The following is a 69,345-nucleotide window of genomic DNA, read 5'->3' on the forward strand; positions in this document are numbered from 1 at the left end:
TCCAATAAGCAGTTGAACACGCTGAGAAACTCCCCTGGTATAGAATGGAGCTGTGAAGATTGCGTGAAAAATCTATCTCGAAGATCATCTTTCTTGATACCTGATGAAGACGAAGAAGAAGATGAATCCGGATCAGATTCCCCAACCAAACCCCAATCTATCGATACCGAAAAATTAATCCGGGATATCAGTCGAGAACGGGACTATTCCCACCTCTCGTTCCCACCACTGCAACTCCTGTGTAGCCAGGATCTACAGCTTGACCGCCACAAAAACCCAACCAATGAAGGCCAAGTTTGTCCCGGGGGAAAGTTAAACTGTCATTGGACCCGCAACGAAATTAATCAGAAGAACTCAATCAATATCAGTCGAGAAGTAAAGAAAACCTTTCGGGAGGAAATAGGTAGCCTAGAAGCTTCATTAGAGTTCTTAAGTGACCAAATTAGCAACATGGAGCAGTCCATAAAAAATCAAGATTCAAAAATCAAAGACCTGGAGAATAAAAACCAGGACTTACTAAACAGGAATAAGAACCTTGAGCTGAAAATAGCAGTCATCGAGCAAGGAATGAAATCCCTTGAGCAAAAATCGCTTTCAACTTCCCTAGAAATTGCTGGATTACCCGAATCTGCCCCCAGAGATGTAAGCCAGATCCTAGTTAAGGTGGCATCTAAACTGGAAATGGATGTAAGTGACATACAGACAACGCAGCGCCTGCCGGGAACCAAGAACAGACCGGGACCAATCCTCGTAGAAATGAAAAATAAAGAGGCCCAGATGAAATGGGCTGATGCTGCTAAGGAAAAACGTCTCAACGTAGGGCTACTGCTTCCTGAAACTCCCAAGGAAAAAGCTGACAACCCCATATTTATTAGAGTAGCATTAACCAAACACCTTAAAACACTTTTATATAACGCCAAGACCCAGTTAGGAAAGTCTTATCAATTCATATGGTGTAAAGATGGTAAGGTCTGTGCAAGAAAAAACAACACAAGCAAAATTCATTACATTAAATCAATGCAAGATGTTACTCAGCTCGTAAAAAACTCCGATCAAGTGTAGGTAGTTTGTATTGTTTTTTCTTTCATCCACTAGCCTATTTAATTGTCTAAATTATCACTTAAGTAAGTGTAGGTAGTAAGGTTCCTAAATTTAGATCTTAATGAAATCACAAATCCAAGAACTTTCTAACTGTACATCTGTAGATAACTTTTTCCAGCAATTACCTAGTAAAGAGCACTTAAACCTCTCATGTATTCATGTAAACATAAGATCAATAATTAAAAACTTCCCAAAATTATTACAAACTATTCATTGTAGCAGTTTTCCACTAGATATCATTGTAGTAACCGAAGTGGGTATTTCTAATAAAATTGTAAACCTATACAACATACCTGGTTATAATATGTACTCACAATTGCGTAATAACAAACGAGGCGGTGGCATTATAATTTATGTAAAAAACTTTATCAAATTCACTTTAACTCACCATAAAACTGTTACGTTCGAAAGTTTATCTGGTACCCTTAAAATTAATGCCGATCAAGATGTGATAATATGTGCTATATATAGACCTCCCTCAACAAATAAGAATATTTTTATCAGAGAACTAGACAATCACATCTCAAAGATAGATTCAAACCAAAACTTGATATTGATTGGCGATATAAACATAGATCTAAAATCCGCATCCGCATACAAAGATTCATATTTAGAAACACTTAGCGAGCACGGACTAATGTGTGGAGTCACTAATTTTACCAGAATCGAAACAAGACTTGATATTGTTACTAAATCATGCATTGATCACATATTCGCGCGATTCCCTACATTAGCTCCGTTCTCGGCGGTGTTGGACGTCGTACTGGCCGACCACCGCGCTATTATACTGGCATGCACTGGCGAGATGCTGCCGGAATGTATACAGGGTGTCAAAAAAACAATTATTAATTATGAAACGCTCAAGAATGAATTGGATAAAGTGGACTGGTTATCAACGTGTGAGATGAGATCACCCGATGAAATCTATAGTTTTATTCGTAACTCCTTTCAGTATGCAATTAAGGTCGCGACTAAAGTAGATAGTAAATATGTAAGGAAAGATAAACTAAACAGATGTAAAATGCCATGGATTAATGAAAATATTATTCGTCTTTGTAATAAAAGGGACCAATTATTTAAATCGTGGAAAAATAGTTCAAATGATCCGGCCTTGAGACTAGAATACAATAAAGTTCGTAATAAAGTACACAAAATCTTAGAAAATAGAAGAAACTGTTATTACTTAGAGGAAATCAAATCTAATTCTGGAAATAGTAGGAAAATTTATCAAATAATTAACCAAATGCTAGGAAGGGTGACGCTATCAATTGATCAAGCAATCACAAAAGCCTTTGATGCACAAGGAATTACTCCCAAAATAATTGCGGATCATTTCGCAAACGAGTTTGATAACGCAGTCAAAGATATAATTCCTAATTGTAAGTCACCATTAGTAGACCAGGTGGATATTTCTGAGATGGACCTTAACTGTAGTTTGTATTTGCAAAAAGCCACCAGTAAACAAATAAGTAAAATTATTGACAGACTTAGCTATAACAAAGCCCCAGGACTAGATGATATCAAAGTATCAGATATTAAAATGGCAAGGCCCGGCATTGCCACGGCTATTGCCAACCTAATTAATTGCAGCGTTAAATCTGGGAAATACCCCGATGAACTAAAAATGGGATGTGTCAGACCGATTCATAAGAAAGGTAAACGAGATCATTACTCGAACTATCGCCCGATCACATTGCTTTCCATAATAGACAAAATCGTGGAGAAATTTTTTTGCGAGCATATACATAAATTCTACGCAAAACACGAAGTTTTATACGAGAACCAATTCGGGTTTCAAGCCGGCAAAGGTACAGCAGAGTTATTGTCTAAGTTCACAGACGAGGTTAACGAGCATTTAAATAATAAAAAAATTGTAATGGCTCTCTTATTGATTTTTCACGCGCATTTGACACATTAGAACATAGACAACTAGTTCATAAGCTCGACAAATGTGGTATACGCGGACCATTGCATAAATGGTGCGAGGACTACCTGAAAAATCGTAAATACTTTGTTAAAATTAACCAATCGTTAAGTGAATCTGTCGAGGCAACGGTTGGCACGGCTCAAGGTTCAGTATTAGGACCTCTCCACTTCTTGACCTATGTTAATGACATGAGCAATTGCCTCAGTAACTGTACTTGCTATCAGTTTGCCGACGATACGTGCCTTATCATTGCGGATAAAGACCCGCAAAAAGCTTGTGCGCTACTACAATCTGACCTAAATGCACTATTACGATGGTGTCACGATGCAGGTCTAGTAATTAACTGCGAAAAAACTAAACTCATGGTCATAAAATCTCCTTACATGAAACGATTACCGCCCAATCCCATAGTAGCTCATAACCACAACTGCCTGCATACATTAGTGTGCAGCTGCCCTCCGCTGGAGGTAGTAAATAGCATAAGATACCTAGGGTTAATAATTGATGATACTTTCAACTGGTCCAATCATGTTCAACACATTTGTAATAAATTAAGACAATTTTTGGCCAATATAATAATTTTAAAAAAGCGCATACCATTCAAAACTAAATTAATGTTGTATCACGCAATGGCTGATTCATATATTCAATATGGACTATGTAGCTATGGTCGTACGTACAAATCATACCTCGAAAAAATATATAAGCTTCAAGTAAAAATTTTAAAAAATTTAGTTTCTGTTAAAATTAAAAACCAATTTCTAGATGACGATATTAGATTATTTCAACATTGCAAAATCTTACCCATTCATTCACAATTTAAAAACGTTTTTCTTAAACAATATTTCTTCGAAGAAATGCTGCGAGAACAACGCGTTCACCCTGTATTCACTCGGGCGGTCGCTGCGGGCCGGCTGTGCACACGCCGAGCAAACAATACCTACGGCAAGCGCACAGCGACGTATTTGTTACCGCGATTTTTTAACGAGTTACCCTCGGAACTTAAAAATAATATAACGCCAATTAATATCAAACATAAAATTAAAACGCATTTGCTTCTGAATATGAAATAAATGAGATGTCAACATATCGGGTATTGTTTAGATTCGGGATGATTAATTAAAGTCATAAAATATTGTAAATTAATTGAAATTATTATTGTAACCATAAGTATCGATGTAGAACTGCAACAGCATCAACACAAACCTTAGTGGTTTCCTGAATGCTGTCAAAACAAATTTTGTCTGTAATTCTTTTTATTTGGTAAATAAATGAAAAAAAAAAAAAAAAAAAAGAGTAAGTCCCCGTTCTAACAGAGTAAATACAAATGAGTAGGTCATCTTCATAGAAACGCACCGAGCGCGGTTTGTATGTGAGCGCGCCAACACGTATGCGGCGCGCACGCACACACTGACAAAATTCGGCGCAACACCCCGCTAATCCACACTAAATTTTGTCAGTGTGTGCGTGAGCGCTCCGCAACATACAAACCGCACTCGGTGCGTTTCTATGAAGATGACCTACTCATTTGTATTTACTCTGGTTCTAATCCCGAGGACCTGTGGGTGTGTTGTCTAGAGTCTAGACAATTAGTGTACGTTTCCTTCAAATAAAGGCATTCCTGATATTCCCGTTAACAATAGATAGTCCAAGGTTGTGTGTCACGTGTAAGGATTATTACAAAATCCGGAAAACGTCCACAAACGAACAATATTGCTTGTTAGATAACGGCTTAATAATCCAATAGAATGAAAGTAGGTCTCATAACCGGTGGGAAGTTGTCACAAGTTGTCATGGAGAAGATTATTGAATTATTTAGTTAGTGGACTGTAAAATCTAAGGCTGTTTGTAAAGGAATAAATTTTTATTATTAACTAGCGGCCGCCTGCGATTTCGTACGCGTGGATCCCGTTTTACCCCCTCGTAAAATCCTTTATTAGCAGATGCCTACGTCATAACATCTACCTGCATGCCAAATTTCTGCCCGATCCGTCCAGTGGTTTGGGCTGTGCGTTGATAGATCACTATGTCAGTCTGTCAGTCACTCACCTTTGAATTTTATATTCCTGTCACGGCTTGAAAACCCCTTTGGCAAATCGATACCAATTATTAGAGAGTTTTAATACAATGTGACCGACCATGTTGATCGCGGAGGAAACAAATGACAAACTGAAATCAAATTACTTTCATGTCTCCTTCACACATTAATTGTGAGCTAGGGACGGCCAATGCCGAATCTGCAATCGATTTTCGAAGTAAGCCCTTCAAATCGCATTAATGACTCGACAGAACCGAACAATGGGGCGTTGGACAAAACAGCATGTGAACAAAAGGCTTTGTTTTGCGCAAATATACCTCTAAGTGTGGGGGATAATCAGATCTGTTGTTGTTTATGTTTTTGGGGGTATAACAAAAACGAGCCTAATCAGCAAATAAGTTTTTTCTTTAGTAACATGTTTTGTTTTGAAATTGTTAATCTTTTTTCCACTTATTTATTTGAGGTCAAGCGTAAGGTTTATTTACGTTACTCTTCTTTTTTATTCTTTCTCTATAATTTACATTTACACTCAGTTGCACCACCTTAATGTAACCGCGACTATAATCCCTGTGTTTTTGTATGGAGTTTGACAGACTTGACGTTTGTTAAAGTAAAAGTAAGATGCTGCAAATTCGCTTTAGAATCACAAGGCTTTACAATATTTATCAAAAAATATTGCTCTCAATATGAACAGAAAACAACGTGATCATTTGTATAAATCGGTAATGCAACTTCTTGTAATTTAAAACGAACCACCTGCACGAACTCTTCTAACTTGACTCTATGAATATGAAATGTAAAATTGAAAACCTACCATAAAGCTCAGAGAACATTGAAATTTCAGTCTACATTGGCATCCGGGGTGATTTAGGATTGTAATATGACAAGACTCAATGCGCATGATATGAGACTATTGAAATGAAATAGTCTTTTTTATCATTTAGATAAGCTAGGATAAGAAAAACTTTATTTGACACATTTGTGGATTGTATGATCTGAGGTCATAACATTATGTTATTGTACAACGTTACTTTCTTTAAACTTACTCGTATAAATGAACACGTTAACTTAGACGTAATAATCTAAAAAGTCTCAAAAATATTGCTGCCGTTTTAAGAAACGGCCCAAGAGTTCAAAATATATTTTTGCATAACAGTGTAATCACGAGACTCCATACACCCAGCTTCCTGTTTCTTCAATTAGAAAAACTCAATTGAAAATTTTCTTGGTATTTTGTATATTACAAAAGTTTTCGTATTCCCAAGTTTGAGAACAAACGAAGTAAAGCGAACGTTTCATTGCATTCGTAATGACATGGTTTACAATAGACTGCACTTGAATGCAGTGAAGTTATACCGCTGTTCTGAGTTTTAGAGGAACTTTTTAATAATGAGGTTATTAACAAGAGATGCGATTCAGATTCAGTTAAATTTGGTTTTATAACTTGACGATAGTATATTTTATTCACACACTACAGGCATGACGCCATCTGAGTTTACTGCATAGTAGTGCGATACGTGAGGGTGTTCTTGATTTTTCTAAACGTCAACAAAACTTTAGATGTGCTTTAGGTATACTATGTATGTCGTGTCAGCTCTGTTATGTCACATGTAGGAAGGGGTCCTGCCATTCCAGTAGCGCTAAAACCGACTAAGTTATGCTCTAGGTATAGAGCTAGTAGCTATTGCACTTTTATACATTACCTATTACTACCAGCTTCCAGCTGTCGCCAATGCACTTATCTTAAAATTTTGATAGCGTTCTTTTTGAGACTGCCATTTAATGCGTTTTAGAGAAGATTGTCTTTAGTAAGTCTAGGTACTTGGGCGAGCGAAAGGGTGTGTTACTTATATGCGTTTAACGCTGTAACGCTGCCAATTCGCTCATTGCACGGTCTGTCCCGGCCGCTTGCTTTGGTGTTGGCCTTGAGGGAGAGCTGCCTAGGCCACAGGTGGGGACCACTTTCATACCCATCAGCGAGGCGGCAACGGTCGAAAAGGCTTTGCCGCTGCTGGAGGCGCAGAATGATGGTCTCAACCCGGGGCTATGGCGAGTTCTCCATAAGCGGGCCGAGGCGGGAGGGACTGTGGTGACCTTCTCGTTGGACGATCCGTCGGCGGAGACTCTCCGTGCAAATAACGGCAGAGCTGGCCTTGGCTTTAAATATGTAATATTTAATGTCAGGGGGGGCTCTGCCGCGGAACAGCCCAACGTGGAAACACCTAGGCCGTCGACTTCTGCTGGAGTGCAAGAGGCAACGAGGAGCCCTGCGGGGACCTCGCGCCAAAGGCCTCCGCTGAGGTCGACCAAAGGCCGGGGTGGAGCCACGAGGGGCGGCACAAGTCGTAGGGGGGTAAGAGGAGGCGGAGGGAATAGAGGACGTCCACGTCCCCTACCCAAGAAGCCTCACACACCCGCCCTACGCTAAGCCAATGGCTCCCTACAACAGCAGAGCGAGGATCTTGCAGGGTAACCTCCATCATGCAGCAGCTGCGACTGCGGTGGTGGAGTGTTGCTTTGCCAAACAGAACATAGACCTCGCTCTGATCCAAGAACCTTGGATATCCAACGGCAACATCCAGGGGCTAGGGGCCGCCGGTAAGATTCTCTTCAATAATGGTAGCTATAGACCCAGGGCGTGCATCGTTCATAACAAAAATATTGACCTTTTACCTGTTCCAGAGCTTTGCAATGACGACCTGGTCGCAGGATACATCAATCTCCAAGGGTGGAGTGGGGCTAGAGTAATCGTCTGCTCAGCCTACCTCCCCGGTGATAAGCCCAATCCCACAGAAGACCTGGTGAACGTTGTGGCCTACGCACAAAGACACAACGCCGACCTGCTTGTGGGATGCGATGCCAATGCCCACCACACCTCGTGGGGGAGCACCGACATCAACAAAAGAGGTGAGTTACTTTATGACTTCCTTCTATCTAACAATCTGCATACACTCAACCTAGGATGCACACCGACCTTTGTAACGTGTAACAGACAAGAAGTTCTTGACATAACTTTCGCAACGAATGCCTTAGCCAGGCACGTCATCGACTGGCAGGTAAGTAATGAAAACTCTATGTCAGATCACCGACACATTCGATTTAACCTGGAAGCATCGCTGCCAAGGCGAATCGAAACCTACAGGGATCCAAGGGCTACTGACTGGGACCATTTCAGGGACCAGTTAAAAACCAACCTTGATGTGATCCCAAAAATCATCAGAACTGTGGAGTGCTTGGAATTAGCAGTGGAGGTAGTCACAGTAGGAATAACCAAAGCCTACGAGGACAGCTGCCCTGTGAAAACCAAAGTATCCACAAGTAAAGTCTCATGGTGGAACTCTAAGCTGCAAAAGCTACGAGAAGAAACCAGGAGACTCTTTAATAGAGCTAAAAAATCCCATGAATGGGACACATATAAGAAAGCTCTAACCAAATATAACACTGAGATCAGGAAAGCAAAGAGAGCATCGTGGAGGAAACTGTGCGAGGATGTCGAAAGTCTTCCTCGAGCAGCAAGACTCCAAAAAATGATCTCCAAAACTCCTGTTAGGCAGATTGGGCTTCTGAAAAGACCCGATGGAACTTTCACTTCATGTGAAAACGACACATTGGAGCTGCTGGCAGCAACCCACTTCCCTGGCTCGGTGGGCAGCAATTGCTCGGCGACTACACATAGCAACCTTCGCAGGCCGAAGAATGACGACTGGCGGAGGGCTGCTATAATCATAAGACCCAACCAGGTAAAATGGGCCATCAGCTCCTTTAAACCATATAAAGCGTGTGGCGAGGACAACATATTCCCTGCTCAACTGAAGGAGGGGATGGAAATCCTCACTCCACATCTGGTCAAAATCTTCAGAGCCAGCTTGGCCTGGGGACATATACCGGAACGATGGACCACAGTAAAAGTCATATTCATTCCAAAGGCTGGCAGAAAGGACTACGCCTTGCCAAAGTCCTTTAGGCCAATAAGCCTCTCATCCTTCCTTATGAAGGTTATGGAAAAGGTAATTGACATCTATATTAGGGACGTAGCACTAAAAACGAAACCTATTCACCACACACAGCATGCCTACCGCAGAGGTAAATCTACGGAAACAGCCCTGATCAGCCTGATTGACAGGGTCGAAAAGGCACTGGAAGACAAGGAAATCGCGCTTTGCGCATTTCTAGACATAGAGGGAGCTTTTGACAACACTCCTACTACACTGCTGGTCGAAGGTCTGGTTGCAAAAAGCCTTGACCTGACGACCACGAGATGGGTGGAGTCGATGCTCTCCAACAGGAGAGCTAAGGTATCTCTGCTTCAAACCACTATGGAAGTTACAACCACCAGAGGATGCCCGCAAGGGGGCGTGCTTTCGCCCCTTCTCTGGACTCTGGCGGTTGATACACTACTGTATAAAATGGCCGACCTCAACATTGACACTCAAGGGTACGCTGACGACCTTGTTGTCATAGTAAGGGGCTTCTGCCAAAGTACAATATCTTCCATAATGCAAAGAGCGCTAAACACCATAGGTGGGTGGTGCAAAAGAAACAGTTTATCAGTTAACGCTGATAAAACTGTCATTATTCCATTTACCAGGCGTAGACAGTTGAACAAACTAGTCAAACCCTCTCTAAATGGAAAAGAGATCGAGTTTTCCACGGAAGTCAAATATCTGGGCGTCACTATCGACCAGAAACTAACATGGAATACTCACCTTAATAACATCATACAAAAGGCAAAAATTGCCTTAGGCTCCTGTAGCCGCATGATGGGCAACAATTGGGGCTTGAATCCCCGATCTGTCTTATGGCTGTATACCACTATCGTGAGGCCGACTATATCGTACGCCTCTGTAGTGTGGTATCACAAAACCAGCCAAAAGACAGTAACAGTTAAACTAGGTAGTCTGCAAAGGCTTGCCTGTCTCATGGCAACTGGGGCAATGTCAACCGCACCTGGGGCGGCCCTGAACGCACTACTGTGCCTAACGCCCCTAAGTATGCACATTGCTAAGGAGGCGGAGGCAAGTGCCTACAGGATAGACGCTCAGGGGGGCTTCCATTGCATATCCCAGAGAATGAGAACATTACTGGAGGCTATAAAGAGCACACCTACTCTTTGCATGACTTCTGACATCATGGTTCCAAGTTGTAGCTTCCAAAAGAACTACAAAGTGGAAATACCACACAGGGAGGACTGGCTGAACAAGCAAGTCACCTGTGAGAAGGGCAGCCTTATATGGTTTACTGATGGGTCAAAAATGGGCCCTAACGTAGGCTTTGGCGTGTATGGAGAGCAGCCGAAGCTTAGGCTATCTCAAAGCCTGGGCAAATTTGCCTCTATCTTTCAGGCAGAAGTCTACGCCATTATTGAATGTGCGGAAGCTAACCTGCGAAAAAATTATGCCAACCACATAATTTACATTAACTCAGACAGTCAGGCCGCGCTGCTGGCCTTAAACTCCAACTTAATCACCTCAAAGTTGGTAGAAAACTGCATGAGTCGACTAAATACTCTAGGAGAACGAAACAGAGTAACGCTGAGATGGGTTCCAGGTCATGCGGGAATCGAGGGCAATGAAAATGCCGACGAACTAGCCAGAGCGGGAGCGGAGGGAACACAATATGGTCCAGAACCCTTTTGTGGTGTTCCCAAAAGTCTCGCTCGAATGACCCTGGAGAACATCTATTTAAACAAATCCTTTATGGCATGGTCAGACACGCCAGGATTAACTCATTCCAAAGCTCTCATAAAAGCCTATGATCGAAAAAACTCTAAGCAGATCATAGGACTGAGTAGGACCAAAATGCGCATCTTAGTTCGAGCCCTCACTGGACACTGCAGCTTAAACAAGCACTTGTCCACTATGGGACTGTCCGAAACAAGAACGTGCAGGATGTGCCAAGAGGCAGATGAAACGCCACTACACATTCTCACGGACTGCGGACCTCTGATGCGCAAGCGGAGCTTACACCTGGGCAAACACATCCTAAGCCCACAAGATGTAAAACATATCGCCCCCCAAAAGATACTGCACTTCCTAATGGATGCAGGACTCGGAGGCGAACTGTAAGGAAAACAGCGGCGATCACAATAGATCGATAACGGTCGCAGTGATACTAGGACTTTATTGAACTAGAATAGCCGCTCAACACAAATAAAAAAAAAATAAAAAAAAAAAAGTCTAGGTACTTACCTTTATAACCTGCAGTAAAATTAAAGAGAAAACTCAAAATCTTTCAGACGACTCAATTCATCGACGCATCAGCTCAACCATTAAGATACAAACGTCAGCACGTTAAGTTAAATATTGGCATCTTATGTAGTTTGTAATAGTTGCTATTTTGCAAATACAAATGTAGTCGTTGACTGTACAATAAACAAGCGTTGACTTAAGGCCTCCCGCAGACAGCGCCATGAAATCGGAACTTACGCGGATCGTAATTTTCCTCGGAAAATTGCTGAGGAAAATTGGAATGGAAAACACTTGTGCGGAGACGGCTCGTGAATATTAACACCCGCTTGTAACCCGCGGTGTGTGGTCGCAAAGTCGGTCGTGAAAGGTCGACAATGTCTTAATTGCAGATTCTTGTTGTCGGAAATGTAAAACGTTTTTGTCGCTTCTTTCTTTATGGATTTTAAGAATTTAATAGTCGAGTTCTTGAAGGACTTAGATAACAGTTCTAGGTTTTATTAAAATAATAAAAATTAAATGTTTGTGGAAAACCTTGGGGGAGGTCTTTGTCCAGTAGTGGACATCTTTCGGCTGAAACGAACAAACTTGTTCGAATGAATTCAAACATTTTATTTCGTTCGTTTTAAGTTCAAGTTTCAAGTTCCTACGTTCACAATGCTATTCTAGTCAAGTGAATAATTATAAATTATTTAGATAAGAAGATGTGGAAGTATGTTATTGTCTTTTATAATGTTTTCCATCAGATTGTGTATTACAATGATCAATGTTTTATTTATAGCGCGGTAGTACAACAAAACTACAATGCATCATATATTATCTCGTGAGGGCATTTCATAACGAAGCTACATTTTTTTTATGCATAACAAGGCAGGTATTTGACCACAATCGCACCTGATGTTAAGTGGGATGCAGTCTAGGATGGTACATATCTGCCCTGCATTGTCATTGCATGCCATTGTCGTACATCTGTAGCCGCCCTTATCTCGTGAAAAGCGCGTAGAAACGTCTGAATACTGCTTTCCGTACGTCATTGTGATATAATGGCGACCCACGGAGTTGATCGGTCATTGTGCCCTATTTATGGGACCCTCCAGTAGATTTCCACTTCACATTGATTCTTGTATCAATGGTTAACCCCGTACACACAAGGTTGACATTTTTCATTACTCTGTGACCTTATGACAACCCAGTAAGGTTCGAAATATGGTGGCCGCAATAATACACATGCCAAGGGTTTCAAATATTTATTGTTTTGGAACTTCCTTTTGCTCACTTATCAATGTTTTTCTACTGATTCCATTCAGCTACCCAAAGTGTTATTTTATGTTACACATAAAAAATGTAGGCAGGAAGGACACATAACCGCTTCGTTAAGACTAGCCGTGCTAGCCCTATGGTTCGAGCAGAATAGAATAGTTTTCCCATTAGTTGTCGTAAGAAGCGACTTAGAGAGAAATATACGAACATCAGAGGTGGAATTGTGTAAAGCAATCGTTATCATTTGACAGTTCATAACGTACGATTATTCTGTCAAACGCTTTGTTTATCTGACTTTATCGTACGTTATGAACTGTCAAATGATTATGATTGCTTTACACAATTCCACCTCAGGACCCCCATGGCCATACCTATTTGGCTGACATGGGAATTGTAGGCTCAATCCTTCATTTCAAAGGAGGATCGTGTATTAGAGACCAACTGACCTAATAATGATGTACACACAACAACAATAAAATTGGTCAATCTTTCAATCAGTCGCTACTTCTAACAATTCACTGAAAAGGTGAATGTCAATTTTTCAGCTGCTTGCCTTTTTGATTCTTGATAATCATTTTAAAGATCACAAAGTGAGCCCTTTTGCCTGTCGAAAAATAGTTTTAAACTGTCTTTAGGAAACTCTTAGCTTAATATAATAACATTACAAGCGCTATGAAGTGGAGTCGGTCCAACAAGTAGAGCAGCTGTGCTTAATTAAAAGCGCCAAGTGCTCAGATGTCTCACTGATTAACTGTTTAAACATTGTTTAAACGTGTGACCTTCTTAAGTTATCAACGTCGGCGAAGACGTAACTGTACCAATTTCAGCTATTCTGATTTTATTTTGGCTAAAAGGACGCCCGCACCATTTTCTACATCAGTATGTTAATATTAATTAAAGTGCAATTGACAGAAGCGTGCTCAGTGATTAAAGATGAGTAATAAATTGCGTCACCAACCTTTAATGATGGAAAAGTTACTTTCTGAATGATTTATAAGTAACTAGCTTTCCGCCCGCGGCTTCGCCCGCGTGGAATTTTGTCTGTCACAGAAAAACTTTACCGCGTGCGTCCCTGTTTAAAAAACCGGGATAAAAACTATCCTATGTCCTTTCCCGGGACTCAAACTATCTCTATGCCAAATTTCATCAAAATCAGTTCAGTGGTTTAGGCGTGAAAGCAAGATTAGAATAGTATAGAAGTATAGATAGTAGAGATATATTTTATCCTTTTAATATAGCAACATTCAAACGACGACAGCTACCCTTTTATGTTGTGTGACAACTCGAATCAACACTGACTTATTTTATAGGACAGTAGGTGAAAGAATGAAACAAAAAATATTTTAAAAATGTTCTTTTATTTTAATACTTATTTACATATTTTTACTTATCAAAGGTACAAATAAATTAAGGCACGTTAGGTTTGACCTTTCACGTTAAGTTCGGTCTTTGGTTATTTAATTGTTCTTGCAGTTCGGTCGTATCAGTATTATTATATTAATAAATAATATTTATCAAGTACGTATATAATAAAAGAACTTCAAAATCTCCAGCAATAATAAATATACAGGGGTATATAAATCACTGATCACAGATTATCACAAACAACAAATTCGGTTAATTTTTAATTTCATTAATCACATTTAAATAGATATAGAGAGTAGGTTCAAACATTTTGATTGTTAAACATTAAGATTTAGTTAGGTTTCATAAGATATAAATTTTATCATTGTGATGATAATTTAATTTATTAATGAACCAAGCTATTTTTATTTTACTCGTCTTCTGGATTTCTAGATATTCTTTTATCAATAAATTAAATTAACTATGACTAGTTTTGTACAAAACGATACAGCATTTAGAACTTCTGCTCCCCTATGCTAGGTCTTCTTACGGTAACCGATTGTTTTCTCTTCACTCCTTCCTCTGAAACAATTAATAAAACAAATCAGCATAATAGTTTATCCATAAAGGACGAATCACACTTATCAACCCGGAAACGAAAACGAACTCGAGGTGTTCAGTGTTCTTTGTATGAAACTCCGTAGAACGCACACTTATCCGCACTGTAACGTAAACGCCGCGCCTCGCGGTTGACAGCGCGACGATAGTTACGGTCTTGATCCCTTTCTGGGTTGATTTAGTTTGCTATGACCTTAAATCTTAATAATGTTACATCTTAAGAAGATGACGCATAATGCAACTAAAAGGTAAACTAATGGGCTGTGACTATACACAAAAGGCTCAATTTCTCGAAAAAATAGTCAGTGTTATTTCAGACCTTGATCATTTTACAAACCCCTTTACTAATACTACAGGAGATACAATTAAAAATCTATCTACAAAAATCAATAAAACCAATTTGGGAATAGAATTGTTTTAGCACTATTTGTCATACAACTCAACCGACTCTCACGTTCCAACAATCGGTAACCTCACAATCTCAAGGAACCACATTAATTCTGCGTTTAAATCACTGGATTCCAGAGCGTGCCCCAAATAAATTCCAGGGAATCTCTGGAATTGTCTAAGAGGGTCAATTAGCCCATAAAGTTTGGCAGTAGCCGTGATTAACTTCGCTGCACTCCCTGCAATCGAACATATCACACTTTGCCAAGTTCTATAATTCGCAATGGTTACGCAGGGAGTAGTCTACATAACTTCCATGTAGATTACTCCCTGCGTAACCATTGCGAATTCCGTACATATTTCAGAATTAAGCCACTGACATGGGTCAGGGACAACAGCCAGACCCTTCTGTGTGTGCCTAACTCTTGATAATTCACTCATTACAAATTACCGTATCTGTAGATGCGGCAAAAGTGACCAACATTTATTTTAACAAGCTTAAACTCAAGAGTTTCAAAACTGTGAATACCATTTTTAAATAAAAAAGACAGAATTGATTTAATTAACTTATGCCTGTTTTCACCATCAATCCCTAATTTTTAAATTATTCTTATGGGTCACTTAAAAATTAGGTATTGATGGTGAAAACGAGCATAGGATACCAAGTTTAAGAAAAGAGCTGACGATATCGAGTCTACAGAATTAAAAATTACTCAATAAGACCTATTCTGTGTTATATTTTTTCTGCTGGCTTATTTTTTCGCGCTACATACGTTGGGATGTTCATATCTTATATTTATGAATAAGCTTCATTAGCTTTAAGCACATCGTATATGGGTGTTGAGCCTCTTAATTGGGCTCCTCGTGTGTAAAAAGATTTTTTCGGATGCCTATTCCTTTTCTTAACGTTACTGAGATAATTCAGGATGCATGATATGATAATAAATGTGATAATAAATATGATAATACGAGTAAACCTGTGAATGAAGCAATATTAAATAAGGGACAATATTATTTGATCCTCTAAAAACTAATTGATCTTTTTTGTATGTGCACTTTTAAAAATAAATGATGTTTTTTATTATATTTTATCTTTATATTAATTATTGGGTCTATATTAGTTGATCTACGGATAAATTATGAATGATCTTCATTTAAGGTAACATAATATTTTTGTTTAACATACTCTTTTAATATTTGGTAAACAAAAATAATATTTGATCCTCTTTTTTAGTTATTGATCTTTAATTTTGTTAATTTGATGATTTTTATATCAAGTTTGCCTTTTAATATTGATCACCTAATAAATACATTTCGATCTATGTATAACTTAACTTTAAAATATATTTGATCTAACTAAAAATATTATTGGTTAATATTTTTAATTAAAAAATATCTTTTAATTTACGCGGTACTTTGTGGTTGAGTGACAATCGTCCGTCATTGGTTACTGAGTTGGCCAAGGGCTTAGCGGCCAATAAGCAAGCAGAATGGTACATTGCCATGTTTGTTTAAATTACAAGCTTTGCTTAGTTTGGGACTAGAGGCGCTATGTAAAATAATTTCTTACTTCTGTCATCCCCGAACCCGACATCATAATTTTTACCTCTTTATTTTTTTTTCAAATCGCAAGGTTGATTTTCTCTTAGTATACCGATCTCGACCGTGATCAGTGACCATAAAGTCATCTGTCAACGGGTCGATTAGACACGATAAAAGCACTTAACGATATTTATTTACTTTTAGTGCGACATCGGGTCGTAAGGACCTGATAAGTTTTTTTTTCCAAATATTTAGGTACTGTGTTTGACGAAACAATTGCAAAACAATGTGTATCTTTCGTACTACTGAAAAGACCGAATATATCCATCCCGCACCAACGCATCCAGCACCTAAGGTCAATTCGACCCGATAACGCAGTGTGAACGTGTTAAGTATGCTTTTTTTAATAAAAAATAAATCTTTGAACATCAAGTGCCTTTAAAATAGTTTCCATCCTTTGACTACAACTTAACAAAAATAAGTATAACATCATTATTTTGAAGATTATTTGATATAGACAAAAAATAATTTATACAAATCGAATTATTTAAAAAAGTATCACAATATTGAATATTTGGTGCTCATTTCTTTTATTTTTGAGGACCAACAAGTAACGATCAGAATATAATTTTTACATCTCAATAATTTTTTGCGTAGTTCAAAAGAGATTAAAATATCGATCGATTTCATTTATTTTATGTCTCAAAGAAAGAGGATCAATCATTAAAATAGATGACCATTTAGATTTTTTTAATTGCCGTTTTTGCTAATTTAAAAAGATCATTTAAATACATGCCATTAAATAATATTCTTAGATGTTCTGAGGATTTACTCGACTGCGCCAGAAAAAGGGTTATTTTTTAAATGACGTTAAATACTTTGAGCTTTATTATTTCCAATTTAGTGGGTATACCATTGCGTTGATAAGAACACGCCTATGTACGTTCATTATGCTTTGCTTTATTTTTATTCTAGCTTTCCTACTTATTTGCTCACCTATTCAACCATATTACTAACAGAAAATAAAGTATTTCCCAACTGTGATGAATTTCCCATTGAATCCCAAATCTAGGAAAGTGCAAGACGTCTCACTGACTTCTTCATCAATCTTGGTTTGAATGTTTTTCTAAGGATAAATAAAATAACACGACTGACGAACATTATTATAACCATAGGGTATGGGGGTCAAATCCTCCATTTGACTCTTATACACTGAAAAAAATGTTCGGTTACTGCTTACACAACAAAAGTGACCACTGAACTAAGTGTTAACTATAACCAAACTAAGTCTAGCTCACTACAGAATTATTTTTTTAATTTACACAACATTTTGTTCCTCATAACTAAAGTGTTCGGTGTTCACTTTTGTTGCGTAAGCAGTAACCAAACATTTTTATCAGTGTAGGAAGTTCTTCTGCTATAGTGAATAAAATGACCTTATGACGAAGTTAAAATATTAGTTTAATGGTGTAAATAAAAGAAGCACGTACCAACAGCACCAGTGGTGTTCTCGGGCTCGTTCCAGCTCTGGATGTCTCCCGAGATGAACAGAACAAAGAACAGGTTCCCCAGGAAGTAGAAGGCGATTGAGATCAGGAACACCTTCCTCCATTCCGAGGCTAGAGTCTGGGTAAAAAAAGTTTCATTTGTTAATTGATGTCAGGTTTTCCTTTTTAATTGTCATTGCTATTTATTGCAGTAAGTAGATCCATTTAAGGACCTAGCACATTTATCAACCCGGAAAGGGATCGTAACCGTATCAACTCAAGGCGGTCAGTATTCTTTGTATGAAACTCTATACTGCAATGCAGACTTGTCTTATCCCCCTTGCCTCACGGTTGACAGCGCGCGAAAGGCGATGACAGCTCGCTAAAGGCGATGACAGCTCGCTAAAGGCGATGACAGCTCGCTAAAGGCGATACGTTGTTGATCCCATTCCGAGTTGATAAAGTCTGCTATGACTTTTTCGTATGTTTATAAATTAAGTAGAAGTAAAAATGTGTACTTTACCTTAACAGTACAAATTTTTTTGATTTGAATATTATTTTGCAATCGTGTACAAGGTAAAATAACCATTTGATAAAACACGGTTCCTATTTGAATTTTTATTTTATTTTATTTTTATTTTATTTTATTTGTTTAACAATGTTTCAACAGCATTAAATTATACATAATTTAATTTACATTTTATCGATTTCACTTTTTCTCATAATATCAAATCAAAGCAATTCAATATTTACCTCGTCTTGAATGACAGCTGATACGCTAAGCGGCGCCATGATGGAGAAGATGGCGCTGCAGCCGTTGGTGATGCCCATGAGGGTACTGGCGAAGTTCGGGGACAGGTCGATGTGGGACAGCTACGAGAGGAAAACGAAAATGATATTATAGTTAGTTAAACATATTTTGGAAAACCTTGGGGGAAGCCCTTGTCCAGCAATGGACGTCTTTCGGCAACGAACGAACGAAAACATAAAAGATAGAAATACTATACATCTAAATTTCATTTATCCTGAAAGAAAATATTACTTTTAATGTACCTAATATTTTTGAAAGTTTTTAAGCATTGGTTACCTGGAATTTGGATATTAATTTCATGCTAAAATTATTTCAGAAACTATTATGAATTTCTCATTTTTGTGGCCAAAAATGTAGGGATACGGTTCCTAGATCGTTTTTCGAGAATTAACATTTTTTAAAAAAGAAAATGGTAAAACTTTTCTACGTCTAAGATACGAGTGAGTTAGGGCTATAACTTTGCATTTAGTGCAGCGAACTTGGGTCGCCTTGAGAGGTGCTAAGTAACCCCTAGTTAACATCGTTAAATAGAGTATTTGACATTAGAAGCTACGTTACTTAGAGTACTGAGTTAAGAATGTTATTCCGAGAATATTGACTACCGTTATGAAAAGCTTTAAGTACACAATAATTTGAAAAGTCACTCATAGCAGCATGTTCCGCAGCAATCCTTACAACCCGTATTCACAAACGATGCTTGCTTAAGTGAAGCAGCAAATAGAACGCACAGCGTTGAATTGAGCTCTATGATTGGTTTGTGTGTGTTCGCGTGTTCGCGCACTGTGAGAACTCATAGTAATGTTTGTGAAAACGGGCGTTAGACATTTTACTTAACGCTATTTAGCCCTAAAGTTTGGGCAATTTTTATGGTAGACAGATTAAACTGATTTTTATTTCCAAATAAAATACGCCATGAAACTTGAAGAAAGGTTAGGGAAATAAATAAGCTACTCGATTAATTAAGAAGACAACTGGCTACAGCTAATCTTACCATGAATCCGACATAGTGAGCTCCATTGAGGCCAACAGTGATGGTCAAGATAACAACAGCCAGGGTGAGGTGTCCCGCAGGGAGGTATGACAGGCCCAGTAGAGCTGCTGCTGGACCCCAGAAGGCTGGAAAGATAGACATAGAACATTTCTTAGCCGGGCTAAAAAAGTCATTGGTTTTCAACCGTATCTTCACAGCATAAAATCCAAATTGATGTGGTCTCTGTGGATACCAGAGCCTGGTTAAGGGTTAAGTTAAGATCTATGTTTGCCACGTTGGTAGTCTCCAGAGATAGTAGATTAGTTATGCCGTAACGTTAACCGATCTTGTCGGGACTGGCAGCGACCGCGCCATGTGGGAGGAATCCAAGAAGAAATACTTCACATTGATCCAAGACGTCACGGTTTGCCTATAAGCAGGCAATGAAGAAGACAGAGCTGGATTTCTGTTTTACCACAACATCGCTGAGTCCGGGAACGGCGACCCATGGGGCCAAGCCTACCGCGAAGCGAGCAGAGGGTTCCGTCCGCCGCCAAACATCATTAACGGTATGAAAACCCTACCCTAAAAGATGCCTCTTAATATTATGTAAAAATGAGCCTATTTATGAAAAACTTATGAAATCGATTCTTAGATTCTATTAATTAAATTGTCTCAAAGTTTCAAAGATTTAATCATGCAAATTTTTAATTTAGGGCTTTTAACTTTTGAAAAATCTCGATAGTAAAACAGTTCAACTGTCGCGAAACTTAAATTTCATTAATTAATTTAACAACTATGTTGATAGGCCCTTTAATAATGACAAAACTTAGAAAACTTATACAAATTCTCTTTCCTCAGGGACAACTTAGGAGACTTAAACTTTTCGAAACTCTTAATTATGGAAATAAATTTGAACTTCTTAGGAAATTGACTTAAAAAACCTTAAATGGACTTAGTCTGCTTATTATGATTGATTTATCTTGAATTGGCTTCCTTAATCATTCTTATTAAAACCCATTATAGTCCAATTAGTATTCATTATCATTTCAATTCTTGGTCGTATAGTAAAATAATATTTTAAAATAGCAGTGGCCCTTTGTTATCTAATTTTAAATCTAATTTAAAGCAGATCAAAATTTCAATTTATAAAATATACTTCCAAAATAATTACCAATGGTATTGAAGATTTTCCTAGAAGCAACTAAGCTGATGATGTTGCGGTTGACGAGGAAGTCTGAGAGCCAGCTGAAGAAGAAACTCAGGATGTACATTGCTATGTACGGCAAGGCTGAAAGTACGCCTCCCTGTAACAAATACATTTGAATGAAAATAGGAATTAATTTGAACATCTCGTAAGATAAGGCAACAAACATTTTGATCGTAGAGTTTACAAAAGACATGAGCAATAGTCCAGTCAATAAAGCATTATAGATGGAAAACTGTAGAACACAATTTCTGACTTCAGGACTTTATTTAGACTAGTCAGGAGGTGAACATAGCAAAAGTCCCCGCCCTTAGCCCTTGAGCCGGCGGGGAGAGGGGGGTTTAAAGGTGCCACTTTTCGGTTTTTCGCTTAATCCTCGGAAACTATGCGTCCTAGTGACATCACTACTTTGAATCAAAAAAAGCATATTCAATTTGCTACAGGTGAGATAGACAAGTTTTTCTATAAATTGTATAGTTTTCGCGGCATCTGCTCTAGAAGGTCTGTAATATTGGAAATTTTATTTTTGTCTTACATGTTTCCATCAGGAGAAAATCGACTAAATCAACATTAAGCAATCATTCTAGACATGCGGGAGCATGTTAAGCCTAGTTCCAGGGAGGGGACTGCACCGTGCGTATATTTAGACGAACCACTTTGAGCCACTTTTGACTCCTCATCACTCAAAAACTACTGTGCATTAACACTTCAAATTTGGCTCATGTGTTGAGACTTGCAAGATATACATCAGTTTCAAATTTTATAAATATGCCTCAAACGGTTCTTTAGATATTGACGTCCAAAAATCTACATGTCTGACCTATAGACCAAATTCTAACCACTTCCAGATGACCTCGGAGGTTCAAATTTGGCATCCAGAAAGGTAGTTATGTAAATACATAGGAACAAATAAAAAACCAGTAAATTTTAACATTTCACATGTGATAGATACATTTTAGTGCTCTAAATATCGATTTTTGAACGTCAATACCTAAATAACCGTTTGAGGTATATTTATGAAATTTGAAGCTGATGTATATCTTGCAAGTCTCAATACATGAGCCAAATTTGAAGTGTTAATGCACAGCAGTTTTTGAATTATGAGGAGTCAAAAGTGGCTCTAACTGGTTCGTCTAAATATACGCACGGTGCAGTCCCCTCCCTGGAACTAGGCTTAACATGCTCCCGCATGTCTATAGTGTTTGCTCAATGTTGATTTAGTCGATTTTCTCCTAAAAGGAACATGTAAGACAACAATAAAATTTCCAATTTTACAGACCTTCTAGAGCAGATGCCGCAAAAACTATACAAAATATAGAAAAACTTGACGGTCTCACCTGTAGCAAACTGAATAAGCTTTTTTTGGTTCATAGTAGTCATGTCACTAGGACGCATAGTTTCCGAGGATTAAGCGAAAAACCGAAAAGTGGTACCTTTAAACCCCCCTCTCCCCGCCGGCTCAAGGGCTAAGGGCGGGGACTTTTGCTATGTTCACCACCTAACTAGGCTAAATAAAGTCCCGAGGTCAGAAATTGTGTTCCACGGATTTCTCTCTACACCGTCGTTAAGGCATTCATTGACTGGACTACAATGGCTTTACCAGAAAAGGTAAATAATCCAAACGCTACTTGCGTTAAGCCCCGTACAAGTGAATTAAAAAAGATCTACTCGTAATAATAATTGATCAAGAGACGTTTCTTATATTGGTGCCGAAACTTATCTTACATTTAGACTAAGTAATATCAAGTATACAAAACACTCGAGCAGTAGAATAATTATCCAACTTCTATACATAGGAAGAGACAGTCGAGTGTGTGGACAATTTCAGAGGGCTCAGTTGGGGATACAAATCATCGACATTACTTACATGCTCAATTTTGACCCCAAGCACGCTGTTCATGTACGAAGGCAGTTCGGTCAGGAGAGTCCAGAAGCCCAGGCCCTGACCGCAGTGCGCGATGAGGATGGACCAGAACGGGAGCGACGTCAGAATGCTCCTCCAAGGAGTGGGTAGACTCTGGAAAGATGAGGAGATAGTTAGATAACATATTATTATTGTACACCACACAAAACAGGAAAAGAAAAGACGGCATTTAGGTGGAATATCGCTATGAAGCGATCTCTTCCAGAAAACATACCTAGTTATCAATTCTGTAGTGCTTTTTAAAGCATGATACTATGCTAAGTCGTTGTATTGCTGAACTAGCTGTTCCAATGATTGATAATGATGCTTCACAAACGGACAACCTTATTAATTTATATTTCTAGTATTTATATTTTCGTCTCGAGACTAGCTCTAAACTGTTATCTGGTACTAGAAAAATAATTGCAGAAAGATTAAACTTTACAATAAAACCTTTAGAATTTTCAATCTTTCTACTCGAAAGAACAGCAATTCACGATTAAAAATAAAAGCAACAAAATCCATCAAACCTAACTTACTTCGCTATTCAGTTCATCTGAAGCAGCATTCGTTTCAATATACTTCTGTTCCTCGATCGATATCCACCTGCTGGTGCCAGGAGCTGAAGCCCCCAGCACGATCCACAGCACCGACCATACGAGGCAGATGATGCCAGCCACGTAGAACACAGATGGCCAGCCCCAAGAACTGGCTGAGAGGAACCCGGCTGTGGTCATCTCTATGATTGTTCCTAGTTGGGCGCCTGGGAAAAAATAAAGTATTGTAGATATTATTAACTAACACGAGTTACGTGGTAGGCTAAGGCTGAGTTGCACCACCTAACTTTAACGGTAACTATGACGATAACCGGTGCTTTTTGTATGGAGTTTGACAAATTTTTGACGTTTGTCAAAGTTAAAGTAAGATGGTGCAACCCACCCTAAGTTTGTGTTATGAGTGGGTTCGCCACTAGTCCAGCGGCAGCGCAGCGGGATTCGAACCCGCTTTCCTTGGAACCCGATTCAGCCAGTCGAGTACCGACACACACTTTTACATAGTGACATGAAAAAACGTATTCGGAAAGCTAAATAGATTTTATTTTTATGATTGTACTCGTATTTAGACTAGGAAATAGTCTCAAATTTTCAAAATCTGGTTTATTAATATTTGTAGTCATCATCAACCAACTCTTTATTTATAACTTGTCACGTGTAATATTCGTTCAGAACTTTGAAACTAATTTTTTTTATGCATAACAAGGCAGTTATTTGACCACAATCGCACCTGATGTTAAGTGGGATGCAGTCTAGGATGTTACATAACATTATCTGCCTTGTAAGTGCCTATTCACTCTCGTCTTGAAAAGGCCCGGATTATAGTCTTCGGGAAAGACAGCAGCAGGAAGCGAATTCCAGTCCCAACTTAATACTTTTGAACAGAAGAAAAATTGTACTACGAATGTATTGAATTAAGAAATTGCTCAAATTACAGCTGTCCAAATTATACCGAGTTTCTGGTAGAAACGACTTACCACGGTCGCTAAAGAGTTTTAGCAGGAAAGTTTTAATCGGATGAAATAGTTAAGTTGTAATAGTTGGATCTTCCTTGTTCGGAGAAATTGAGGGCTGCAATTTAGTCTGCTTTCTAGATTTATAAACGCTGGAAAGTTGTTACCCAATCGACGTGGGACTCATTTTGTGGGTAAATGACCAAACTTTAAACGGGTTCAACGGCGTTGCGCTGATTGGGCTATTAAATAAAATCTTTTATGAAACTGATAAAGTAATATAGTGTTAACGAGCTGATTCGGATATATTCGCGTATTTAATTTAATAGGTCATAAGATCGGATACTAAAGTTGTGGTAACTGCTACGATAGCAGAAAGATTTTATTGTTTTAGGATCTTTTGAAGACAATCATAATATTGAAGCCGTCAGCCATTATCTAATATTAAAATTATTTTAATTTAGTTTCTGCACACAGAATCATGGCTGAGATACCCACCTAATTTTAACTGGTGTTTTTTGTGTGGAGTTTGACAGATTTTTGACGGTTGTTAAAGCTAAAGTAAGATGATGCAACCCAGATAAAAGGGTCGTCGTTTCAGCCAAATGACGTCCACTGCTGGACAAAGGCCTCCCCCAAGGTTTTCCACAATGAACGGTCCTGCGCTGCCCGCATCCAGGCTCTTCCCGCGACCTTTACCAGATCGTCGATCCACCTAGTAGGAGGCCTGCCCACGCTGCGTCTTCCAGCCCGTGGTCGCCACTCGAGAATTTTCCTGCCCCAACGGCCATGTCGGTTACTTTGGTTCTCCTGCGGATCTCCTCATTTCTGATTCGATCACGCAGGGAAACTCCGAGCATAGCCCGCTCCATCGCCCTTTGGGTGACCTTGAGCCTTGAGATGAAAGGGTATCTTTATTTAAAGTTCCTAACAAAAAGTCACATAGGTACATTATTCCTTACCAGCATAAACAAAAGTGCCAAGTCGACTCCTCTCCGTGACAGGCGCCCAATGGCCCAGTAACCCGTGGATGCTCGGGTACAGCAGACCCTGGGTCAGACCCATGGCCACTCGGCATATACAGACAGCTATCCACCCACCCTGGAAGAAATAACAGCATAATTCAGTCAATTATTATCTCCAGCAAATCCATATTTATAAAAGCGAAAGGTCACTGACTGATTGACTAAATGACTCACTCACTCATCACGAAATCTCAGAAACTGCAAGTGCTAGTAGTCTCAAATTTTGCATGGGGGTTCTCTTTAGAACGTAGGTGGTCACTAATAACGGATTTTACGAAACCCCACCCCTAAGAGGGTAAAACGGGATCCACGCGTACGAAGTCGCGGGCGGCCGCTAGTTATACTATAAACACTAGCTCACAAATTAAATAAAGCAAGCACTATTTTTGTCAGTAACATTAACAAACAGTCATTTTAGTTCAAGTAGTGATATGTGATTTTTCCATTTTATTGGAGAAAATAATCACACAGTCACTCAATCACAACGTTTCCAAATGTAACTATGTACATTTATAACTCGAAATACCCTTATTATTCCACAAATACCTCAATTCACAGTTCGTACAACAAATAACTTTGCGCCTCGTGTCTGCGAAATGTTCCCATCAATAGTTTTCCAAACAAATTGAGGCACTTGCCGCTTTTGCGAATGTCCTCCTCAATAATTTTGCGCCCGTTTTAGGGTTTCGTACTGGGGGGTTTCGACGGAAGCCCATTGTGTCCCGGACTCGACTTCAAATAAGATAAGTACTCGAGTTTGAAAAGATTTTACTTGAAGTTTGAAGGAAGGAATTTCATGATTTTGAACAAAATATTGGCTAATATTATTAGCCCGACTTTCTTTCAATTTGCTTAGATTTTTGTAGAGCCAAACAATAATAATAGAAAACGACGTAATATCTTCAGCCTTGAATTCAGATAGCTTTCTTTTAGCTAATGGAATTTCTATATTTATAAAACATTAATTTAGATGACAATACCCCATTGATATCTGCGTCGGACTAGGTTAATCCTTGCTAACCGTTGGAACCAAATACACACTTATTTTACTGCGAAGAAACGTGTTACAAAAAAAGTAAGAGGTCCGGAACCCTCAGCTAACAAACTTTTTTCGCACTTATCTATTTTCATATTCAGTTTCACGCATCTGTCAAATTTATCGCGCACTGAAACGTAACAATGCTGAGTTTACGGACCCCTTTTTCTGTTCTTACTTCCAAAATAATTTGACGTAAGTGAATGTATGAGATTTATGCGGAGCAGTCTTTGTAATAAACGTGGTAGTATGTTCCTATTTGGACACATGGTACTCGGAGTTTCATAGTGTTTCACCCAAGGGTACAATATCACGATTCGCAAAAATTGCATTAAGAACTTGACATCTATAGCTGCGACTGAATGTTCGTGACTACTAAAGTCAGAGTCATTTTATTTATTAGTATAAAATACTAGCTGTGCTAGCGACTTCGTACGTGTAAAAATAGTTTAAATAATATTTCCACTTTTGTAAGATTTTTCTTTACTGTTCCTCCCCTATTGGCTGCAAGGTGATGTTAATTATAATCTTAAGCCTTCCTCGATAATGGACTATCCAACAAAAAAAAACATTTTTTTAAATCGGACCAGTGTTACCAATATTAGCACGTACAGTAGACAGCACATATGATTGATATAAATAAAAGCCACAAAAAGCACATTTACAAACTAACATATAGCACTATTACAGTATGTTTAGCTATATGTGCCGTCTGTCTAGACTCTAGGGGCTTGGTGTTTAGAGGCCTTAACCTTTAACTGGTGACCTGAAGTCAACAGTGCGTATTTGGTGAGGTGACGTTTAAGAGTCGTCAAAGAAAAACTAATGTACAAAAAAATTGGCTAACGTAAAATAAGTTTGAGGCCAAGAATTTAGTAACTTATATAGTTGTCCAAATAATATAAAAACATGGTTTAAAAAAAACATTAGTTTTTGGTACAAAATGAGTCTTTATTTGAACAAGGTACTTTTCATTAAAAAAAAAAGTTAGACACCTAAAATGGGCATACTAGCCCCCAGAAATACACTTTGGGACCTTCCTAATCATCATTTTTAGATAGTTTAGATACTAATCAACAAAACTCAGCAGGTAAAGCTATCCTAAGATAAGAAATTAAAAAAACTACAATCATCAAACTCACATGCTGAGCACTTATAGGCAGGATCAAGTTGACGACGCCAGTCAGCGTCATAGCCCCGAACACCAGGAACTTGCCCCCGAACCGACCGGCTAGCATGCCAGCCGGTATTTGCAGGATGATGTAGCCCCAGAAGAAGGACGACAAGATCGTGTTCTTTATACTCGTGTCCCAGTCGAAGATCTGTAACAAAATGACGTCATGAAAAAGATTTCAAATGTTTATTCTTTCGTTGGTTTCGGACAAATGACGTCCACTACTGGACAAAGGCCTCCCCCAAGTATTTCCACAACGTCCGGTGCGCTTATGTATTATCTCATTTTATTTATTTAAAACAGATTTAACGTTAAAAACAATATTGAAACGCAAACTTAACAGTTTGATACATTTTAATTACTATAAATTATTCTAATTCTAAATTACTAAAGCTTTGTAACTCTACTGACAAAATAAGCTGTGCGTCAATAAGTAGAGCATTTTTAATATTTTGGGGATATACATAATATATTATTTGTGGCGAAGAGATTATGAGAAGTCCCAACTTAAGGTATAGCACACTTATCAACCTAACCTGTCAACTGAGAGGCGAGGCGTTTACTTTATGGTGTGGATGAGTGTGCGTCGCAGTACAAAGTTTCGTACAAAAAATACTGATCGCGTCGAGTTGATACGGTTATGATCAATTTCCAGGTTAATAAATGTGCATCATTCATTAACAGTAAGTACATTTTTTTATGTCAGACTAGCGGCCGCCCGCGACTTCGTACGCGTGGATCCCGTTTTACCCCCTTCCCGCTTTTCTGTTGAAATTTTTCCTGAATTTTCTTTGCTATAAACCTCACGGAGCCCGAGACCTTTCCAACGAATGCAAAACCGTGGAAATCGGTTCGTGCGTTCTGGAGTTATAGCGTCAGGGAGGAAAACCCGACTTATTTTTATATAGTAGATTTGTTACTAGTAAAGGCCCTCGCCCACGGCGACTTTTTGTAGCAATGCAGTCGCGCTGCTGTAGCGCGTTAGTAGCGCGTTAGCATCAATTCTGTAGTGCGTTGCAAATGCGACTAACGCGCGTTAGTAGCGTCGTATGAAAGTCGCCGTGGGCGAGGGCTCTAACACTTCTGCGCAATATCTATGTTGAAATATGGTGGTAATGCAAAGTTCAAAGGTGTACCATATGTCCATACTCGTTGGGGCTGGTCTTGTCTGTCATGGCGACGATGCCGACGCTCATGCTGACACGAGTGGCGTAGGAGACGGTGGTCGCTGTGAACAGCAGGAATGCGATGACGTGCCGCATGCCCACCAACCCATCTGAAAAAGACAATGGTTGTTAGTTTGAAGTGTTGTCATCATTGTGCTTACCATAAGTTTACTTTCATGTGTACTAACCCTGAGATGGGTGTTGTTTTACAAAACTACAGCTGGAAACATTGAATTTTCAGATGGACACAGTTTATTCTGTAACCTATTATTGGTACCGTTTGAGAGAGCTTGTGAAGCATTTTCAATATCAGTGACCAGTTTTTCTATATCTTGAATAGTGTAGAAATAATCGAGTGAGATCACTTATCGTTTCCACCCTGTATAGTTAAATAAGTAATGAGGCAAAGACCTTCGTAATGTAAAGAAAATAAATACGTCAGTCTTACTTTTATAATATAACCAATATCATATAACATGAAGGAATAAAATTAAATATGGACCTCGATCCCTGGATTTGTTGAGGTTTTATTTCAATAAACCAAACAATCAGCCTTTGCGGTCTCATTTAATTCATTTTCATGAAATTCTATTCAATTTACACTCAAGTTACCCGGGAAAGGTAACTCACGGTTTTCGCGTATTTTAATTGTTAACGAGAATTAATTCGAAGAACTGTCAATCTACAAGTGAATTGGTGAACATACAATACTATTACTTCAGTGAAGAGATAGAAAACAATAGTCATCAGCCGGGGGCATCCACAATACTTCAAATTAATAGACTAAGAGCTAGTGAACGCCTGACCTACGTCATTTTATGAAAGCTGAAAGTTTGTCATATCCTCGTCAGCCAGTTTTGACAGTTCCAACTCCTTGCAAGACAATATTTTTATGGTAGCAGCTAAAGCCACGATGACCCAAACTTCATGATGCACCAACATTCTAACCTATAATGGGAGCATACGCTAACAAACTTTTAGCTTTTAAAATGACGTTGTTCTATCGTTCACCAGCTCTTAGTCTATAGGGGCTTATTCCCATTGAGACATACCTTTTTGAAGTAACCCGTTTAGTAGTATACAATTTTTAATATAATGTCCACACGAACATCCCGTTTGAGTGTCTCGCAAAAAACCGTTCCGTTCGAATTTGAAATGTGTTCACACGAAAGTCCAGTTTTTCGAAATCCTGCATTACTGGATTTCGCAAAAATGGATGGAAATGAGAACGAGCCTTAATTTAATGATCCAATGTTCTCCGATTTCGAAACTTTGATAAGTAAAGGTGTCAATACTTGACACATTCTGTTTACATAGATCTAAATATTCACTCAACAACCCAAGGTTATATTATACTCGAAGATATCAAGTAGGCGATAAATGTCAATAAATTGACAGCAGGCAAATCAGTTTTCTAGGATATTGAGAATCGAATTGGCTACGCAGAAAATTCAATAAAGTTCATACTTGTACTCGTTCATACGACTGACAACGAACAATTGAACAATTCTGGAATATATTTCATAAAACATATTCCGGTTACCTGGTATTAAATTGGCAGGATTTCATCGAGGCTAATACTAATGTATTGTGTCCTATAGAAAGACAGAATAGAATAAAATCCATATTACCTTTATTCGATTTTCGATATTTGTAAATGGTATTGAATCAGTTCAATAATAACATCATCTTCAAACGAAATTCGGTTAACTGCTCACATCAGTAATAACTCATAGCCTTAAAATGTCTTTCTTAATTTTTTCTATTCAGAATCCTTAACCAAATGAACTGAGTTCAAAATAATATATGACTCTACATTGGCCGAATAAATCACATCCATGTAGAGTCCACTAGAGCGTAGCTATAAATAAATAAATATCCTTGGACATTTTACACAGCGCCGCTAGCCCCAAACTAAGCAAAGCTTTATATTATGGGTACAAGACAACGGATATAAACATACTTGATACTTTTTTTAGAAATACATACATATTATGCAATATGCATAGAAAACACCCAGACCCGTCACAGAAATTAAAATTCATCATTTCAATTTCTGCCCGGCCGGGAATCGAACCCGGGTCCTCTCGGCATAGTAGTCCGTTCTGAACCAAACGACCGACTGTCGCCAAAGTCTTTGATGTAGAGACGCCAGCCCATCAGACTATACATGTTTATAGCAAAAGCGTACTTATTACAACGGCACAAGTATGTAGATGTGTCATCTGTACCAATCCATAGCCAGAAAAGTGGTTCATTCGTCCTCCCAAAAAGCAAGACTTAATTTCTTATTGTCTTTTGATACAGCAGTGAAGTGACATCAAAACAGAATTCTACCCACGTTTTAACGGCGTCATTATGTGTGTCAAAGACTTGTATGGGAAAAATAATGTCGCTGTGTTCTTTATGAGGATTTCAATACGCACGTGATTTATTTGGATTTTTTTATCTATTATGTTTGTTTTTTTAAGTTCATGACGTCAAATAAAAATAAACTCAATTTAAAGGTAGCCTTTTGAACTAAGCGTCACAGACGCAGCGTCTTTAGCTTTGGTCTTAAAGGTAGCCTTTCGAAGCGAGTTAGTGACGCGGCGTTGGTGGCACAAGACCAAAGCTAAAGACGCTGCGTCTGTGACGCTTAGTTCGAAAGGCTACCTTAAGGTACACACATGCTTCTATGGGATCGTTCTCATAATGATTGAACCATTTATGAATCTATAACTAATTTCATACAAAAACACTGAATACCTACATAAAAATATAGGCTTTTTTAAAGTTGAAGACATAAGTAACTAAAGCCCAAAAATTGAGTTTTCTCTACATTGCAAAACTTTTATTTAGAATCAATGAAGTAAATTTAATCTGCTGTGCGAACACAAAAATAAAAGTTATATTATGACAATTTGCAGGAAAAATACAGTATTATTATAATTTAATCAAAAAGCAAAGGATAGAAAATGCCGTAATGTACATGAATGCAAAAGGAAATTTATTAAATATTAAATAGATGTTTCAGGAAAAATCAGCGCAAATCATGAGTTAGGTACTTCCGCTCTGTTGCGCGGAAATATAAATGCAAAATCAGCAGCAATCAACATGTCAAAGCTTTTTCCTTTTCACAAGTGAAAAGTAGATAAAATAATAATAGGCAGAAAACTCATTGCTTTATCTGTAAACTTGACAATGAATTGGTTCGCCTATTAATATTTTTTAATAATGCGACCCAAACAAAAAAATATATAAATTTTCCTGAAGTCTTTAATTATCTTCATCAAGTCTTTTAATGTCCACTGCAGGAGCAGGTAATTGTCGAGAGTCATCCTCGACAATTATTTAACGTAAACAAAATAAGGGATTAAATAAATCACCCTAGATTTAAAATTTCGATAAGAACTGTTCCCTAGGCCCCAAAATATAGTTACCATTACCCTTCTAACATGTTAGCGATTTAAAAGTTATTTTTATAATAATTAGTAGATATCAATTTAGCGCCTTATTGCGAAAACTTAGGCCCAGAACACACGGTGAAACGCAATTGCAACGAAACTGCAACTTCTAGTTACTTTTGAGTTGCATCTAAGTTTCTAAGTTTCTGCCATAGATTCAGTTGAGAGACCACACATCACGCGACCAGTTTAGAAGTTGCAGTTTCGTTGCAATTGCGTTTCACCGTGTGTTCTGGGCCTTACTATTTGTACTTTTATTACCTCGTCGCACATGTCAACAAAGTGACATGTTGCCCACGTGAAATCACTTGTGTTGAAACGTAGGTATAAAATGGTACTTCGGAATGTGATATCAGGGGTGCACGTTTGACACGCGAATGTGATATCAGAGCAATAACGTGATAAGTCATTTGCAGTTCAAACTGAAATGGAATAGGTCATGTACGCTAGTTCATGCTAGAAGCCTATGGAAAATTTGAGTTCTAATGTAAATAACGTTTGATGAATCACATTATTAGTAGTCATCTAAAACAATTTAATTATAGTATGTACTGATTACGTTGTTGATACATCTGTAAATAGAAAACTTACTTATGCTACTGTAATGATAAGATTAAATTATCTTTGTAGGCTTAATTCTGGCTATTGTTATTTACCTAGAGGTTATTGAATACAAGAGTGGAATAAAATATTAAAAACATGAAAAAAACTATTGTGATGTAAGATATAGTCCGTATGAGGTGACTGAAAAGTATGAGTATGTAAGTATGAGACCATTGTCAAAATATAATATTGCAGTATTTTACAGCTTACACGACAAGGAAATAAAAGGTTTTTGAGTTATAATTTTCGATTAGAATACGAGAAACTCAAATCAAACGTCTTTAATCTATTTTCTCACAGCAAACGTTCCTAGAATAACTAGTAATTGGTTAGAGGTTATGTACACACTGATCACGTTCCAATCAATGTGATAGTGACGTTTATAGTAAACCGTAATACAATAACATCAAATTGATATTATTTATGTTAATGTTTTACCTACTTGATAATAACGGAAAATGTTGGTCATCTCTATTTGTTTATAGTTCTGTGCTCACTGAGTTTGTTTTTCATAATAAAACTTCATAATAATTATGCAGTACAGCAAGTTTTTATACATATCGAGGACGCTCTTGAATCTCGCCTGATGCAAAGTGACTCTTCTTCTTCTTGTTGTGTCGACAACAAACCTATACAGTGTCAGCCCAAAACTCAGCCACAAGAGTGGCGTTGTCAGTAGTCTTTATTAAATCTTCCTGCGTGCAGTTGTTTGGGCTTGCAGGGCACGACATCAAGTGCTTCATCGACTGGGGAACTACACTGACACTCCAAGTTTGAACCATCTGAAAATCCCCACCTGAACAGATTGTCCTTACTACGGCCGACCTGCGTCCGAAGTCTATTTAAAGACTTCCAGTAGGCCTAGGATGCGCGCCGCGATAAGCGGTTATCAGTTATCACACCTCATTTTATCGCTTTTGCCCATACATTTTGACGTCGATAAAGTTTATCACGGCGCATCCCAGCTCGGCAGGTAAGCCAAGGGAGCTCATGTCCAGGTAGAATTTCCAAAGCTTCATCGCTGTGTAGAATTTAATGTTACATAATTAATGTATATCAACTAGTTTGTTTGTTCACCAAACTACTTTTTAATCTACCTAATGCGTACAAATTGCAATTTTAACTACATCTCCGTCTACCCTCCACTCCGAACGAACTACAAATTACCGAAACTTTTGGCAAAAACATTTTTGCTTATTACACTTATATCAAAATGCGTCCCGAAACCATTACTATTATTAAAAAGAGGGAAGTGGGGATCAAATTATGGGAGAGTGTTCCGTACTCTAGTTATTAAAGTCACTTGGCACTAACAAAAGGGGCAGGTAGTGCAGTAAGGTTTGGTTCACACTGTGGGCATAATAGCGACTCACAGGGAAAATCAAAACTCAAAAGAATTGTTGAATATGATGTAGGGGGGACCGAGGTGAGTTGTAACAGAGGAGATTTTGTGACATTGTCGATTTTTTGGAACTTCTTAACTACTAGCAAGCTCGTAACGGTGCGCGTTTTTAGTTCAAGTCTCGAGCTAACAAATTCGCACAGTTACAGCTCGCTGATACTTAATAGGTTTCCAAAAAAATACGATTTCACAACTCGCCTCTGTTACACTCTCCTCGGTCTCCCCTACTCGTGCCTATTGGTCGACAATAGGCTAGATGACAAAATACACTCATATTTTTTATTTTCTTTCAATAATAACAGTGCTACATCGAGTTGAAATGGCGCGATACGTCACGCTTGAGTAGAATTTTTACTCAAAAGAGACGTCACCCGACATTTCGACTCAATATAATACTGTAATTATTCGATTATGAAAAAAAAATTAAAAATATGAGTCTAATATTTTCTAATTATCTGTCTGACGGACTAAATAGAATTTCGATTTCATTACCCAGTCATCATCCCTATTCCGTCAATTAACTTGGTGAATGCTGCAGTTACGCATCACGCAATATTGCTTGTTTGATTAAAAAATCATTGTGACCTGACTTTGTTAAGATCACTGAAATGTGATTCCATTTGTTTTAAAATTTGGAAATGTATGACAGACAAGTACCTATAAATTACAACGTTATTGGCTATAACGTGGGTGCAACGCTCACATGGGCAGCTGATCATATTGTGGCAAATTAAATTTTGTCTTCAATTTGTTCAACAATAGATATAACCGTATGCTCTAATAATATTGTAATGTTTGAATAATTAAAACTACTCTCCAAGTACCTACCTATTTTATCTAATAATTTCTACTTAACTTATATTGACCTCTCTTCTTTCTCTATCTATGTAAGTAGATTTTTTAAACTAAATCAGATGTGAAGATCATCATCATCATCATCATCATCATTTCAGCCATAGGACGTCCACTGCTGAACATAGGCCTCCCCCAATGCTTTCCATGTTGATCGATTGGTAGCGGCCTGCGTCCAGCGCTTTCCTGCTACCTTTACGATGTCGTCGGTCCACCTTGTAGGTGGACGTCCCACGCTGCGTATGTGAAGATCACGATAGAAGAAACATACTTACTACGAAACATTGGAATTTATATTGGTAGGTCCATAAAAAGTGGATAGCTATATGCATTCAGATGCTGCAGCTGTCTAGTTTTAGTATGAAAAATGGCTTCAAAGGTTTGTTTCACATGTGACTATTAAAAATATGCGTCCATTTATCTTATTTTGACGCGGATCGCGAAAACCGCGTGGAACCATTAAAATTAACAACATAGTGACGTCACGTTAAGTTTACACTGGGACCTCTTATGTGGTTGTATTAGGGTCTGTTTTTGCAACAAAAAAGTTTAGTCTAATGTGCTGTCTGTACCAACACCTCATCGCAATTCACTCGGCATGAATGGGGCGCTGTGAGATTATGACGTGGTGTTTCTTTTTTTACTATCGTCATTTTTTGTAGTGAAGTATGCACGCGACTTTTCCCAATTAAATTCTGCATGAAAATGAAGCGGCCGAATTTTCAGGCATTTAGCAACTTTTAATTTGCGAAGTCCACGTTCAGCCGTAGTATAAAAGTTAATGATGGCTGCGTCTGCTTGTTTACGTAGGTGCCAGTTTGAAAACTGTGGTCGCAGGTTCTAATCCCGTGGGTGATAAAAAATCCTGTAATTTGCGCGAGTTGGCGTACTCTATCTATGTTATGGATAAGTATGTTATTTTCTGAATTATTGTAATTAAAAAGATTACTAGGACAGAGTAATGTAGGCAGGCCTCCCAATAAAAAAAAACAGGATCTACAGTCTGGTGAAGGTCACTTTGATGCACTTGGATGCAGGCAGTGCATGACCGGTCGTTAAAGAAATCCTTGTCTAGCAAAGTACGTCTTTTGGTTAGAATGATTCAAGATAAAAACATTTTGTTATCTAGTTGCAATACATACTCTTCTAATTTCTTAGTCAAAGAACTTGGCAATTTGTGCCATTCTAAGGCTGAGTTACCATCTTACTTTGACTTTGACAAACGTCAAAAATCTGTTAAACTCCATACAAAAAGCACCGGTTATTGTCATTGTTATGGTTAAAATAAAATGGTGCAACATAGCCTAAGAGTAGGCGCACACCGTTGATTTTTCGTCGGCCGATAGTTTAGTCGGGCAGTTGATCAGTATGGGCATGTATGGGAGTGCGCACACTACGCCGATTCGATTTGGCCGATTCTTCATACAATTTCAAATCGGGCACAACTATCAGCCAACTAAAAATCAACGGTGTGCGCGCCTACTAAGGACATTAATTAATGAATAATATTGAAGTCTAGGCCATACATTTCACAATATTTCAATAGCTGGGGCTTAGCAGAAGCAACAGATTGTCATTGTTCGATGTAGTAGTTAAGTATTTATCTGGAGTGTTTTGATGGTCACCACTTTAAAGACTGTAAGTCTCAGTAAGTGGGGCCTGGTGATAATGAAAGTGTTTGTGTTTGTTATCTGGTTACTTTATGAGTTTAATGAATTTACACAATTTAATTTAGTTTCTCAAACTCCTTTTTATTTTCCCATCAAAGGTCAAGTACATAGTTATTTTGACTCCTGATTTTCTTTTTCCACGTTATTTAGTAATTAGTGGGAAAGTATTAAAGACTTGATGTTGCCCGCGGCTTCACCCGGGTGATATTTAGTCACAGATCGTGATAAATTATAGCCTATGTGTTATTCTGGATTATAAACAATAATACTGTAAAGTTTCATCAAAATCCAATCAGTAGTTTTTGCGTGAAAGAGTAACAAACATCCAGACATCCATACAAACTTTCGCATTCATAGTAAATGTCTGCTAGCTGCGTATAGATGACCTTCATTGAACTGTCCCACCAAAGTCATTGACAGGGGGGGCGCCATCATCGTTCAACTACATAGTTTCCAACATGGCAAAAATCGGAACCAGCGATCCGGTATTAACGGTGGCGCCCCCTGTCAATGTCACGGGTGGGACAGTTCAGTGTATTGGGTCTATAATATTTCCCTCTTTCTGGCAAATGATTGTAGTAAATAACATAATGCTTATTTGTATAAAGTAAGTTCGCAATCTGTACAACTTTAAAAAGTAGGTGATTCTAAATGACATTAAGCTAGTAAATTAATACTAAATTAGAGCACATACATTCCGCATTGTTTTCATCTGCAAAATCAAAATGAATGCAGCCTATAATTGCATAGTTTCTCACGTCCAATTACGCGAACGTAACGAGAATGCTATTGGTTATTGGAAGCGCATAAAAAAGGTCATTGTCGACGGTTCGGATTTTAATTAGAGGCACATGGACGCATTCAGGTCCAAGGTAAATGTAATTGTAACATGTAAAGGTGACTGAGTTTCTTGCGCTGCTTCTTCTCAGCACTGGCCCATTTATTGGCCTAAAGCAGTGGTAGGGTTAATACTTTGACTTGAGAAAGTGCTTTATAAAAGCCTACTTGCAAAAATAAAGTGAGTTATGGGTTTCTGTCAAAATAATCGAATAAAAAGCTCCGTTCAAAGATAGGTACCTACTGACTATCATAAGGGCGTATGTTCACGGTCCGGTTTCTATCCGGTCAGGCCCCGGGCCGAATGAAAACCGGCCCGTTAACACCCGCCCCAATGTCAGTCATAATAATAATAACATCTGTCATTCGCTTTAAAATTTTCTAATGTAATATAAACTTGGTTTAATTTCTTTTCCACCAGTATACAATTCTCAAAATGAGATCGTTAAACACCTGTTAGCTGCAGAAAGGAAATGCTTTGTACGTTAAATAAAACAATATTTTAGAACACATATAAAACAACAGTTACAGAAACCTACGTATCGAAAAACATATAAAAACATGATGGCTAACACCGTTGCTAGGCTAGAGTCCAAAGACTAGCCAGTTTGCCAACAACGCCTATCATAATTTAATGCGATTACTGAGTCCGGTCCTGTCGCATCACAACCCATTATGCGTTTGTTGTCGCCGTGACACTCACGCGGCGCGCATCCTTATTGGGCTGTGACGTCAGTATAAAATGATTGTTGCGAGTTCGATTGCGTTTTTACAGCCTACCTATTTGTTTTTATTCGATGTACTTTTGGGAGGATTTGTTATGCAAAAGCATACGTCGTTGCCATTGCATCAACACAGTTGTATGTATTGCTTCATGAAGCAGCATACGAGATTTCTTTGATGTGATGGTTCCTCAGATGGTTCACAGTCTAGTAGGTATGTAAAAGTAGAATCAGGAAAAAAACAAATGAATTGAATGACGTTTTCCCTATGGTGCGTCAGTGTGAAGTGTTTGGAATTAACTAAAGTTACTCTTAACAAAAAGCATATTCTTTGCTATTAAATTCATAAGTATGAAAACAATAGAGCGGTAGAGCTAATAAGCCCTATTTTTCAACTTCTGCCTTTTAACCTAATGTCCATAAAATCTGTTCTTATCTCGTCAATTCCACAAAATCAAAGAATCAAAATATTCCAAAGAGTTATCAAACTTGGTGTAATGAATCATAAAACGAATCCCATCAAATCCCATGACATAATAAAACGTTATAACTGCAAATTGTCGTCGTAAAAACTTGACCAATTCGACATTTTTATGTCCATGGTTGATGAATACGTAAAAATAATTAGATTTTTCATTTTGAATCCTATATCAAGTCCAGTCCAAAAATCTAATCAACGAAATCATCCATTTTGTATAACTAAAAAAAGGCGATTCAAGTTTGATACAATATGTGAGAAAACAACAAATTGGGTAGTGCTAACATATTATCCATTTTATTTTTCGTTATGTATTAAAATATACAGCAGATTTATGTTATAGTGGTGTAGTGGTAGAGCAAGCTGTAATTAAGCAGAAAAAGGCCTACATAAATAATTATTTGCATAAAATAGAAAATTATAGTTGTTAGATACATTGCCGTAACATTAACCCTCAAATGCTCAATGGTAATGTACCTACCTTATTATTTTGAAAGTTCCTATCCGATTAAGGGTTAATTATACGAATATTGGCCTTATAAGCCTTAGAAAGCTTTGTACACCAGCAGTCACTTCCGAATTAGGTACACCAGATCGGCCACACCAGATGTACGAGTAAAAAAGTAGAGTCAATACATCAGTTCGTTTTCATGGCTGTACGGACACGGCACATCAAGTTCACATTCTAAGCTCTTATGGCGTTGCAATAAGATCGGTTTTCGAACAAAAATGTGTAGTCTGATGTGCTGTTATATATCGCCGGACCCATACTTCGGAACGGCGAGTTCCCGGTTATAGATCCCGGTGGATATTTCCACGTCAATACGCTTCTGTGTGGCGGCAGTTGCACACACACTTGCGACTTTAATCTTGCGTTTATCTATAGTATTCTATGGATTAACGGTTTCAAATAAACGATACTGTATGTCTTTCGTTCAATTCGTTTATTTCAACCAAAGTACGTCCACTGCTAGATAAAGACTTTCCCCAAGAATTGCCACAACCACTGGTCCTATGCTACCCGCATCCAGGTGCTTCCTGAGAATGATCTTCACTAGATTGTCGGTCCAGCGATTGGGAGCTTGGCTAGATTATGTTCTCCAGTCTGTGTTCGCCATTCGAAATTTTCTGCCCCAACGGTCATCAGTTCTACGAACTATGTGTTAGGGCCCTCGCCCACGGCGACTTTTTGTAGCGATGCAGTCGCGCTGCTGTAACGCATTAGTTGCGTTGCAAATGCGACTAACGCGGGTTAGTAGCGAAAAAGACTAGCGTTTCTGCGTTAATATCCACGTTGCTATTTGTCTCATTGCAGAGACTCGTGGTGGTGGTAGAGGTGTGCTAGCATGAAAGGTTCATCTGAATAATGCGACTAAGTCGCACGCGCACCTACAATCCTCAGAACGAATCAGCTAGTGTCGTGCTCGGCCGCGGACACATTTGACGTCGTCCCGTGCCTCACTCGCAATAACCCGCACTGATTGGATACTGTTTATCTTGAGGGAATGCATTTCATCCCAGCTGGTCAACAGGAATGCAATTATTACCTACTAGCTTTCCGCCCGCGGCTTCGCCCGCGTGGAATTTTGTCTGTCACAGAAAAACTTTATCGCGCGCGTCCCTGTTTCAAAAACCGGGATAAAAACTATCCTATGTTCTTTCCCGGGACTCAAACTATCTCTATGCCAAATTTCATCAAAATCGGTTGCGAGGTTTAAGCGGGAAAGCGTAACAGACAGACAGACAGACAGACAGACAGACAGACAGACAGACAGACAGAGTTACTTTCGCATTTATAATATTAGTTGGGATTATATAAGGTCACTGACTCACTCACCCATCACGAAATATCAGAAACTACAAGTGCTAAGAGTCTCAAAATTTGCATGGGGGTTCCTTTAAGAATGTAGGTGCTCACTTAGAACGGATTTTACGAAACTCAACCCATAAGGGGGTACAACGGGATCCACGCGTACGTAGTCGCGGGCGGCCGCTAGTTTGTCTTATAATAGGCGCTTGTTTTGTCTACATAAATTATTTCTGTTGATGATTCTGATGAGTATGCAGGTTAAAATGAATCTGAAAAAACGTAGCATGTTTTATTTTGTGTATCTCATATCAATTTCGTTTCATTTATAACTCATGTCAAGCAAAATTGAGAACATTTAACCTCAAAAAAATCCAAAGTTCGCCATTTTCAGCAATTAAGAAAAAAACAAATGAGAAAATGAATGCTGCCTGCGCTAACTTCGCAAATGAGACAGCATTTTAATTTGAGTATTATGTATCATGAGATGAAATTTTAACGAGGTTGAATTAACAAGCATGAATATAATAATATCATCCTTGTAAAATCGTAATGAAGTTTTTTAATATATTTAATACCAGCTTGACTTTTTAAACTAATAAGGAGAATCAGGCACCTACTCGTCGATGACTAAATACGTTTGTTAAATTGTTACCAAACAATATAATCCAAATCGCTTCACGTCTGTGTGCGGACAAAATTGACACAAGTTTGTTTTGCTATTTTGTTCTTTATTTTTACGTGAAAACCACGCCACGGCAGTTAGCCTCCGGTGAATATAGGATCGGTGTCGGTAAAGGTAAAAAATACTGTTTTTGTGCCATTCAAACATTTTCAAACAAATTCGACACCGGCTGCAAACTGAAGTCGCCTAGAATGCAAAATTTTACAAAACGATGTAGAATCATTTTTCCTTTTAATAAACATACTTCAATATTTTTTAAGGTTCATGATTACTATCAAATTCAAATCATTGCGTATTTCCAAAATTTCAAGCAAGGGTTTCCAAAAAAACCTCACCGTATACCTATTTCTCACCTAGATAAATGTGCTTGTTTAGTGAAAAGTGTAATTTATGATTTTGTCTAGTTCCTCCGACAATAAAAGGGGAACTAGCGTCTTCTAAAATCGGTTAGGTAGTCCAATATCTTAATTATGTACTCGCAAATTCGCACTAGCCGTATGCCAAAGTCTTTATAATTATTTATCTATTTAAATTATAACAGAAGGAAATCGTTTCAGTCGATTACCAGCAACAAGAAATAACTTGATTTCATAATTCACTGGCAAAACAATACTCGTGCAATCTAAACTTGTAAATTACCATGGAAAAAACTATTATACTTAACAACAGCTAAGCAATTGAGCACCATTTTACTGACGGAAGTAATTTTTCATACCTAATCATTGCTATGACAATAATGATTCTATTTAGGTCCCGATGATCTAACACGAATTATATTTTGAATAATGATGGTCAATGCATACCATAATTGCATGACTCTTCCGTATTTGGTATAGGACCGAAATAACACATAAACATTAGAAGTTTCCGTCGGCCGTTTGGTGTAGTGGTTTGAAACGGACTACTATTCCGGAGGTTGCGGGTTTGATTCCCGCACAGTACAAATATTTGTGTGCATGAATATATTTGTTAGTATTGGACTGGGTGTTTTCTATGTATAATATGTATATTTAAAAAACAAAGTATTATAGTACAAGCTTTGCTTAGTTTGGGACTAGAAGCGCAGTGTAAATGTCCAAGGATATTTATTTATTTAAGTGATACCAGTGATCAGTGAGGCAAGGTAGTGAAATAAATAAATAGATATCATTTATTTATTTACAAGATTACCAATTTAAAGGACTCATTTTGCAATGGAGGAATTTTTTTATTAAACTTCGGATTTCTATATTCTTTAGATTAAAGGTATAGAAACACAGACTTGCAATGGGGTGCTAAAATTGTAATGGCTATTTTGGGACCTAGACAAGACAATACTGACCTTGGCTGACAATAGTAACTGAGTTTCTAGCGCTGCTTCTTCTCAGCACTGGCCCATTTATTGTCCCGAAGCAGTGGTAGGATTAATAATAGGACGTGTAAAAGTGCTTTTAAAGATCCTATTTTCAAAAATAAAGTTTAATGAGTGTTTTTCAGTTTTTTATTCAAAATAAGGTGATATCTATAATCCGCCGCCTACTTTAAGGTCAAACTAGAACAAAACATTACAAAAAGTTTTGTTTATTAAACTGGTAATGATGTCATATCCATATACACTGAGACCACAATCTCAAAGAAAAAAACAATGCAGACAACACGACAACCTCACGGATGTGCAGTTTTTGAATAGAAAAACAATAAAAAATAGTTAAAGACGTCCCCACAACATACTTGGATTTGAATTGAAAGTTTTTTGCTGTATTTACATGTGTTTATTATAAACATAGGTACCTAATTTATTCTCCAATGAGCATTTAAAAATAAAACATGTGACTATAATTATCACAAAGAGAGAGAGAGAGAGAGAGAGAGAGATAGAATTTTGTGAATACGCTACATATTTGTCTACATTAATATTTAACTTACTCTAAGGTTTAACTTCTCCGAAATTGGGCACATGTTATTTAATATTTATGATGACGTTAAGACTCAGTTGCACCATTTTACTTTGACCGTAACTTTAACAATAACCGGTGCTTTTTGTATGGAGTTTGACAGATTTTTGACGTTTCTTAAAGTCAAAATAAGATGGTGCAACTCAGCCTAAGAGTTGTCTAAAGTTTTACAACATGAAACTTCTGCCTGAATTTTATTTACGGATACAAATTATGATTATGAGTGAATGAAGCGCATAAATAAGTTCAAATCAACTGTTGGCACAATCGCAGAAGAACTGTAATTAAATTGTTCTGCCCGCGATCGAGACGGATGCCGACTCATTAGTTAATGAGGTTTTTCCCTCTTTCCTCGTTTTCCTCCTGCTGCCTTCTTCTGACCTACCCGGGGAAATGAAGGCGATGTATTGCAGCCATCTCTCTTAGTGGTGTTGGCATTGTAACTTGCGTAAAAGAGATGGGAAGTTTTGATTTGCAGTTTCAGACGGTGGTAAGTGTGCAAGAATGACTTATAAGTGTTGGTAGAGTCAATATAATGCTATCGTTTGACGTATGATTAATAAATCGATGAAAATGTAGTGCAATGTTTTGATTTATGGAAGAAAAAATTAAGACGTTACAGGCAGAAGTCGGGGTGTTAGTTAAAACTAATTTTAAATTTTATTGTTGTGACCACTAGGCACTGCCAGTCAATCTAACTTTAAGTACATTATGTAAGGGTTCAACCATACCAACGCATGCATATCGCCATTGCCGGCGCGATCAAAGCCATTGACAGGTCGCGCGACCCATGACAGTTCACGGGACCTGTCATTTCCTTATGATTACGCCGTGAATGCGCCGGCAATGGCGATCTGCACGCGGACTGGTTGAAGCTTTAGTATGTTTCCATGCTTTCGCTGTCGGTCAAAATAAGCTCATTAGTATTAAAGCAACGTTAAGCAGTCGAACAAGTAAGCCATCACAAATATCATTGAGTACCTAGAAGCGACACTAAGCTGCTGACACTAGGTTTATGAACGCACTAGCTTTTGCCCGCGGCTTCACCCGAATTATAGCGTATAATTATGTTATTCTGGGTTATAAACAACAATACTGTAAAGTTTCATCAAAATCCGTTTGGTAGTTTTTGCGTGAAAGAGTAACAAACATCCAGACATCCAAACTTTCGCATTTATAATATTAGTAGGATTTATAATATTAGGAGGATAGTAGGAAGTTGGATTATTACAACTACCTACATAATAAAAAGATGAATTTAAAACAAAGCATAACAAGAGATTTATTATGAGGGCAATGCGGTTTGTGGGGATACTATGGGATATATCACGTGTGCCGCTAACTACCTGCCAGCGATATTTATTGCATTATCGCTGAAAAGGCCGAAACAAAGGGGATGCAGTATGGCCGGAAGAGCACACGCTGTAGATAATATTGGTTGCTGCCAGTTATTAGCATTGTGGTTATGGCTCTAATCTAGCCACTGTATACAGGGTGAAATTGCAAACAGTTGCCAAAGTTTTTTAATAAGCTCTATAGAACTATATAACTAGCTTCTTCCGTGACAGAAGCAGTGGACAGTGGTAACAAATGTCTAGTAGTCTTCTTAGACCTGAAAAAGGCCTTCGACACAGTCTCTGTGCCTATTCTTCTAGAAAAATTACAGAGCATTGGTGTTCGAGGCCTCCCGCTGCGGTTATTTAAGGACTACTTGTCGGAGCGAAAACAGAGAGTTAAGATAGGAAATCATATTAGCGACGATGAAAATATAACCTATGGGGTACCTCAGGGCAGTGTCCTGGGCCCGACATTGTTTCTTGTCTACATTAACCAACTCAGTAATTTGACTTTGACCAATGGACGTGTTTTTACGTACGCAGATGACACTGCTCTTCTTTTTACTGGGAAAACTTGGGAATGTACTCGAATTTCTGCTGAGAATGGCTTGACAGTGGTATCACATTGGCTCGAGGATAACCTCTTAACGTTAAATACTGCAAAAACGCACTATATCTGTTTCTCCATTTATGATCGTTCTCAACCTGCTGCCGATTTCAAAATAAAAATTCATAATTGCAAAAACTTTTCGGATTCTGACTGCTCGTGCGTTGACCTGGAGAAAGTTGAGCATACTAAATATTTAGGAATAATATTTGATCAAAGATTATCCTGGCATGTTCACATTGAATTGATCTTAAATAGAATTAGAAAACTAATTTGGACTTTCAAGATATTACGTCATATTGCAAATAGGGAATTATTAAACCAAGTATATATTTCATTAGCCCAATCGGTTTTAGGTTATTGTCTGCCGATCTGGGGAGGTGCATCTAAAATGAAATTTTTGGAACTTGAAAGAGCTCAAAGATCGCTGGTGAAAGTTATGTACTTCAAACCCTACAGGTTTCCTACTGATATGCTCTTCCTGACGTCGGGCCTCCTTAGTGTACGTAAGCTTTATGTGCTCCTGATTGCCTTAAAAATACACAAATACTTTCCCTACGACATCAAACTTATAAATACTGATAGCAGAAGAAAGAAAAATGTTGTTCCTACAGCTAAGGTCAAAACTACTTTTGCTAAACGTCAATACGGTAGACTGTCATCCTCTATTTATAATGTCCTTAACAATGAATTAAATATTTATCCGTTGACTATCCATGAGTAAAAACAGAATCACAGAATGGCTTAAGATATAATATAATAATATAATATATATATAAGGTGTTATTTTTTGTACTGATCATACTTTACCAACGCATCTAATAAAATCATACAAATACAACCCAAGTGTTTTTAAAAAAAAATGCAGGCTAGTTTTCGAGTAAAACGACAAAGAATGTTTCGAAAAAAATAAAAAATAAATCATCCTTTGAGCGCGGTGAGTATTCGTTTGTACGCACTATCGTAGTAGCCGGCCGAGGGCAACGACCACTGCCACGTGCCGCGCCGCGTGAGTCGGCCATATTGATATCGCTCGCTGCCAGTCGCTCCGCGCCCACAGCCCGCGCCGAGCCGCCGATCGGCATGCGGGAGCGCAACAACATAAATAATCGTCCCAGTCCGTCCAATGCGCCCAAACGTATTGCAGTGTATGTGTGATTTATTACAATGCCGCGCTTGATCAATAACAAAACGCAGGTGAAATTATGTTTCGGGCACACTAACTGGCCGACGAGAAACATTGACGAGTCGAAAACCTTCATACCTTGCTTGTTTGGAGCCGCGCAGCGCTTCAGGGAGCGCAGCCGTATCCTGACTTGACGAGATTCCGTGCGCTTCGAGGACGAAGTTCTGGATTTCAATTTCAATCACCGGCACAGTGCTGGCGGTACCCAGATGCGAGCGCCGCAGACGGCGGCTTTTGCGTAAAAATACGGAATGCCTTATCAAGGAGTTGTTGCCAGAGGGCCACGACCGCGACCTAGTTCTATCGATGGTTATTGCGGAAGTCTACCTAGGTACATACCTACAGTGTGATTTGGACAGATGAGTGCTTGTTTACGCGAAAGGGACTTTTTCCGTAAAAAAGTTAGTGCGCGAATTATGAATACAACATCCGACGTGGTGTCTAGTGAACAGCAAGCAAGTGTGCAGCCCGAAAGCATTACCTCAATTCGATCGTGGCTAGATTAGACAGTGCAAGACAGTGTTTACGTGAACATTCAACAAAGGCTTGACGTTCAAAATGTATTGTGATTAGTGTAATAATAACCTAGGAACTTTAAATAACAACATTCAAAATAGGTAAATGTGTGAATAAGTAAAATCAATGAATCTAAAGTGTGATGGCAAATCATAATTTAGGAATTAAAACCAGGAAAATTGATCAGTGAGTTTTATTTACAACACCTATTCAATATTAGGGTGCATTTCCACTGAAGCGAAGCGAAGTAGTAATAGGTATGTATGTACCTATCAATTTTTTATTACGTCTCTAAATAAATTGCGTAGGCATTACGAAAACGTAGATATTGAATTCCAATTTCTATCCTTTTTTAAATTTCTAGTTTAACGCGGATGATTCGCCTCGGTTCGTTGGAAAAGTCCCCCGCTATTACACTAATGAAAATACACTTATTTACCTACTTATGTAGCTAGATTTTGTTTCTCCCAGCGCGTAGTACCTATTAACATGACGTAACATCGTACATACTCACGAGTGATAATTTTTGGTAACGTAGGTTTAGTGTAATCTAACCTTTATGTGTGTGAACGTTGAATGAATGCGCGCGGCCATTGTTCGTACTCGTATGAATGAAATGAGTAAAGAAAGAGAGAGAGGCAGTGAGTGAAGACAGGATGGTTGTAAAAATAATATCTTTTTTTTGTTAGGAAAAGTAAAAACAAAAACTAGCCTGAATTTTTTTTTAAAAACACTTGGGTTGTATTTGTATGATTTTATTAGATGCGTTGGTAAAGTATGATCAGTACAAAAAATAACACCTTATATAATAATATAATAATATATAATAACTTTATTTATTTCTCTCTTTACAAAATACATAAAGTCACAATTTGTAACGGGTAATTATAACAACAAGTAACAAAATTAAGTATTTCGTAGAGACTGGTGTCCGTACTAGGATACCCTGTGCTACAGCACACCAGGCCTCCACCACCGGTTAATCGATACTGCGTGGTTGTGTTAATCTATTTAAGGTATTTTATATTAGGAACAAACTAAAAATAAAATAAAAAAATAGAATGATAACATGTGATTTACACAAATAGGCAAAAATAAATTATAAGAAGTACTATTTCAAAATTTAACTTTAACTTTAAAAGCAATCTTTCTTTCTAATCTTTTGTGTGCGTGCGTGCGTGCGTGTGTGTGTGTGTGTGTGTGTGTGTGTGTGTGTGTGTGTGTGTGCGTGCGTGTGTGTGTGTGTGTGTGTGTGTGTGCATGCGTGTGTGTGTGTGTGTGTGTGTGTGTGTGTTATGTGTTAGTTATAGTATTGTTTTAATAAAAGCCTCACTTTCTTCGTAATTTTTAGATATTAACCATTCGGTTAGAAGTTTCTTGCATTCTACTTTTGTTAGTGGATATACACCACTACATTTTTATCACCGGAAAAAAAAAATCTGGGTAATGAGTTATTGATACTGATCCTATTTATGCAAAAAAAAAGTTAAATAAAGCTACTCAAAATTTCATCCCAAAATTGGTAATATTTGGACACATGCGTCGCTAGCACTATTTACGCTCAACGCAAGGCCGCCCGTTACTATGGAGAGAGATGCGACGTTGCCGGCCCGACGCTTCCTAAAGGCGGCGGTGTACGTTTGTTGTGCAGCCATTATCACCCGCGAGCCACGAGCGACTCGCTCTTCCGGCCGCCGGCCGCGGTCGGTCAGTTGCGCGCGCGCGAGCTCTTTATCGGTCGTGAAGTGTCTTGTTAACATTGTATCAATCAAGTCAATAGTGTCGTTACGTTTACGTTGTCTTACCAATTCACCTCACGTGAATACGTGTTAATGATACGTGCATTATTATTCTTGGCCGGAGAAATTGTGTAGTGCAGTTTTGCGACTGTACCGGGACAGCCACACTTCAGCACGATGCAGGGTGCTTATCAAAGCATTGAATTTTGCCGGTCCTAAGGCCGATCCTAAGCCCGGGTAAGTATGAAGGGAAAGTTGAATTATTTTTATTATTTTACCTAAGCGCCTACTAAAACCACCATCTAAAACTGTTCGCACCACTCAGCTGTTATGGCGGATCTTAAATTCACGAACTACGAACGACGCGCGATCTCAATTGGAGTTACACAGTAGGTATTATTATTAACTAGTGTTAAAAACTCACAGAAATACAACGTGACGTATTACGTAATTACTAAATTACTGTTTTCGTCCTTTGCCCTGCGTTCAATTACAATTCTAATTACCTACTTGAAATGTTGCAATAAAAATAGCCAATGATATGTAGCTAAGTAATACATTATTATTATTCTGTGATGATAACACTGAAAGCCGCTGTTTTGGCAGATCTTTGAATTACAAATTTCTTTTAAAGTCGTAGTAGCCTCGTAACGACACATTGGTGTGTATTCGTAACGTATTCACAGTAGGTAGGTATTTCATTGTATTATTAACTTACAATTAGTGTTAACAGTCAGAATACCACGTAAAGAAGTACGTAAGTGTAATGAAACACTTATTAGAACTCAAAATTACTTGAAATGTTGCATTATAATGGTCTAAATTAGTAATAATAACACTGGAAGCGTGGTCAAGGCGTGAGCGAGACAGACAGATCAATGTGCGAGCGCGTACGACTACTCTACTGAATGAACGAGCAGCGGAGTGGCCCAGCTGTGACGCGTAAAATAGGGACTAAAGAAAATTTAATAAAAAAATTAACTTTATAAAAATTTAATTTTTTTTTTTACTTTATAATTTTCACACATTTCTACATAACCTGTTAAAAATTTTCCGGTGATAAAAAGTAGTAGTGTATATTAAGTAAACGATTAATTTTGTTATATAAATATGGTCCCAAAAAGCAAAAGAATTTTTTGGCAAAAGTTGTTTTAAACCCTTTAAGAGTACATACAATATCTTTACGTCTAATTAGTTGTGTCCTGGGGTCATAAGATGTTTTTGAGTGTTGTTTTAATATTATTTGGAGTATGAATAGTTGTCGGATTGAGAGTACACTCCACTCCCTATATAGGTCATTTGTTGGATGAAGGTAGTGTTTGAAGGTCGCTACTTTAAGAATGGCTCTTTGGGCAACTTCTAGGGATTTTAGGTCCGTTTTGGCTGCGCCACCCCAGCTAGAGATACAATAAACAAACACTGATTGACATAGAGCATAATATACTGAACGAATTATCTCAAACTCGGCGAAGTGGCGGAGTATTTTAAAAACATAATATGTGAGTTTGTATGCTTTCGAAGAAAGCTGTTCCAGGTGGCAGCGAAAATTAAGATGTTGGTCAATGATAACACCTAAGTATTTGATATTCGTAGCACTTTTAAGATTATTACAGTTACATGTAGAGGTGTCAATACAAGTATGTGCTGTAAGAGCCAGATTTTTATCCACTGGAAGAGCCGCTTTGCGGATGACGAATGTTATATATTTAGTTTTGTCTGTATTAATTGTCAGTAAATTGCCTTAAGAACTTCATTTAGACCCGATTGCGCTGCAATAAAAGTATCCCTCCAAGTATCACCCTTGAAAATCAGTGATGTGTCGTCCGCAAAAGATAGGATGTTACCATCAGTTAACTTCATCGAGCACAAGTCGTTTATGTAAATTAGAAACAAGGTAGGGCCCAATATACTCCCTTGAGGGATGCCAAAACTCACTGTTTCCTCATCACTGGTGAAGTCTCCAATACGAACACACTGTTTTCTTCCAGTGAGGTAGCTTTTAAACAGATTTAATTGAATATTTCTGATACCCATACTTTCCAGTTTTTCTATCAGAAGTGGAACCGAGACTGTGTCGAATGCCTTAGCTAAATCTAAAAATATAGCAAGACACTTTTTCCCACCGTCCAAACCCCGAACAATACAATCAGTGAGCTCGTGAACGGCTTCATCAGTGGATTTTCCTGCACGAAAACCATATTGTCTATCTGATAGAAGTCCGTTCGACTCAAGATAGTTGGTAAGCCTCTTATTGATCATACGTTCTATAATCTTAGATAAGGATGTAAGGATAGAGATTGGACGATAGTTCGAGACATTACCCTTTTCACCACCTTTAAAAATCGGACGGAGAATACTTTTCTTGAAAGCGTTAGGAAAAGTGCCAGACAAAAAACAGGCATTGCACAAGTAGGTGATCGGAGGAACAAGAATGTCTCTGTGCGTCTTGAGTATATCTGCCGACGAGTATCTCGTATAAGACCAAAAACTATGACGATATCGAAAACCTAGTCAAACCTTATACATAGTATTCACACACACACACACACACACACACACACTCACACACACACACACACACACACACACACACACACACACACACACACGCACGCACGCACGCACGCACGCGCACACACACACACACACACACACACACACACACACACACACACACACACACACACACACACACACACACACACACACACACACACGCGGTACAATAGAGATTTGAATAAGTTCTACTTAAATATTGTTAACACAAGAGCGGTGTTTCCTAACACAAGCAACTGTATGCTTAAAAGGAAACTCCAAACCCTGTATGTTATTTAATGTACTTTTGTAATGAAATAAAATATTTTGTATTTTTTTTTTGTATTTTTTTTGTATAACTTTATCGTAATTATTTTAATCGTTGTATTTTTAGAGAAAAAAAAATTGAAATTCGTGGGTGCCTATCGTAAGTTTTAAAGGCTAAGGCTTATTTTCGCCCACCATAAATTGCCTATTAAGCTTTGCAGTTAACTGTGTATGCGTATTTTTCTATGAACGAAGTAAATTATCTACGTAAATCAATTTTAAAACCGCGCGCGGCGGATAAATGTAATAAATTATGAAAAAAAATTGTTTTCTTTACGTAAATTGACTATCGTACTGATCGTGAATCGCTCCTAAAAATTTGGCAACTGGTTGCACAGTCACTATGTAGATATGTACGGGATTTGTGGCTGAAAACTGGTAGTTTGTTATTACACTGAATTTTAGGTGGTCAGCTCTATTTTATTACCACCGTAACACTGTTATGGATCCATTTATTAAGCGTTGTAAATTAACTTGTATTAGACAGCTTAAGGAGTTTTTATTAAAAAACTCATAAAACTCATTTATTTTTGCAAATAGGCTTTTAAAAAGCACTTTTACACGTCCCAATATTAACCCTACCACTGCTTCGGGACAATAAATGGGCCAGTGCTGAGAAGAAGCATTAGGTTAAAACTCCAATTAAGCTTAGCAAAAAGTTAGTACCATAATAGACTATTACGGTGTTAAGGTAAAGTATCGTTGTTGGGCCTTCGCGGAAGACCAGTTTCATGACATACCCTTACGAGCATGTCAGGATAAATGCGTGAGTTTTCTTTACACAAGCAAAGGTTTACAATTTCAGTGTCATACTTTTTAAAGACATAATTGACATAAATACTGATACCATCATACATAAAGACATGCACACAAATGTTTGTATTAGACAGGGTTTTTTTTTGCCTCATAAGAAGGCTCAAGGTCACCCAAAGGGCGATGGAGCGGGCTATGCTCGGAGTTTCCCTGCATGATCGAATCAGAAATGAGGAGATCCGCAGGAGAACCAAAGCAACCGACATAGCTCGCAGAATTGCTAAAATCAAGTGGCAGTGGGCGGGACACATATCTCGTAGAGACGATAGCCGTTGGGGCAGGAAAGTTCTCGAGTGGCGACCACGGGCTGGAAGACGTAGCGTGGGCAGGCCTCCTACTAGGTGGACCGACGATCTGGTATGGGGCGCGGGAAGAGCCTGGATGCGGGCAGCGTAGGACCGTTCATTGTGGAAAACCTTGGGGAGGCCTATGTTCACCAGTGGACGTCTTTCGGCTGAAACGACGAACGACGAGACAGGGATATACACCGTGGTTTCTAGCACAGTTATGGACAGTAGGTATATCTACTACATATGAACCACCAAGCCAGCCTGTCTTTACCTGTACTTCCGTAGAGGGTACTTCATAGTACGCTTGGGTTTTTAACTTGATGAATGGCGCGAATGATATGCATAAATACAAATACCTACACATCCGCCGCAATAGAATTGTATGCCTTTGAACAAAAAAACAGTCAATTTCAAATCGATTCGTTTCGTCTCTATGTGCTTGTGTAGGTACGAATAGCGGCACATCAAGTTAACCTTTGCGGCGTTTATGTGGATGTCATAAATAAAGTATTGTTTTGTAAAAATGTAGAGTCAGCTGTGCTCCTTTTTCTTCTTGTCGACAACAAACCCATACAGTGTCAGCCCAAAACTCCGCATCAGTAGCATTCGAACCGAAGTCAGCTGTGCTGTTTGTTTGACTTTACAAAACATGATAAACTATTTTATCATATAGAAATCTATAACTGTAACATTGTCTATGATATACAGTTAAGTGATAAAATTCTAAGTTCTTAGAACTTAATTAATGTAACAGATTTAGCATTCAGATGATCTCAATTTGCTTAAACTAACACAACTTAGCGTACCTACTCTTAGTTCGTTAACAGTTATTAGCGCTGCTTAGTAGCTTAATTTATGAGTCTTTAGAGATGACTTTTGAAACTTTTTTGGATTTTATAAATTGTAACCAGTTTAAGTAAGTAACTTTAGAGCTACTATAGCATTCGATAAGCTTAATCTAACCAATAAGAACGTGTTTGATGAATCACGGCTTAATACTTATTTACAGGTAGTAGAGTTTATGCAATATTCCTGATTCAGACCTGAAAACAACTGTCCAAAAATAAAAAGCGAACATATCCTAGCGATATTATGCTGATTTGAGGGTCGAGGGCTGACCTTGGTCTATTCTGCAGAACCAATTCCTTACACAAACAATAAAATTTAGCTTAGCTGCAGGAATTAGCGTAAATATTAGTAAATTTATCAATTCAACACTAATAGATATTGCTAATGCTAAGACATCATAAAGGTAGCATGAAGGCGCTGGACACAGGCCGCTTCCCACCGGGCAACATGGAAAGCATTGGGGGAGGGCTATGTTCAGCAGTGGGCGTCCTATGGCTGCTATGAATGCTAACAAAACTAGACTGAACTAGAGCTAGTTTATGATGAAACATCTGATCACGGTTAGTCCAGCATTATAGATCAAGTGGAAGACCAATCAAAGTACTTCTGGCAATCGTTAGTAGCTGAAGTGTCATGCTATCTAATAAACATTGTTAGTAAATAGAAGATAAGAAAACACTATCTGCACTTGTAGTTTAAAGTGCACTCATTTATTGGAAAATGTGGTGGTTAGATGTAAATAACATTGATTGATTGCACTGATTTAATTCTAAAAATATTTATCGGAAATAAACTTTTTAACGAATATTCTGTTAATTCTCATAACGGAGTTTGGATTTTAGTTTAACGAATAATAATAAAAACAGCACTTTGAAAACATTCTATTTAATGTGAAATAGATCTACTGAAAAAAATATATTTAAAAAACAAACTTATTTAAAAATTGATAATATTTTGGACAGTTTTTGAGTGTTTGCCGCAAATCTATGCCCAAGAAGAACTGTATTTTATCTATAATTCTTATTCGTCAAAATGTTTCAATTCTTCTTTTATTAAAATATCTGAAATATTCACTTAAATATAAACTGATTCAAGTATTATTGAACCTTCGACCTTTCACTTGCTGAGTGACTATTCTCGTCACATAGCATCCTTTTGTCCAAATTATATGGCTCAGGTATACGAGGTACTGCATACAACTGGTTCAAATCATACCTAACAAACAGAAAACAAATAGTCCAAATAGAATACCACAACACTTCAACGAACAAAATAGAAATAATCACATCAGAAGAAAGAGACATGACCTGTTCCATCCCCCAGGGAAGTGTACTAGGTTGTGTACTCTTTTTAATTTATATTAACGATCTTCCGAAAATCTTAAATAGAGAAATATCATTTCCCATACTTTTTGCAGACGACGTGTCTATTTTAATCAAGTGCGAAAAAAACTCAAATCCTAACACCCTTATCAATGATACATTATCAAATATTACACATTGGCTTAAACTACACAACCTAGAAATAAATCTTAATAAAACAAAAATAATGCAATTCCGACCATATACAATAGCTCCCCTAAACATAAATATAATACTGGACAAAACACAATTAGAAACAGTAGATACTTTTAAATTGCTAGGACTACATATAGATACAAACATCAATTGGAAAACACATATCGATCAAATAAAAACTAAATTATCAAAGTTCACATACGCCCTTTTCGAAATCAAACACAGCACCAACACAGAAACAGCATTAACGACATACTACGCGTACGCATATTCCTGGCTGAAATATGGCATAATGCTATGGGGCAACAGCGTAAATGCCAATGACTTGTTTCTACTACAGAAAAAATGTGTAAGAATTATAGCCCAAATAGATAATACACAAAGCTGTAAACCATATTTCAAAAAATACAAATTAATGACTCTAACATCAATATACATACACGATTTATGTTCATTTGTTTATAAAAACATAAATTCATTCCAAAAAATGCAAGACACCCATAACGTAAACACTCGTCATAAAGAAAAATTATGCCTACCATACTCGAGAATTAAAATGCTGAATAGCAGCCCATACTATATGGCCATCAAGCTATACAATAAATTACCACTGGAAATAAAAAACGAACAAAAGTACACAATTTTTAACAACAAGCTAAAACAATTCTTAATAAATAACTGCTACTACAAACTAGACGAATATTTAAATAACAAACCCTATAAAACAACATATAAATAATACAACAAACTAACTTTTTATACTTTTTAATTTTTTATTAAAATACCTCATTATGGCGCTCTGAGTATTTAGCAAATATATTATATATAACATAATATATTATATTCAATAGAATATTTGATTTAATATTAATGTAACACTCATACTTACTTACTTATTTATAAAAATAAATAATGTAGCCCTCCCATCAAACCTTTGCAATGCCTTAACTAGGTAACTAAGTAATAAGCACTCATGTATTAATGATAAGACCTTTAATGTACACTTAGTAGGCAAATAAACAATTTGAATTTGAATTTGAATTTGAGATATTTTTAACCTAAATTTTAAATAAACAACTTGAAAAAATCGAACTGCCTAAGGCGGGAATTGGTCGTCTTTCAATTGTCTTTAGACAGTTCAATTTTTCAAGTTGTTACCTAATTTAAAATTTAGTTTGAGAAGCGACTCTAATCGCTAAGAAATTTTAATTACTATTTATAAACATATCTTCCTAATACAACGGTAGCGTTTGAAACATGTCTTTAATACAAAAAAAATGACCTCCTTAATTAATTCGACTCTTATTTTTAAACATACCGGGTTTAGGCGCAGATCCTTCACTACTCTCAACCATTCTCACTGCACTTCACTTTGAACCTTCAAACTTAGACCTTAGAGGTCAACTTCCGGTGCGACAGGAAGAGACGCACGCGCACGACTGAGTCCTACGCGGTGTAGCTAGCCTTATATAACTTGTAATGCACTTGAATAGCTTAGTATGGTGTGGCCATGGTTCACAAGGGATATGGGATAGCCTTCTGTATGTAAAAGTTATTGGATGTAAAAAGTATTAGAAGTTGTACCTATTTTTGATGACCTATCAAAAAGTATTTCCAGTCGGACTCAACCTTTGATCGGTTAGTTAGTTATATATCTTGTGGAAGTGGAATTTACAATTTATTTATTTAGATTATTACGGCTACTATTTATTTTATCATATGGTCCCGTATTATCAATAAAGCGTTTAAGAACAAAAAAATATGACAAATGTAAAGAAGACTTCTTACAAACAACACGTTTTATTAATAAGTAGACTATATATGTACCTAATTAAAAAGTAAAAAAAACTAGAAAAGGATTCAAATGAAATTAAATAAATATTTCAGTATAAAATGTGTTCTGTCCAATCACACGTCTCTCATCTTTCCAAAGGTTAAAAATAATATTGCAATCTAGCAAGTGTTATTTTTTCAAAGAAGAGTCTAGTGATAAACCATAGTTTGTTCCTAGACATAAAGCATGGTCACCCTAGTAAGCATGACGTCGGATTGTCCACCACGAGATGAGTCTATCGCGATAACAATAAAATTAATCAGATGTAAATTAATGTATTCAAACGTTTATTAATAATACTTCTGTTTAACTACTGTAGTTTCAATAAAGTATTAGGTTTGAGGAAAATGCTGATTTCTTCGCCAATGATAGTAATGGTTCTTAATAAACATTATTTACTAGCGGCCGCCTGCGACTTCGTACGCGTCGATCCCGTTTTACTCTCTTAGGGGTTGAATTTTGCAAAATTTCGTCTTAGTGAGCATTATAAGAATCCCCCATGCAAAATTTGAGACTTAGGAGTCTACTTAGAAACTATAAGTGCTAGGCACTTGTAGTTTTTGAGATTTCGTGATGAGTGAGTCAGTCAGTGACCTTTCGCTTTTATAGATATGAATTAATTCTTAATCTGTGTGCGCAAGCTTGTGTACTACGCCTATGTAGGTATGCAGACAACGGATATAAACATGATTGTTTGATTGACAGGATTTGTCACGAAATATTTTGAGCAGACTGGGGAAGGCTCTAGTTCAGTAGTGGATAATAAATAATTAATATCTGAAGTAGGAATTTAATGTGATTTTCATACTTACCTTGGCAGATATAGTGAAAAACTGATATCACAAAGACCACACAGCTAAGGGCACCTATGAAAAAATACATCATTTTGATTTTTGTTTTTCACTGCCACGACATAACACATTCACTGCACTGTCACCGGTCCACTACGTCACTTAATACAACGTATGTAGATATTAATTATTTATTATACAAATTATTGGCAGATAAAAATCGCACGGTCAAGGAGGTTCCATCATATACAATGGTTCCGTATCACCTAGCTTGTGGTTGGCTTAAAATTTGGGGCAATTTTTCTAATAATAATATGGGAAGATTTCCTCTTTCTATAATCTTAAAAGACTAACTGATGTGATCATTTGCGTTCAGAATAATATCAGCTACAGTCGATAATTCAGGATGCTCACCTTGTATAAAGGAATCAATATCATTATGTTTTTAACAGTACCAATTCAAATATTCGTTAACTCAATTATGAAAACAATATAAATATTTGACCTTTATCGAATCAATAAGTTGAGTTTGTGTTTTTTTCGGAATTAAAGGAAACGTAGCAAGATACCAAAAAAGCATTTGTTCTCTTCTTCATCATCTTACTCAATATCTACAGCATCTTACTCAAGGTGAATTCAATGCTTGCTTTTTGTACAATCCATCATCTAGATTCTAAATGATCATTGGTCTATAATCATTCCTAAGTTAAAATAGAAATACTACGCAATGATTACAAACATTGAAAACAATGGAAGCAATTTTTTATTTCACGTTTGCGTTTTGCGTTACGCATTCAGATTCAGTGGTTACATCCTGGTAATCGAATATAATCGGCAATGGGCAGGGCATATAGTACGTAGAACTGACGGCTGATGGGGCAGCAAGGTTCTGGAGTGGAGGCCACGTACTGGAAAGCGCAGCATAGGACGTCCACCCACAAGGTGGACCGACGACCTCGTAAAGGTAGCGGGAAGGCACTGGATGCAGGCCGCCACCAACCGGCCATTGTGGAAATCATTGGGGGAGGCCTATGTTCAGCAGTGGACGTCCTATCGCTGAAATGATGATGATGAATCGGACATAAGACCTTCGGTCTAAATATTTAGCTGTTACAGTTAAACACCGTAACAGTCAGCTATGAATGTGTTAAATTATACCTATCATTTAATATTATAAATGCGGTGCGAGGATTCGATATTTTTCACTTCCTAACGCAAAACCTACTGAAAACTTTTTACAGCTTATCCAAAAAGGTAGAATAAATAGTTTTTTTAATATACGAGTAGTGTAGATAGGTACCACGTGAATCCGCGGTCAGTAACTAGTAATATAATATTTTAAACTATTATGTTGCATTTTTTACTATAAATTCCGGTGAAGTGATAATTTTATAGTAACTAGTAATATTTTAATTATGATTTTTTGCAAAAGGTCCCCAAACTAAATTATCTTTATTGTCAGTTTATCTAATCTATAATTGATTAAGACGAAATATATGACTATATTGATAACAATAGATAACAATACTGTGTATCCCAACTATAATATTATAAATGCGAAAGTAACTCTGTCTGTCTGTCTGTCTGTTACGCTTTCCCGCTTAAACCTCGCAACCGATTTTGATGAAATTTGGCATAGAGATAGTTTGAGTCCCGGGAAAGAACATAGGATAGTTTTTATCCCGGTTTTTGAAACAGGGACGCGCGCGATAAAGTTTTTCTGTGACAGACAAAATTCCACGCGGGCGAAGCCGCGGGCGGAAAGCTAGTAAGTAATAAGTTCCAAAAAGTCATCAACACAACTTTCCTCGGTCTCCCCTAAATATTTGAGCCAAGCACACGATGCGTTTAGGCACCGCATCGCAGATTTCGCCGTATCACGTGACGCGGCGCAGCACCGCTAGTGTACCCGCCACAGATACTTCTATGTAAAACGACGCTGCGACATCGCTCCGGGTGTATTTTATATAAAACAATTATCATAATACGTGGCCCCCTATTATGTACAGTTGCAAACACATCAAACACTAAGGCTGAGTTGCACCACCTAACTTTGATCGTAAATATAACAATAACCGGTGTTTTTTGTATGGAGTTTAACAGATTTTTGACGTTTGTCAAAGTTGAAGTAAGATGGTGCAACCCCGCCTTAAACTTTAGGGAGATGTTGTTTGTTTTATTTACTGTACAGAAACAAATACCTAGATATTCTTTAGCATTTAAATATGCATAATAATCTCATAAAAGGATATGCACAAATGAAAACAAATTAAACCTTCTACAGCAGTGTCATCTCCAGTTCCTACGAAAAGTAATAAAACAGTTTGAACTTGAGTCTGAGGACTTATTAATTAATATTATATTCATATTCATTTATTGCATCCTGTTGTACAATTAGGTATAATTATTTACTTACCAATACGATTAACCATATTGCCTTGTATTTTATTGTGGTTTTTTAAATATTCATAATACCTAAGCTAATAAGTAGGTAGTGACATTTACTCATCAGGTTATGTTACATAGTCTACCATTTCACCTTTGTTTTTTAAAATATTATTTTGGTTTTACAAAATATGAAGCTATAGGAAAAACAATTTGTAATCAGCACCGAAGTAAATTGTTGTCCGAAGCTCTACAGCTTTAAAATATTTTTTTTAAAATAAATTAATTTCAAAAACATTTTTCCTACTTGTTTTTTGCTTTTTCCGATAACATAGCATATTACGATTTAGTGCAATACTTATCACATTAAAGATTTTCCCTATAAAATAGTGTCAACTATCTAGTTTCTTAGAACACTAAAAAATTCAATTGCTCGCTCATCCTTTGAGCAAGTGATCATCAGGTCATCGCTCCACCTTTGAGGTCGACCTTCGAGCCTTCGAGGCATCTTCCGGTCTGTTCATGGTACCTTCGAGATCCATTTTCCCTGTTGTTTGAATCTATTGCCAAACACCTTGACCGCCGTTAAAGAGTGTACTTCTAATAATTATTATCCGAAGAGATATTATTAATGTAATTAACATGCTAATACCGCTCATTAATAAGTTTTCCTTGTAATAAGAATTAAGAACTCATAATATTATTATTGGCGACAATATTCCTATGGTGGTGGACTAGCCGACTTGAGATCTTCAAACCATATCGTTCGTTCATTAGTTTCAGCTAAATGACGTCCACTGCGGGACAAAGGCCTCCCCTAAGGATTATCTTAACCAGATCGTTGGTCCACGTAGTGGGAGTTGTGTCGCGGAAGTCTAAGGCTATGGCCGGATACTCGCGACATCCTCACTCGGGCGATGACGGAACGCCGCGGTTTTTGTGGGTATACCTCGTCCTTTTCAGGACGGAGCAGCGCCCTTTTCAGGGCGCCGGGAATCCCACACACTACCCTGTCCCCCGGCAGTGGTGAGGGTGTGCAAAGCATTTCCTCCGCGACAAAAAAAGGTTTGCCCACGCTACGTCTCCCAGCCCGTGGTCGCCACTCAAGAACTTTTCTGTCCCAACGGCCATCATCTCACAAGTTATGTGCCCCGCCCACTGCCACTTAATTTTACCAATTCTGCGGGCTATATCGGTATCGGTCACTTTGGTTTCCCTGCGGATCTCCTTATTTTTGATTCGATCATGCAGGTAAACTCCGAACATAGCCCTTCAAGCCATATCCATGAAAAATAGAGTTATTTCAGGATAGTTTTCACTTTTATATGATAAGGGATGTCTTATTATTATAAGTATGCAAGTTGGATTTATGTGACCAGGCAAACTCATTCTGCTTCCCGCTTTGTTGTCGTGTCATCTGTTATAATTTGAAATTCTGCCGCTATTGATTTGAATATTAACTTCCTCATATTAAGGATAACGTTACTTAAAAACATCTTTTACAACCAACCTCAAGATTGCGCTAGGACAACTGGACTATAATTTCTTCCGACTATACTTTGTTTCCATGATTTCTTAATATACGTAGGCAATATTTAATTGTTTTAAACAGAAGCACATTGTAGGTAGGCAGGCCTCCCACTAGGTGGACCGACGATCTGGGAAGCACCTGGTTACGGGCAGCGCAGGATCGCTGTGGAAATCCTTTGAGAGGGATTTGTCCAGCAGTGGACATCATTTGGCTGACTAATGAACATTTATATTAAATCTTAATTACACACAAAAGGTAAACTTATCAAATTATAATGCCTTGTGGAATTCTCTACCAGTTTACCACTGGGCCAACCAGAAAATTTGAGTATTTAAGACGGATCTTCAGATCTTTTGAATTCTTTTAAGTTTCGTAACAGTAACAGACGTTGATAGCTTATTATAGTGGGACCAGAATAACACAGAGCACAAAATTGCATTGTACTCGTATCCACCCAACATTGAGAAACCGAACTCAGATATATTTTTAATTAGGATAGGTAATCTGCAATGTAATTGATCACTTTTCCTCAGTAAAACAAAGCCAGTCACGTTGTGGAGTACTTTGCTATGCGCCGTATTGGCAATGTTTATCATTGTCCGCGGATGCTTGAGGAAATCGGAATATCGCACTTTAATGAGATTGCGACAAGAATTATAATTGAAATTAATGTTGTATTAATTTATTGAACTGACGACAGCGCATCAAGCTACTGTGGCATCTCAACATTATTACCCGACTGCGTCAGAAGGAGGGTTATGTTTTTTCATTTGATCAGATGATAAGATTCGGTACCAGCGTTTGCTCACGGCTTCGCCCGCGTTAATTTCGGTATGTCACTCATCAAGGATATTGTATAATTCTAATGGTGAAAGATTTTTTCTAATTGGTCCATTAGTTTCAGAGCCTATTCAAGACAAACAAACAATCAAATCTTTCCTCTTTATAATATTGTAGATAAAATCTCGCTAGTGTGTGTTCCTGGTTTTTCTGTGAGCAATTAAGATTGCTTGTGAACTGAATTATACATAATAATATTATTTTCATCAAACTTATTAGAAGGAAAGAAAAGAATGGTCATAGTACCTCTTTGTTTTATTACTTGCGCTGCTGCTTTCCAACACGGGCTCGTTATTAACTGTCACAAAGCGGAAGGTTAAATTTATGTAAAAATGCACTTTATTAGGTCATATAATTAACACATTGCAGAATTAATGCAACATGAACGTACTTTTTATAGTACAGCCAACAGCATAATTATTAGACTATACAATGTTGCAAAGTCGCTATTATTCCAACTACATAAGATGCCACAGTGTTAGCTTAATGTGCAGTTATAGTGCTGCAGTCCATACAACTCGCATGGTCACGAAAGGGTCATGTCAGCTAACGTTGTTATTAATATGCCAGAAAGTACAAAATATTGTAATTGGTCACGTTATAATTTAGCATAATTACAGATTTATTCAGTAAATTAATAACTTTATTGTTTAACTTTTACCTACCTACTAAGTACTTGTGGGTCCAACTCGCTTTTGGTGTATTCGCACTAGGTGTAGAGCAATAAGTGAGCGTATAGAGCTTATTACATACTTTTACTAAAAACAAAATTTCTCATCAGTGACTTCTAAAGAAAACTCATCTACCTAACTCTTACCTACAGTTTTAAGGACCAAGCGCACTTATCAACCCGAAAACGGATTGTAACCGTATCAACTCTAAGCGGTCAGTATTATTTGTATGAAATCCCGTACTGCATTTGACCTTTATCCAGCCTTCAGTATCAAATTGTATTTCAAAGAGAAAGAGAGAGACAAATAAAAAGTCTACTTAATTATACAAAAAAAGCTATTATGTCTTTTAGTACACCTTCGATAGTGAAGGTCACAACATATGCTGAGGTCCTTTGCAATGGGCATCGCAATTGCATCAGCATATCACTGCTCAGTTTACTCTTTCTTTTAGTTTTTTGCGATTACACTATGTCCAATACTTGAGTGTGTTATTATTGTAATATCCCATTGTAAGCACTGTTTCTTTTTTCCTTTACTGATGTCATCGGAGTAATAATTAGCTCATCATGATGACATGTCGTCCACCCTCCATGCCTTATATACCTATCTATTTTCATATCAAACTCGGCCTCTCCTTGGCACGTAAGAGAAGTTCCTAGGTCCAGGCTTGAGCATGATCGTCACGTCCGCGGCGTTATCCTGCCGGTGACCTAATGAGTGCTGAGTCAAGGTTGATAGCTAAGGAAGAACAGTCAACACACAACCTTTCGTGTGTCGGATGAGCAGAACGTACGTAGCTCAGCTGTAGTAGTCGCCCATTAAGAATGAAATCTTCATTTTTCATTTCTTTTTAATTTCTATTGAACAACCCTTATTGTCTATGCTTACTTCGTTTATTTAGGTACACTTCTAATACAGGTTTTTATAAACTTAAAGGAAGTTGTATTAAACCCTAGCCCTGTAATGATAAAACTTGTAACTTCAGTAAAGGAATTTATTTATTTATTTAGTTACCCACCCACACACTTTGCGCTGGGACACTGATTATCGGTTTTTCATGCACATTGTACTTTGTAACTATTGTTAAGTACATGTAGCGCTGGTAGGGCAAAAAAAGAATGATACACATAAAGGCATTTGACGATATGTAAGAACTAATTCAATTAGATGGTTATTTTTTAAGCATGTTGACGCATTTCTTTCAATTTATCGTTAAATGAAGCGACGGAATGGGGGTAATGAAGTTTGATTTACTATTTTTGTATACACACACTTGTCATTGTAAATGAGACTGGCTGTTATATTCGCGACTGGTCACTTCAGTTATCAAGGTAGGCGCGATTAGACGCGACCCGACAATTTCCTCCCCCATATTTTTGGTTTCCGTTTCCTAATCGGGGGATGTTCGGCGAGTTAATAGGTTTCTAATTCGGCTCGATTAATGTCTTTTAGTATGACGACGAAGGGAAAGCACAAAGCTGAAACCGTTAAGTGGAAGATTTAATCGGGATTTACGAAATCTTATCTGGTGGTAGGGACTTGTTTTATGCATCTTTTGGTCGCGATAGCTTAACAGATTACGAGGCTCTACTGGTAATTTATTTATTTCATTTAAGTAATTTTCAGATGACACAAACTCACTAAGGTTGATGATAGAAAATACTTTTCTAAATAAAACTCAATTACTGTTTATTTACAAGAGTTATGCCCGTTTTCATCAACACAAAATTTTTAGTGACGAACCCTATGAAAACGAAATTGCTATTTATTATGATTGTGTTACCATAGGGCGGGTCACTTAAAAATTAGGGTGAAAACGAGCATTAAAGTAGTAGCACAGAATAATAATAAGTACTACGTACAGAAGTTTTACTTCGCGAAGGTATTTAAAAAAATGTATGCTCAATGTCATTAACAATATGGTGTAATTTAGCCTGTCTCAAGAGTCAAGCACTATTTTGTTGACAAACGTCAGTGATCGGCACTGCGCCGAAGCTATAGGGCTGACTTCGGTAAAATGATGTGACGTGAGGTGCCAAACTGCGGAAAATGGCGGAGGAAATACATGATTTAGCATGAATTATCATGAATAATATTAAATACCTCTTGAATAATATACCTCTCAGTGTCTTGAGGCAACTTAAAAAAGTACATTTTGTGTTTTTATTATTATTTAGGCAGTTAAATACTGCACAGTATTTAGTACACCATTTTCTTTATTTTCTTCCATCATACACAAGAATACGCGTGCGTGAGTCAATGTTCGCTCGTATGTGAGGCCTTGTCGAATAGTATCCTGAGGTGGGCCATCAAGCGTGTTTTGTTTTCGATGTAAACTCGCGGAGATGAACAGGCCTAGTAGTAGTAACGAGAGGTTAGGATTATTCCCATAAGAAAAATTTGTGAAAAATTATAAATTAACCTTTCTCTTGTTTGAAGTTTAACTATTAGCTTAGAAGCCTCTTTAGCTTCTTTAAAATTGATAACTCAACTGTATGATTAAGTAAAGAACTGGGCCAAAGGCAATTTTTACTTTGGCTGTCAAGCCAATAATGGGGCATCTTATATAATTTCGCAAAAAATATACAGGTTGTCCCAAAAAGTAGTGTCAAGCCGAAGCCTAGCCTAGCTAGCCGAGCATCACTAGGGCTATCCAAATCACCCCCATCATGTATGTTCCGCGATTTTGATAGTTTTCGAGTTATGATTGTTTTAAATTTCTGTGCTTAGGCACTTTTTTGGTCACTGTGGCGCGAATAGTCAAGTTACATACCTGATTTCTTATTATTATTAGATGAATACTAGGCCTAGCTGATTCAGAAGTATTGACATCCACAACACGAATGTAAACTAAAATCCTGTATGTTGTAAAAAAAACATAACTCGAAAACTATCAACTATCAAGCTCTACCTCTGGGCTTCAGTTTAACACTACTTTAGGACACCCTGTATACAGTTTGCTGTCTGTACATACATTGTCATAGCAGCCTGCCCAATATATGCGGCCCGCGTAGAGTATTACGGCGGGCCTGTTAAGCCGTCCGCGCACGTTTGGGGCAGATAGGACCGTCCACTGAGATGACTCTATTCTGTGGCTTTATTTAAAACGCAGACACGTTGACAAGCCTCAAAGAGTTGTTTGAGAAACGTTTGGAAATACGTCTTAGTACCTAAGGGTAGGCAGGGCAGATAGTTGGGGAGAATCGTTTAGGCTAAGAACTCACGACGCGATTTTCACCCGCGCCCGCGGCGGTTGCGGGCCCGCAGCTTCTGTAGAATGCAGATACTTATGTAAAAACTATGCACAACTCACGACGAGGTTTGCGCCCGAAGCGTGCGCGGTTGTATGCGGGCCCCGAGGCACCGGCGGGCGACTAGTAGAATCGTGCGGGCCGCGGTAACCGCAGCCTCGGCGGTTTTCGCCCGCGCGCTCTGCGATCGATCGGCGAGCGACCATTTTGTACCAGTGACTTGATTGACGCGATTTTTACCCGCGCCGTGAGTTCTTAGCCTTAGTGTTCCGTTGGAAGTCAGATGTTACAAGGTAAATAACGAAAGGTTTACCTAAAATAAATAAATTGTAAGGTCTCCTGCAATAAGTGACCTTGATGATGTTGATTTCTTATTTTTAATTAAATCGTTCGTTCGTTCGTTTCAGTCAATTGACGTCCACTGCTGGACAAATGCCTCCTCTGAGGTTTTCCACAAGCACGGTCGTGCGCTGCCCGCATCCAGGCTCTTCCCGCGACCTTCACCAGATCGTCGGTCCACCTAGTAGGAGGCCTGCCCACGCTACGTCTTCCAGCCCGTGGTCGAGAACTTTTCTGCCCCAACGGCCATTGTCTCTACGAGTCACTTCATTTTAGTAATTCTGTGAGCTATGTCGGTCACTTTGGTTCTCCTGCGGATCTCCTCATTTCTGATTCGATCACGCACGATTTAATTAAATATTTTAGTAAAATGTAGGTTACATTATTCTCTAGTCTGTATGTCCAGTAAAAGAAAGGAACGATAGAATATCCAGTTCATTCGTTCAAAAGCATTGGTCCAGTTGCCTCCATTGGATGCAGTTTAAACATTCATAAGCCTAGGGCTGCTAACTCCGTTATTCCCCGAAGTTGTCCTTGTGCAAAAAGCAACAAGGGACCGTTATGAAAGACTAGCTTTTGCTCGCGGCTTCACCCGCGTGAAATTTATTTTGTCACAGATCGTGATAAATTATACCCTATATGTTATTCTGGGCTATAAACAATAATACTGTAAAGTTTCTTCAACATCCGTTCAGTAGTTTTTGCGTGAAAGAGTAACAAACATCCAGACATCCAAACTTTCGCATCTATAATATTATTATAAATGCAAAAGTTTGGATGTCTGGATGTTTGTTGTAGGACTAAAATAGAGAAAGTCGCGCTTGACGTTTCGGCTGCTATGCTGCAGCCGTGGTGAAAGAGTCTTTAAAAATATCTGCGTGACTCTATATGAATTCATACATGGATTAAAATTGATAGTACACTCGTGCATGAGTGACTCTACCTATGTTAGTCATCATAGTCGCACAGTAATTGATTAATCTCACCCGAAGAGTGCAGTCTATACATTCTGAAACATTGTGAGTGAAAGGACTCAGAATCACTAACGTCAGTTAGGAATTACCTGAAAATTTTGGTTGTAACCATTATTATGCAGAATTTTAGGTGTTCTGATAAAAAAAACCCCCATCGTTATTTTAATAAATAAATAGTGTTTTCAGACAATAAAGTCTAGGAAAACATTCAATATCACTAAATATCTAGAGATTTTGAATTTTTTTTCGCATCGGCAGTAAGTGAAGGCATTCCTAAATTAATGTCGTCATTATCATCATCATCATCATTTCAGCCATAGGACGTCCACTGCTGAACATGGCCTCCCCCAATGCTTTCCATGTTGATCGATTGGTAGCGGCCTAAAATGAATGTCACTAAAGAAAAATAGTTTTTGAACTTTTTTCGCATCGGCAGTAAGTGTAGGCAGCCTTACATGCCCTGCCTCTGCGCATTGTATAATAACCCAATGCTCTTCGCTCGCGATGTTTGGTCGCCCGATAGCAATGGAGATTGCTATTGAGGCCAACGACTGACTGCGTCTTGGCAAACGCATCCGATTCACTATTGAGAGATTGGTGGAGAAGTTGTTGCCAAGAGAAAAACCAAATAGACTGGTTGGGTGAAATAAGGAGAAAAGATTTATTAGATCTTTATTCGTCTAAATTAAAACAGTATTTATTATGCTGAGCTAGGAAGTCTTTTGGCACACTTATTATTTCATTTTTGGGCATGTTCTTTTTTAATAGGGATGTTTCCTGGGTAAAAAAGCAAGAGTTTTAATTAGTCCGTCAGTTAGCTTATCAAAAACTACTCGACTATATTTTTCACTTTTTAAAACTAATGAAAATGTAAAGAGATAAAGCCTGCCAAAGTTCTAAAGAAAAGGCCCGTGACGTCAGTTACTGCGTAAAAGTGCAGCACTCTGTGACGTTGCACGGAACTTCAACGCACTATAACTTTTTAATTATTTGTTTTATTGACAATTAAAGAAAGAAAGAAAGAAAAAATGTTTATTTGGCACCAAATTACATGCACTTCTTAAAAATCTACACAAATACAAGTAAAAAAAATTATATAAAATTTAAAAAAAATAATAATAATATTGGTACCAAATTGGGCTCCGCTCAGTAAAGGCAGTGACGGCGCAGAGCTCGTCACGGCGACTGGTATTCTGCGGAGTTCATTTACAAAGAGGAAAAGAAGGCGCATAGCCTCAGCACACAGACAGCCAACAGATTATGTGTGACTCAATGAGTCAATTACACTAGGCAATTAAAAATATACGTGTCCAATATTTTTTTAGGAAACTAGCCTATTGTATGTGGAATAAACAGATTACATTCATCGTGATGTATTTTTCAATTGATAGATAACTTTCATTCCCGCAATTAACATTATGACAATCTGTCTAAAAATATTATGTCAGAAAGTCAGTTTTATAATATTCAAATAAAAGTTATTTGGCAACTTTAGATTTAGCTTATTATAAAATAGACAGTTGACAAAAAAGCCATTCAGAGGTAGAGCTTTTTGTAACTTTTTGAGTTAAAACTCCGACTTAAATACATTTAAATGTTAAAGCTCCAAGTTTGTAGTCCTTCATTATTACAGAGTAAATAAAATTTGCAAATAAAATTTGCGCATGGTTTTAAATGTTTAAGTTAGATAATTAAGTATTGTGAATCTGTCTTTTCAATTTTAAATTATCAGTGAAAACTCATAGGCTTGTGTAAGACTTATTATTTTTATTCTACATGTATCATAATATAAGCTGTATGTTTTCCTAATAAAGAAAATAAAAAATAAATAAAATAAATACAAATGAGTAGGTCATCTTTATAGAAACGCACCGAGCGCAGTTTGT

At 37.7% G+C, this 69,345-nt stretch overlaps 1 protein-coding gene across 2 annotated transcripts; it reads right to left on the minus strand.

Annotated features, from left to right (window-relative positions):
- Positions 1-13,869: 13,869 nt before the first annotated feature.
- Positions 13,870-57,600, minus strand: LOC135075649 (putative inorganic phosphate cotransporter). Of its 2 annotated transcripts, none has more exons than XM_063970058.1 (11): positions 57,487-57,600; positions 28,659-28,798; positions 27,491-27,670; positions 25,250-25,388; positions 23,320-23,543; positions 22,745-22,894; positions 20,845-20,977; positions 19,692-19,816; positions 18,643-18,762; positions 17,893-18,028; positions 13,870-14,437 (listed from the first exon to the last, which is right to left on the minus strand). In XM_063970058.1, exons 1-11 carry the CDS (start codon positions 57,557-57,559, stop codon positions 14,370-14,372), a joined length of 1,488 nt encoding a protein of 495 aa, XP_063826128.1. In that variant the 5' UTR covers positions 57,560-57,600; the 3' UTR covers positions 13,870-14,369. The 2 variants fall into 2 exon arrangements, with proteins under 2 accessions (XP_063826128.1, XP_063826129.1); XM_063970059.1 differs by lacking the exon at positions 57,487-57,600 and adding an exon at positions 56,159-56,274.
- Between the last annotated feature and the right edge of the window lie 11,745 nt (positions 57,601-69,345).

Source organism: Ostrinia nubilalis, chromosome 10, assembly GCF_963855985.1.
Source record: "Ostrinia nubilalis chromosome 10, ilOstNubi1.1, whole genome shotgun sequence".
NCBI lineage: Eukaryota > Metazoa > Arthropoda > Insecta > Lepidoptera > Crambidae > Ostrinia > Ostrinia nubilalis.

Bases quoted from the DNA above. Each gene is read 5' to 3' on its own strand.
- LOC135075649 (XM_063970058.1), bottom strand. From the start codon at position 57,559: ATGATGTATTTTTTCATAGGTGCCCTTAGCTGTGTGGTCTTTGTGATA. The intron at 28,799-57,486 runs GTAAGTATGAAA...TGTCTTTTTCAG, and splicing joins TTTTCACTATATCTGCCAAG to ATGGGTTGGTGGGCATGCGG. The intron at 23,544-25,249 runs GTAAGGAATAAT...ATTTTTTCCCAG, and splicing joins TGGCACTTTTGTTTATGCTG to GCGCCCAACTAGGAACAATC.